The sequence below is a fragment of the Bufo gargarizans genome, chromosome 10 (assembly GCF_014858855.1).
Source record: "Bufo gargarizans isolate SCDJY-AF-19 chromosome 10, ASM1485885v1, whole genome shotgun sequence".
Taxonomy (NCBI): domain Eukaryota; kingdom Metazoa; phylum Chordata; class Amphibia; order Anura; family Bufonidae; genus Bufo; species Bufo gargarizans.
The window spans coordinates 115,607,706-115,679,794 of record NC_058089.1 but is presented as its reverse complement, the minus strand read 5'-3'; positions in this window follow the sequence as shown (position 1 = coordinate 115,679,794).

The window sequence follows — 72,089 nt, the reverse complement described above, 5'->3', positions numbered from 1 at the left end:
GTCGTTCACTGTCAGACCCCACTGACTATAATGGAATGCAGTGGGGAACCGGCCTAGCTGGATACTGTCGTTCACTGCCGGACCCCACTGACTATAATGGAATCTAGCGGGGATCCTTCCTAGAAAAGAAAAGAAAAGAAGCAGCACACAAACTTATACGGGGGTGCAAAAAATCCTCCTGAGGGACCGGAGACCAAGGTCCCAGATGTAGACAAAAAGAAAAAAAAGAAGGCAGCACTCCAAGTAGTGAAGAAAAGTGGACGATTTATTCACCCAACCAGCAGCTGCTGGTTGGGTGAATAAATCGTCCACTTTTCTTCACTACTTGGAGTGCTGCTTCTTTTTTTGCTTTTTGTCTACATCGGGGATCCTTCCTAGCTGGATACTGTCGTTCACTGCCGGACCCCACAGACTATGATGGAATCCAGCGGGGATCCGCCCTAGCTGGATGCTGTCGTTAACTGCCGGATCCCCACTGACTATAATGGAATCCAGCGGGGATCCTTCCTAGCTGGATACTGTCGTTCACTGCCGGACCCCACAGACTATGATGGAATCCAGCGGGGATCCGCCCTAGCTGGATGCTGTCGTTAACTGCCGGATCCCCACTGACTATAATGGAATCCAGCGGGGATCCGACGTAGCTGGATACTGTCGTTCGCTGTCGGACCCCACTGACTATAATGGAATCCAGCGGGGATCCAGACAATTTCTGGCATGAGTGACTAGTTTTATCCAGATAAAACACTGGTGCATGCACTGGATTTTGCTTGGAGAGCGGCCGGGTCCAGTTTTAGTCAATGGCAGTATCCAGCTAGGACGGTGAACTCCAGCAGGCTGTTCTGTGTGCTGGATCAGATAAACTCAAGTGTAAAACTAGGCTTAACTTGCAGCACTGGGGTCCTGGGTTCAAATCCAGCAAGTGCAACATCTTCATGGAGTCGCTAAGATGAGGGTCTTGTTACAATGACAATCAAAGTAAATCTAATTTCTCATAAGGATTCAGAATTTTATTTTTTTTTTTTTTTTTACCCCGATGCAATGAAACTTCCATTTTCCGTAGTCATTACAAAAACATCTTTTACTTCAGAACCAGTTTCTGTTCTGAATGGTATTTGGACTTTTCCTCTTTATTTATCATCCCGTCATCTGCTTGAAACGATTAATTCTATTTGGACAGACACAGACTATCTCACCCCATGAAAGCGCACCCAGATTAGCCCCAAATCTAGCTCACTGCATTTTTAATAACGCCTCATTAGCCTGCCTTTAATTAGGTCATTTTCTGGTAATGGGGGTGAAAAGACGCTGACCTTAGCAGGAATTTAAACTTTTATTCTACCATTTACTGAGCGCCGTGCGTTTTCTTCGGGTTTTCAGGGACATTTCTTTAGGGAACATCTAGGATAGACTCCTCATTTGCATGAAGACTCAACAAAAGGGGTTAAATAGGATTACAAAAGAACATGGCTGCCTTCTTCCAAAAACAGCGCCACACCTGTCCACAGGTTATCTGTGGTACTGCAACTCATCTCCATTGAAGTAAATGGGGCTGGGCTGCAATAACACACACAACCTGTGGTCAGCTGTGGTGCTGTTTTTGAAAGAAGGGAGCCATATTTCTCTAATCCTTCTCAACTCCTTTAATTAGAAGGCTAGAATGGTCCTATGAAGAGACATGGACGAGCATGCATAGTCAGGAGTTCCTAGACCCTAATGGGAGCTCTGTGCCAGCTATTTAAGTGATATTTACAGCTCTGCTGCCCTCTTATGGGCAGATGACCTTTTTTCCTTCCACTTCCTTGGGCACTGGTGTCCATCTGCAACAGTAACCTTTGCATCCCCTTTAACAATGCTACTACCTGGCCACCATCCCAATTTAACACTCTTACTCTGGTAACTTTCTCTGCACCCCTGCAACCCTACCTCCATACCCCCCAGGCACAATGTTATTTTAATAAAGTCGGTAAGAGGAAAGTCAGTTTTGCAATATTACATTTTTCCTGCTGCAGATCTAAATTTTCAGCAGCCACTAGGGGGAGCGTACTGCATTCTAACTTATCATTGATGGACAGTATGCAGCAAGCTCCCCCTAGTGGCAGCAGTAAGTGGACAGAATTTCACCATCTAATGCAATAACATTTTATTGTTTTGTTTTTTGTTTTGAACCGATGGTCTATTTTATTATAGGAATACCTTTTTTCAGTTATGTTCCTTTCATTGCAAAGTCCAATTAGCAAGAATGTGTAAAAAAAAAAAAAAAAAAAGCAATGCCGTCAGAACACCTTTCCCTATAGCGGTAATGATAAGAAATTTCCAGCAGCACGTGCATTCTATACATCCTTAACTAGTCCAGGGAGGCTCATGCGTCAGGAAATCAGCTTCTATAAAGATCTGCTGATTACAAGTCTGTCTGAACATTGTGTATTGAAGTATGTGATGTGCTAATTAATTATGTCTAATACATTACCTGCCGATCCTAAGAGAGGGACTTTCTGGCTTTTTACAGCTTTTTTGCTGAGGGCATAAAGACACGGAGGGGCGTCAGGTGGATGCGAGCGTCGATATGAAAGGAGATGAGAAATGCAAGGTCTGGAGGGAATTTTAAGCTATAATGGGTCACTTATTGCTGCAGGAGGCGCAGAACGGGACAGAATGCAACTTATGGCACAAGGCTCATGACAAGCTCTTTGTGCGCCAGCATCTTCATCCTTTTATAATATTCCTATGTGTTTATATTCATTAGGAGTGCACAAAGACCCCTTTTTTGCCTTGGTGCGGCCGAGGACAGATGGTTTATTTTTATCACTCTATAAAGCTAAGCTATAAAACAATGAGATAGATGTTTGTCCAGCGATGTCATTATCAGCCCCCCCTCCTTCTCCCCATTACCACGTACAGCAGTCAGCTCAAGTAAACAGCAAAACATAGTAAAGACCAAGATCTGGCGTGCCAGAGAACAAGGCCATGGCGGGAGCACTTTGGTGGCATGCAGTAGAACACATTCTGGGATTTTCCTTCAAGTGCTCAAAGAGTCTTCTTAGTCTTCATACGTCTTTATCTTTGGTTTGTGTTGGATTCACATTTTTTTGCAGGATAACGTGCAGACCCTTTAATTTTTATGGGGCCACAAAAAATGCGGATATCTGTGTGCTGTCCGCATTCATGTAGCTGTGCCGCAAGTTATAGAACATGTCCTATTCTTGTCTGTTTTGCAGACAAGAAAAGGTATTTTGACAATGAAACCGGCGGAAAGTGCAGAACAAAAAATGGATTTGGTCATGTTAATGTACCATTAACGTGAGTGACGGTGGACTGGATTGTAGGAGATTCGACATACTCCACAGGAACCATTGAAGTTCTGGAGTGTCACCATGTTTACTGGGCAGAGAAAGAAATTGACATGGCTTGTCGTCATCTTGATCTCTGTCATGCTCCTTATTCCTGGACAGTTTTTGCAGTGTGGTCGGGGCATTATCCTGCTGAAAGAAGCCACTTCCGGCATGTTCTCTATACAATGTTAGTTAGGTGTTACATGTCTCATCTACATGATGCCAGGATCGCATGGTTTCCAGCAGAACATTGCCCAGTGCATCACATACTGCCTTTGCTGGCTTGTCATTCTCCCCATTGTGCACCTGGTGCCATCTATTCTCCATGTAGGTAACTCGCACCCCCCTGGTTGTCTACATGACGCAAGGTGGTTCATCAGACCAGGCCATCTTTCTCCCATAGTGCACCTGGTACCATCTCTTCTCCATATAGGTAACTCACACTCCCCTGGTTGTCCACATGATGCAAGGTGGCTCATCAGACCAGGCCTCCTTCCTTCCATGGTGCATCTGGTACCATCTCTTCTACATGTAGTTAACTCATGCCCACCTGGTCCTCCAAATTGTAATGTGATTCATCAGACAAGGCCTCCTTCCTTCTATAGTGCATCTGGTACCATCTCTTCTCCATGTAGTTAACTCATGCCCACCTGGTCCTCCACATTGTAATGTGATTCATCAGACCAGGCCACCCTCTTCTCATGGTGCACCTGGAGCCATCTCTTCCCCAGGTAAGTGAGGCACACGCACCCAGCTGTCCTTTTTAATTACTCTTCATGTGCATGAGTGACCCTTGAGCACTCATGACCCAGTTGCTGGTTCATCGGAAGTCCTTCCTTTGACCATTTTTGGTAGGTGCTAACCACTACACACCGCGCAAGACTAGTTGATTTGGAAATGCGCTGACCTAGTCATCTGGCTAGCACAAATAGGCCCTTATCAAAGTCACTCAGATCCTTACACTTCCCCATTTCCCTGCTTCCAATACATAAACTAAAAGAACTGACTGTCCCCTTCCTATCTAATATACCCCACCGCCTGACAGGCTTCATCGTCACCAGATAATTAGCATTATTCACTTAATCTGCCATTCTCATGCTTTGGGATAAGACCATACACACAACATTGGCCAGTTCTCGTGACTATCCAATCGAGTATCTTTGTGTACCACCAGTGTGGTTACGCTCCCTCATAAGGAACACATCTGGTACAGAGGGTGCGGGGTGCGGGGGCGGAGCACGACACAAGGGTTCTCTCTTTGGTATTCTTTACATCCTTGTGTCCTGCTCTGTCCGCCGGATATAAGACAATGCAACAGTTTTGAACAGAGTGTTCCTTTAAATGCTAATCGTAGACCTCCTTCCTGCCTCTGGTCCCCAACCGTCATAGGCCTAAACCTCTCCAGACCCACCTGTCACAGAGACATAACCAGCCACATCTGACATTCTCGGCGGGATTTTTCACCACTGACAAATTAACCAAGTTGTATCGAAATCACAGCTTATATTTTCTTCGGGGAGATACAATCCAGTTCATGGATGCTGACAGATAATAAATTATATTGCGTCCACTAGCCTGCACCCCCTCCCGTCCCCGCCATTGTCAGCGGCTGAATACAATATTCAGGTGGCTGCGAGAAGACTGCTCGATTTATTGAAGTCAGGGAAAAAAACAATTATGATTGCAAATGCATAGTGACAAGTGATTCTCCAGATTTATATGTGCGCCGGAATACTGTATAAAGTTTTAATATACTAGGCAGACCATCTCAGGGGCCCGACGGTAGTTAACAAGGTGGGGGAGGGGCTGAGAAGAAGGTCGTAGGGAAATTATGTATATATTCAATAAATATTTTTCAGAAAAACAGGTTGTGATTTTCATTTTTTTCCTGCCATCTCGGCATCAAACATCAGATGTCGAGTAGAATGTATTCTTAGCTATGGCTTCATCGCTGAATTCCCAGCAGGGTTCAGATCTGAACCGTCGATGGGACATTGTGTCTCTTGCAGCCATGCACGTTGCCGAGCTATTTTGGGCAACCATTTAAATAAAAGACAATTTAGCAAGAGATCAAATATGTTTCACTGAGTGACGACAAAGGGCAGTACATGGAGGGGGGGGGGGGGCTGAAAATTGCCAGGTCTTCATTTTCCATTGTATTTAAGAAGAAAAGCTTCTCCTCGACGAGCTGCGGCGGTGACACGGTAAAGGATGGAGCCCACCTGTAAAAATAGCAGCCGATAACATCTTGTCAAAAACTAGTATTCTTTGTTGACAGCCTCGCTCCTCCGTACAATGCAGCGCCAGTCGTACCGGGTAGTCAGCGAGGGCTTCTCTTGTTGACTCAGCCATTTTCGAAAAATATTCAACTCTCTGTCAATCTAGCCGCAGTCAAAACAAGAGGGGAAAATTATACTTTACCTCCAACCGAGTCAATCCGAGCTTCGGAAATGAACTCACATAATAGTGATTTTTTAATTTTTTTGTCCTTTTGAAACGCGTGGGAAAACCTTTCACTTAATGGGTGAATTGTTAGGGGGGGGGGGTAAAAACTTTTTAAAATTTTTATTATCTATTTCCAGAACTTTTCAAAATAGGTGTCCTGTAAGGTGAGGGCTACACAATTCAAGGTCGCACCGCTACATCCCAACTAATGATAGTGAATGTGGTCGCACAAGTTGCAGTGACTGCGACACAACAGCTGGAAGAAATCCAAACCTGCTGGGTTATTAGTAGTAGTTGTATTCTTACGCCGTGCTGCCAAAAGTCGCTTTACAGCCTCAGCCTAAATCTTCAGACACAACAAAAGTGCCTGTTTTCCCAGGGTGCCAGGTTTAGGATCTGGGGGCGAGCAGGTGATCGCAGCAGGGGGCCACATTTTGGAAAAATAAAAAGTGTTGTCTCTAATGGGACAACCCTTTTTTTTAGGTAAAGATCACTCTCGGCCTGACAGTTTGTTACACTGTATCAGTGCAGGCGATGTATCAGTTTGGAGTTCAGGCTTTGCCCAAACTGGACACATTTGTAGCAGACCCTTGGCATTAGGTCTATACAAGGTCTCAGCCTCTAGCTATAACAAGGCCATTCCCATTCTTCGACAGTAAGCAGAGGTCTTAAAAGTTAAAAAAATTATATTATGCATGCCTCCCTACCATCCCCAATTCAGCAGACAGTTCCAGATTTTGGCCAATGTCCTGGGACAGCTGCAATATGTCCCAATTTTAAGTCTATGTGCTTCCCATGATCTGCGCCCGAGGCAGGAGTGATGCGGTGACGTCATCGCACCTGCTGAGCTGAGCCGGACACAGCACAGTCCAGGGGATGATATGCTCCATTCATCATGGGAAAGGGGCTAGGCGCATTATAATTTTTATTAACTATAGGGGCATCACTATTGTGTGGGGAGTATCACTAAGGGGTATTACTATTGTGAGGGGGCACTAAGGGGCCAACATTATTGTAAGGGGGCATATAAGGACATCACTATTTCAGGGGACACTGAAGGGGCAGTCCTTATGTTTGGAAGCAGTAGGAGCATAACTAATATGAGGCGAGCACAAAGGGGTTATTATTTCTCTGAGGGGGCAAAAAAGGGAGGCATCATCGCTGGGGGGCAGAAAGGAGACTCATAGGATTGAGTGTATATGGAAAGAGATTTGGCAGGGTTAGAAGTATGTCTTGACGCAATAAAATATTTAGCGTTGCCAGATTTGTCCCTTTTTACGTTGTTTGAAAGTTGTGTGGCAGGATTATGGTTTTGGCCTTTTGTCCTCCGTTGGGCCGGTAACCTTTACTACACTTTTTTTCTGCTGTATGGACTAGTTCAGTCTGCCGCAGCACAAAGACATGTAACGCCCACTATACATATGCTACCTGTTGTAAAACTATATCGGCGCAGTATGAAGAGACCCTAAAACCAGGAATGTAGTATGATTCATTTTCAAAGCACCATATTTTGGGTTTGGAACCGAACTCCACATACAGATCCCATAAGATTACAACCCGACCTCCGTCCTGTACATAGCTGATGTCACTGAGACTTGATACCATTTTTTGCGCTGCACCCTTTACCTACCATACAGCGTGATCTGCTGTTCTTTCATAAGCACTTACCACATCATTTAATTCTCTTCTACAAGCGGCATCAGTCTGAAGAAGGTCATTGTCACGGTCCCTCAAGTGACTTATGTCAGGAAATCAAGGAGATTGGCTGAGCGTGGAGGAATCTAACAGCCTCCTTGATTTCTCTTGATTCAGTGTTGATAGGGTTAATGACCACTTCCCTTTTCTCAGCTGTTGCTCAGTGGTCATCACTTCTACCCTTTATAGTCTGACCCTACCCTTCTGACTATGCGGTAGATAGCTTCATTTGGGTTTGGCTGAGCTGGTGTGAGTTTGTCTCTGGTGTTCCTGCTCGTCCGTCTCTACAGAAGTTAGGTGACGCGTTTGTTTGCGTTTGTTATATTCCCTGTTTGTATCTGGGCCTAAAACAGAGACTTCCATTCGTCCATCTGGGAAGGAATGGGTTGTCTCTGGTCCTAACCTTTTTCCAGGGTCTTATAGGGATATAAAGGCCTAGGTATCCTGCATATGAATATTCCTATCTTCAGGGTCTATTCATATTGATAGATAGTTAGGGCCCGGATTAGAGTTGTCTAGGATGTGATCTGTTTCTTCCCTAGTTTCCAGGCCCAGTTACTGTTCGCCTTCCCTCCTGTGTTCAGTGTGGAGTTTTCACCTTACACTGATCGTGACAGCCATACGGCCGAAACGTCACTATCGCAGCAATAATCAAATAAATTATAATTGCATTACCTTTGGTGATAAAAAAGCAATAAATAAATCATCCGTACCCCAATATGGTACCAATTAAAATGTCAACAAAATATCAGAAATATGGATGGATGACCACTCTAGTGGCTGCATGTAATTCTGCATTTTGCCAGTAGTGGCCGCTGTAGGGTGAATGAGCTGCTGAGGGCAACTTTCTTGCGGCAAAATTTTATTGAGTTCTCCAGGATTAGAAACACATGGCTGCTTTCTTCTACCTCTGTCCATGGGTCGTTTCTGGAGTTGCGACTCAGCTTCACTGGAACGGAGCAGAGCCGCTATACCAGATGCAAGTCACAGACAAGTGTGGTGCTGTTTTTGGAAAGAAGCTGCACTTTTTGCAGGTGCTGCCAATACATACAAGAGTTACTTTCACACTTTTCAAAGGGACTTTCCAGGAGTTAAACATTATCGATCTATCCTCAGGATAGGTCATCAATATCTGAATGTTAGTGCGACTCAGGACATCATTGCTGTTCAGCTGCTGAAAGTGCCCGAGCTCCACCGCCTCTTCCTCGGCCTATCACATCCATCTGTCATGTGGCCTTTTTTTTTTTGCTCAGTGACGTCACACGGAGTCTCTGCCGGCTCCAGCTCTCATCAGTGACGCTGTCAATAAATGTCAGGATGCCTGCCATGAACGCGACATATTTAGGAATTAAACTTAATTCTCTTTTCCTGTGTTTCTCTTTAAGTTATCGGCGCATATGCAAGCAGCGAGACAATTACACCTCCCAGATCGCTGTGCACTCCTCAGAAGACAGTGTTTTGATGTGCACTTTGAGGAGTGCGGGAAGCTGAATTTTGCCATTTATATTTGTCAAAATAGTTCACAAGATCCGGAGAAATATAGAGCAAAACAGAAACGGAGCAGAACATAAAGAGCTGAGCTGTCCGTGTACAGCGCGTGCATTGTGTGGCGAAACGTTCTGCTACTTTCTATCATTTGGGCTTCAATTCCTCACTTTGTTCTCTACTTGCTGTCAGTGAGTGGGAACCTTCTTGTTGACATCCAGTGGCTGGAAACCAGCACAGACCTTCTCCTTCTCACAGATGATTGGTTGCTACAGTTGCATCCAGTCTAGACAATCCTCTGTGAGATCATCAGCCGCACAAATCTTTCTCCTGCCCTGATAGTTAGCTACAATGTATCAGGCCCCATGAACACGACGGTATTTTAGGTCCGCATCCCCCTTTTTTTGTGTATTGTACACTGACCCATTCATTTCTATGGTTCTGCAAAAAAAAAAAAAAAACAACGGACAGCATACTGTGTGCTGTCCACATCCGTATGTCCGTTCCGCAGCCCCAGATAGAACATGTCCTATTCTTATCTGTTTTGTGGGTCCGCAAAAAAAAAAAAAGGATGCAACACGGACGTCATTCATAGTTTCTGCAGATCCTGCATTGTGTGAATTGGGCCTTACTCACAGAAGATTGTGTAGACCGGACCCAAATGTAGCAAACCTTTAGCTGTGAGTAGTGTTGAGCGAATCGAAATTCACGAATGGACTTTGATGCGAATTTCAGGGAAAAGTTGATTTGCTGCAAAAAGGTAAAATCACTTTTGCCTAAACTGGCTGTAAAAATAAAAGTTCATACTCACCTCAGCAATTTGCACGCAAAGAGTCCGCCGCAGCCATCCTGATTGAAAATCCCACACGAAATCTCGTGCACGGTGAAGTATGATGTTACCATGCCGGCCAGGCGTGATCCGCGCTGGATCTTCAATCAAGATTGCGGCAGTGGACTCTGCAATTAAATGGATAAGATGAGTATTTTTTATTTTTTTTAAACAGATTAACCCCTGACAGCCCTCAATGTTTATCTCAGATACCGCGATCAGCGATGAACGTGGCATCTGAGGGGTTCAATGACGGGGCCCAGTCATGGCACCCATTACTCACAAAGAAATAGGCTTCGTGACGAAGTAACTCGCTCATCTCTAGCTGTGATAAATAGCCTGGACAGGGTTTTCGCCTACAGTATGCACGTGTAGAAGAGTGTTTCAGTTCAGAAATGGTAAGCAATTTTAGCACCAGGTACTTTTGAAAGATACAGTCCTGATCAAAAGTTTAAGACCACTTGAAAAATGGCAAAAAATCATAGTTTACGTTGTTGGATCTTAACAAGGTTCCAAGTAGAGCTTCAACATGCAACAAGAAGAAATGGGAGTGAGACACAACATTTTTTGAGCATTCAATTAATTGAAAATAACGATTAAACTGAAACAGGCTGTTTTTCAGCTGATCCAAATTTTAGAACCACATGCCTTTAAAAGGCCAAATCTGTGCAAAGATGTGGATTCATTGTCATTTTCTGTCAGGTAGTCACACAGTTGTGATGGCAAAGGCAAAAAGACTCTCCCTTTTTGAACATGGTCGGGTTGTTGAACTGCATAAGCAGGGTCTCTCACAGTGTGCCATCACTGCTGAGGTGGAATTTCTTAAATGATCCTGAGGGTTATGGAACAAAAAAGTCAAGTGGAAGACCCAAAACAATTTCATCAGCACTGAGCCGGAGGATCCAATTGGCTGTCCGTCAAGATCCTCGACCCAAATTAAGGCCCTTACTGGTGCTGATCGCAGCCCCATAACCATCAGACGGCATCTGAGACTGAAGGACTTCAAAAACAAAAATCGTCTTCAAAGACCTCGTCTCCTTGCAACGCCACAGAACTGCTCGTTTGGACTTTGCAAGAGAGCACCAAACATGGGACATTCAAAAGTGGAAGAATGTTTGATTCTCTGATGAGAAAAAATTTAACCTTGATGGTCCTGATGGTTTCCAGCGTTACTGGCATGACAAGCAGATCCCACCTGAGATGTTTTCTACGCTCCACAGTGGAGGGGGCGCCATAATGGCCTGGGGTGCTTTTTCCTTCAGTGGAACAATGGAGCTTCAGGAAGTGCAGGGGCGTCAAACAGCCGCTGGCTATGTCCAGATGTTGCAGAGAGCATTCCTCATGACTGAGGGCCCTCGTCTGTGGGGTAACGACTGGGTTTTTCAACAGGACAACGCTACAGTACACAATGCCTGCAGGACAAGGGACTTCTTCCAGGAGAATAACATCACTCTTTTGCCCCATCCTGCGTGTTCCCCGATCTAAATCCAATTGAGAACCTTTGAGGATGGATGGCAAGGGAAGTTTACAAAAATGGACAACAGTTTCAGACAGTAGATGGCCTTCGTGCAGCTATCTTCACTACTTGGAGAAATGTTCCCACTCACCTCATGGAAACGCTTGCATCAAGCATGCCGAAACAAATTTTTTAAGTGATAAACAATAACGGCGAAGCTACTCATTACTGAGTTCATGTTTGGAAGTTGATTTTCTGTTTTGGGGAGGTTTATTTTTTTTTTGGAGGTGTGGTCCTAAACTTTTCATCAGCTGAAAAACAGCCTGTTTCAGTTTATTTGTTGTTTTCATAAAATTGAATGCTCAATTTTTTTTGGTCTCACTCCCATTTCTTCTTGTTGCATGTTGAAGCTCTACTTGGAGCCTTGTTAAGATCCAGCCATGTGTAGTGTCCCACTAGGTAAATGTGGGCACTACACAAGGGTCAATTGGGCCACTGTTGTTCTCCACCTCCTGTGGAACAGGGTCATTGTATTTTATTTGATATTTTATGTGATTTTTCCTGTACCAGGCCTGTTAGGGGTAGTTCCTCCTCCTAGACAGTAGAGGGAGCTAGGGAACCCCTAGTATATATTGTCAGGTTCAGGACAGGAAAGAGGCAGTCTAGAGGGTGTGTAGTCAGAAGTCAGTGTGGACTTTAGCCAGAGGAGAGCTGAGGAGCAGCTTCTTACATGCAGCTAGATAGCCCAGGCTCCTAGTTGCCACCAGGGGAAGAGTTTGCCTCCTGAGAAACCAAGTTCCTATAAAAGTACAGTGCAGAGACAAGGTTTATTCCAGCCAAACAGAGAGCTGAAGGGCAGAAGGATATTATACAGCAAGGAGACATATACCAGAGGAAGGTTTCCCTACCCAAGGATAAAGCCAGCAATAGGGCATACGGGCCTTGGAGTAAGCCAGACAGGATCTGAGGAAAAGTGCAGCCTGATCTGTAGGTGTTTATACCCTCTGAGTATCTTGCAAAGACTTTGCCTGCCGTTTTATATAAAGCCTGCCTGTTACACTATTTTACATATGGAACCAACTAAAGACTGTAAATAGTTGAACTGTTTCAGTAAAAAAGGAAGTTCTGGTTCACTACAGCCTTGTGTACCTCAATTATTACTACAATAAATCGGTGTGCCACCGTTACCGGCACTGGCGTCACGAACTTAAAGGGATCTTGCCACCGGCAGATTAAAAACCTGCAACACCCAGAGCACCTCACCTACCACCCGGCCTGGTCCCTATACATAGAGAGTGCCCCAGAGGATCCATGTGCCAGCCTCTCCATCACTGCTGTACGCCTGCCCAGGGTATATAAAAACTGTGAGTGCCAGAAACACCCTCGGTTAGTAACTACCCCTGTGACCTCACCATCGCTCAAACCCCTCAGGGCTGCGTACTGCACATGCTAAATAAGATTTTTTGCCATTTTTAAAGTAGTCTTAAACTTTTAATCAGGACTGTATTTCAAATTTAAGTAGAGGAAAAATTATGTGGAAAGATTCACACCAAGGTTTTATCTTCTGTACGGTCTTAGAGAGCTTTTCTTGTGCTCATTGCCGCACACTGCCAAGCACAGGGGGGCTGCAGGGAATAGTGGATCAGTGGAGTGGTGGACCCTCACTGACCTAATGTTAATAACCCATCCTCAGGATCGGTCATCAATGTCAGCAGCCTGGAAAGCCCCTTTAAGCGACCTGCACATGGATGCAGGTTTCAAAACAGAAAATCTGTAATTTTTTTTGTCCTGCCGATTTCTGTGCGTTTCCGCACCAAAAGCCACATGTACTATTTTTCCACAGATTTCACCTTTGCATTGAAAAGGGTAAAATTAACAAAAAAAATAAAAATTGCTCCAAAAACTGATACTTTGCTGGCACTGTATTACGTGGTGGTTTTTCCACGCGCAATCTGCAATGTGCGCTGGTAGCCTTAGGGGCTCATGCACACGACCGTATGTATTTTGTGGTCCGCAAAACATGGATCTGCAAAAAAAAACAAAAAACATGTGGCATCCATTTTTTTTCCGCATTCATTGTAACAATGACTGTCCTTGTCCGCAAAACGGACAAGAATAGGGCATTTACTTTTTTTAATGGAACGGACATATGGACATACGGACACAGAATGCACACCGAGTCATTTGCGTTTTTATGAAGTGAATAGTTCCGCATAAAGACCTGTAAAAAAAATGGAACGGAAATGGAAAAAAAAAATTCGTTCGTGTGCATGAGCCCTAAGGGTCATAAATGCACACATTGTCTTCAGCTTTACTATGTGGACGTCATAGTTTTTGGCAGGTGGTCAGGGTACAGGCAGACGGTACAAATGGAACGCACTTGGCACCCTCTCCATTACATTTACCCATCTGTGTGGTTGGGTAACCCTTCATTCTGCATCATTACATAGCCACAATCCTGGCACTGCCAGCAAACTACCTCGGGCAGGCTCTAACCCCCCAAAATTGGTTGCCCGAGGTGTTGTCACCTTGAAATTAGCTTCTTCTTCTCCAGTACCTAAATGACCTCCTTATATTTGTCAGGATGAACCTCGCTGCCTTCCAGGGTGTTTGACAGTCGTCCTCGGTGCCATTTTTACATAATTTAATGCAATTTGTTCCGTCCATTGCTTTTCATAGAGATACAAGCTGTTCGCTTGCAACTGAGCTGGCAAAATGGAGGAAATGCTGGCAAAGCTCGTTGTCCTGGAACTTGTCAGCTTTATTATGAAACTGCAGAATCGGAGTCCAGTGGTGACAACGCACAGGACGGCAGGATACGAACGTACGCTGTGCTGGGCGGAGCAGCAGCAAGCACATGACTGTGCGGAACAGGATACCTGCCCTGCAGTGACCATACACGTGCTCAATGTAACTGCAATGATTTCATTTCTTAATGGTTCAAGTTGCAAAAATTGTGCAATATTTAACCCCAAAATTAAGGGAGTCCCCATGTTTCACTATAAAGGATAGAAAAGCCATGGCTGCTCCACACCTGTGATGGGTTGTGTCTGGTATTGCAGCTAATCTCCGTTACAGTGGATAGGGCTGAGCTGCAATACCACACACCACCTGTGGACGGGAGCAGTGCTGCTTAAAAAAAAGCCATGTTTTTCTAAGGCCCCTTTCACACGGGCGTTGCGGATTGGGGCCAGATGCGTTCAGGGAAAATGGTGCGATTTTGACACTAAAACAAGTCAGTTTTCACTGCGATTGCGTTCCATGTTTGCATTTTTTTTGAGTGGGTGCAAAACATTGTAATGCGTTTTGCACGCGCGTGAGAAAGATCGTCATGTTTGGTACCCAGACCCGAACCCGGACTTCTTCACAGAAGTTCGGATTTGGGTTAGGTGTTGTGTAGATTTTATTATTTTCCCTTATAACATGGTTATAAGGGAAAATAATAGCATTCTTAATACAGAATGCATAGTACAATAGGGCTGGAGGGGTTAAAAAATAATATAACTCACCTTAATCCACTTGATCGCGCAGCCCGGCTTCTCTTCTGTCTTCTTCTTTGCTGTGCACAGGAATAGGACCTTTGATGATGTCACTGCGCTCATCACATGGTCCATCACATGATCTTTTACCATGGTGATGGATCATGTGACGGACCATGTGATGAGCGCAGCAACATCATCAAAGGTCCTTTTCCTGTGCACAGCAAAGAAGAAGACAGAAGAGAAGCCAGGCTGCGCGATCAAGTGGATTAAGGTGAGTTAAATTATTTTTTAACCCCTCCAGCCCTATTGTACTAAGCATTCTGTATTAAGAATGCTATTATTTTTCCTTATAACCATGTTATAAGGGAAAATAATAATCGGGTCCCCATACCGATCGTCTCCTAGCAACCGTGCGGATGCTTGCGATTTTCACGCAATCCCATTCACTTCTATGGGGCCTGCGTTGCGTGAAAAACGCAGAATATAGAACATGCTGCGATTATCACGCAACGTACAAGTGATGCGTGAAAATCACCGCTCGTGTGCACAACCCCATAGAAATGAATGAGTCCGGATTCAGTGCGGGTGCAATGCGTTCACCTCACGCATTGCACTCGCACTGAAAACTTGCTCGTGTGAAAGGGGCCTAATACTGGAAAATCATTTAAGGGCAGATATTAGGGCATATGGATGTCAGAGTGGGACCCCCTACTCGAGACCCCCCGAAGAGCCAGAGTGGAAAGTCATCAAGTACCAGTTTGTAAGACTTTATGTTTTCAACAGCAGCCGACATCTATGGCTGGGAACCCAACGTCGATCAGCTGATCATTAGATGGTCTGTTATTAGAGATGGGATTGTCTTCTCTTCCATTTGGAGAAGGCTCTTGGATTTGCTAATATTCATTGTCACATGATCACAAGGTCTGTTATATGGTCAGACATTGACTATAAAGCAGCGTCCTCCACTAGGCGGCACGCCTTAAATTCTCTTGTAAAAGAGCTAATCTGCATATCCTTGTACCCGGGGAGCATTGCCTGACCTAGAAGACTCCATGAGCCAGCTCTGGTGCTCTCCGTAAGTAGGAGCATCCCAGAGATCCTAGACATCACCCTCAATTCAGTATTGGTAGGAATGACTCAGATCTAGATTACCAAATATTCTGGAGAATCAGATGGTTATAGGAAAGTTTATAAAACTAACCTATAAAGGCTAAAACCTCAATATAAAACATTATGTATGGGTAGGGCCGCACATTGCTAAGTGGGAATGCATTAAAAAGAGTAGCCTCCTCTATCATGACCTTACACGGGTCATCCTGTGACCTCGTCATCTGCTACCCTCCCCTCTGATGCTCAGGCAGGATTGTCTTGGACACATTGTGGGTAATTTGGTGACTACACTACACAATGTACATCTGTTGTGTGTTGTATCTTCTCAGCCGACTCCTCTATAAATAAACACTGAAAATGTCCTCTCAGTGTGAGTGATGAAAGCTACATACACGTATGCTACACATAAGCAGAATGGGAATTAACATCTCATTATGTAAGAGTTTGATTGAGCGGCGTCATCTGTACAGCCGTATGATACTAAAACAGACCCCTTCACTGAGTGTGGTTTGCACTAGTCTCCTTGCTGTTCACAGGAAGGACCAGGCTTCATCAGCTAATATATTAGATTACATATTTTCCACTGATCCTGAGTTACATCCTGCATTATACTCCAGAGCTGCACTCACTATTCTGCTGGTGCAGTCACTGTGTACATACATTACTTATCCTGTACTGATCCTGAGTTACATCCCGTATTATACTCCAGAGCTGCACTCACTATTCTGCTGGTGGAGTCACTGTGTACATACATTACATTACTTATCCTGTACTGATCCTGTGTTACATCCTGTATTATACTCCAGAGCTGCACTCACTATTCTGCTGGTGCAGTCACTGTGTACATACATTACTTTCCCTGTACTGATCCTGAGTTACATCCCGTATTATACTCCAGAGCTGCACTCACTATTCTGCTGGTGGAGTCACTGTGTACATACATTACATTACTTATCCTGTACTGATCCTGAGTTACATCCTGTATTATACTCCAGAGCTGCACTCACTATTCTGCTGGTGGAGTCACTGTGTACATACATTACTTATCCTGTACGTGTCTTGAGTTACATTCTGTATTCTATTATACTCCAGAGCTGTACTCACTATTTGTCTGGTCACATGCCTATCAGTTTAGAGGAGGGGCAGTTTGTTTTTTCTACATCAGATACTGTACAGTGACAACACTTCCCAGAATGCAAAATACCACAGCAAACTTTTTTCATACTCAAACAAGCCGGAAATTTTGAAATATTTCATCTTTTAGCTCGCAGAATAATGAATGCAGCTCCGGAGAATACATGATGTAACTGAACTGAGGATCAGTACAGGATAAGTAATCTATGTACATAGTGACTCCACTAGCAGAACAGTGAGTGCAGCTCTGGAGTATAATACAGGATGGAACTCAGGATCAGTACAGGAAAAGTAATGTATGTACACAGTGACTGCACCAGCAGAATAATGAGTGCAGCTCTGGAGTATAATGCAGGATGTAACTGAGGGTCAGTACAGGATAAGTAATGTATGTACACAGTGACTGCACCAGCAGAATAGTGAGTGCAGCTCTGGAGTATAATGCAGGATGTAACTCAGGGTCAGTACAGGATAAGTAATGTATGTACACAGTGACTGCACCAGCAGAATAGTGAGTGCAGCTCTGGAGTATAATACAGGATGTAACTCAGGATCAGTACAGGATAAGTAATGTATGTACACAGTGACTGCACCAGCAGAATAGTGAGTGCAGCTCTGGAGTATAATGCAGGATGTAACTCAGGATCAGTACAGGATAAGTAATGTATGTACTCAGTGACTGCACCAGCAGAATAGTGAGTGCAGCTCTGGAGTATAATGCAGGATGTAACTCACGGTCAGTACAGGATATGTAATGTATGTACTCGGTGACTGCACCAGCAGAATAGTGAGTGCCGCTCTGTAGTATAATACAGGATGTAACTTAGGGTCAGTACAGGATAAGTAATGTATGTAATTAGTGACTGCAGGAGCAGAATAGTGAGTGCAGCTCTGGAGTATAATACAGGATGTAACTCAGGATCAGTACAGGATAAGTAATGTATGTACTCAGTGACTGCACCAGTAGAATAGTGAGTGCAGCTCTGGAGTATAATACAGGATGTAACTCAGGATCAGTACAGGATAAGTAATGTAATGTATGTGCACAGTGACTCCACCAGCAGAATAGTGAGTGCAGCTCTGGAGTATAATACAGGATGTAACTCAGCATCAGTACAGGATAAGTAATGTAATGTATGTACACAGTGACTGCACCAGCAGAATAGTGAGTGCAGCTCTGGAGTATAATACAGGATGTAACTCAGGATCAGTACAGGATAAGTAATGTATGTACACAGTGACTGCACCAGCAGAATAGTGAGTGCAGCTCTGGAGTATAATGCAGGATGTAACTCAGGATCAGTACAGGATAAGTAATGTATGTACTCAGTGACTGCACCAGCAGAATAGTGAGTGCAGCTCTGGAGTATAATGCAGGATGTAACTCACGGTCAGTACAGGATATGTAATGTATGTACTCGGTGACTGCACCAGCAGAATAGTGAGTGCCGCTCTGTAGTATAATACAGGATGTAACTTAGGGTCAGTACAGGATAAGTAATGTATGTAATTAGTGACTGCAGGAGCAGAATAGTGAGTGCAGCTCTGGAGTATAATACAGGATGTAACTCAGGATCAGTACAGGATAAGTAATGTATGTACTCAGTGACTGCACCAGTAGAATAGTGAGTGCAGCTCTGGAGTATAATACAGGATGTAACTCAGGATCAGTACAGGATAAGTAATGTAATGTATGTGCACAGTGACTCCACCAGCAGAATAGTGAGTGCAGCTCTGGAGTATAATACAGGATGTAACTCAGCATCAGTACAGGATAAGTAATGTATGTGCACAGTGACATATTATGCAGATTAATCCTATAAGTAAACTTGAATGTGATGTTGAAGGCTTGTTTTTAAGAAACTTTGCAGAAGTTAAAGATATGTTAAAAAAAAAATTGGCAACCAAAATGCTGGCAGAAAGCAAAGAACCTACATGAAAGTGATCAAATACTAAAAACGTTTGAAAAGATATAAGAGAGAAAAAAAGAAATAAGGAGCAACCCCCCCCCCCCCCATTAAATATTTTTTGCATAGGTTGCCAAATATTCCTGCTTAACCCCTTCTCAGCCACAGACCTGCAGGCAGTAATTTGTCCCAGCAGTGAAGGGACGATAAGCTGCGCTTTTCTGAATGCTGCAAAAACTTTACGTTAAGCGTGACATCTCGTACAAAGCTTTCATTCTGTTGGCTGTAAAAGAATGGGGGATATTTTCAGCAATTTAATTACTGGGAAATGTTGCAATTTTGCTGAAAAAAGGAAAACATCACTATTCATTTTCAAAATTGATGGACAAATGGTTCTTGGACGGCATAATACAAAAAAAAAAAAAGAGGAAATCTTACCATCCACTCACCAGTTCTGCTTTCAAAACTTAATTGTAAGCACTTGGCACAGCGAGAATCCAGTCAGCAAAACTAATGAGGTTGAACAGAAGCGGGCTATGTTTCCCTGGTGGCAGCTTGTGTGCCTAGCAGACATAGACAAGACTATGGACCTAATGTAGGGAGATTCACAGCGGGTAGGACGTGTACACTAATCCATGGGTCTCAGGCTCTCCGACAGCCCTGCTCTACCTGTATATACTGGGCACTTCCCTAACTAACAGTTTCCTTGTGTAATATTAGTGGAGTTACCGCCTTGTTCTGCAGGATTAGGCTACATGCACACGACCGTATGTGTTTTGCGGTTAGCAAATTGCAGATCGGCATAAAAAAAATGAATGGGTCCGCATCCTATCGCAAAAAAAAAAAGAAAAGGAAAAACGGAACGGACACGGAAACAAACAACGTTCGTGAGCATGTAGCCTAATCCTGCTAAGCCCCTGCTGCCAGTGAGGTACGTGTTCTAGGACAATATGGAATAAAGCAAAGCCACCTCCCAGTATAGGACAATGCGGAGTCCCTGTGGGTCTGTATTATGGACCTGTAGCCATCATATAATGCCAAATGGCGCCTCTCTGCTGCACTGCAATGCTTCTCCAGCAGAAAACTGACTTTTTTTTCTTCTGTCCATGAAAGAAAAAAAAAAATCTCCCTATAAAATCAGAGGCACTCATAGGTATACTATGGGCCTATGGAAGGTTATGGGTGCCATACTAACAATCTATCATACAGCTGTTTATTTACCTTGTGATGTAATGTATGTACACAGCGACTGCACCAGCAGAATAGTGAGTGCAGCTCTGGAGTATAATACAGGATGTAACTAAGGATCAGTACAGGATAGGTAATGTAATGTATGTACACAGTGACTGCACCAGCAGAATAGTGAGTGCAGCTCTGGAGTATAATACAGGATGTAACTCAGGATCAGTACAGGATAAGTAATGTAATGTATGTACACAGTGACTGCACCAGCAGAATAGTGAGTGCAGCTCTGGAGTATAATACAGGATATAACTCAGGATCAGTACAGGATAAGTAATGTATGTACACAGTGACTGCACCAGCAGAATAGTGAGTGCAGCTCTGGAGTATAATACAGGATGTAACTCAGGATCAGTACAGGATAAGTAATGTAATGTACACAGTGACTGCACCAGCAGAATAGTGAGTGCAGCTCTGGAGTATAATACAGGATATAACTCAGGATCAGTACAGGATAAGTAATGTATGTACACAGTGACTGCACCAGCAGAATAGTGAGTGCAGCTCTGGAGTATAATACAGGATGTAACTCAGGATCAGTAAAGGATAAGTAATGTAATGTATGTACACAGTGACTGCACCAGCAGAATAGTGAGTGCAGCTCTGGAGTATAATACAGGATGTAACTCAGGATCAGTTCAGGATAAGTAATGTATGTACACAGTGACTCCACCAGCAGAATAGTGAGTGCAGCTCTGGAGTATAATACAGGATGTAACTCAGGATCAGTACAGGATAAGTAATGTATGTACACAGTGACTGCACCAGCAGAATAGTGAGTGCAGCTCTGGAGTATAATACAGGATTTAACTCAGGATCAGTACAGAATACATAATGTATGTACACAGTGACTGCACCAGCAGAATAGTGAGTGCAGCTCTGGAGTAGAGTATAATACAGGATGTAACTGAGGATCAGTACAGGATAAGTAATGTAATGTATGTACACAGTGACTCTCCTTCTATAGTTCAAATATGGCTGTACACTGATATTCCAATGTAGCCACATTCATTTTTTACCTTGTTTAATTCCACAGCAGCAGTGTCGTTACTTTATAGACTGTTACTGTATAGATGATCCTTACAAGACAAAATAAAATCTCATGTAAGCAAATTGCAAGATGAAGAACTCCGAGAACTCCTTAAAATACATTCAAGTGATGCATATCGCCGCTACAGATGCCATGGTGGCTGCCAGCAATCCGTTTTTTTTCTGATCAAGCATACTTTAAGGAAGCCTTAAGGCTAAACAGATGAGTCTATGTGGGTAATAGCGTAGTTATGTGTTCTGGGAATACGACTGCTAGGTGAGAGGCAGGAATAAAGACTAAATGTAGAATTACAGCGCTGTAACATGACATTTATCACTCCGGGTTGGTGCATTTCTTGAAAATAAGCAAGATAATTAAAACCAAATTTATTTTGGTAATAGAGCGATGACAAAAAGGCGCGAGTAACCTTGAAATTAATTCACACTGAACCAGGCGCCATAAACAAAAGCTTTCTACCCGTGTTTTCAACAGCTGAAATTACGCGTGCAGTGACAATAAATGTACGTTTCTACAGAGAAACCCAGGCCGGTAACTGCACCTCACAACTAATTACTGTTTTACTGTTGCTCTATTGATGATATAGATGAGTTAATTGGTTGAAGTTCTAAAGGGAGGCACATTTCATCCTTATAGAGGGGGCTCCAAAGAAGGGGTAGAGACCTGCACCTACACTACACAGGCATCTGTATGTACGTACAGCTGGTGTAAGGTATACATCTTCCTGTATATAGTGATATGGAGCATGCTGATATAACCTGGGTATCTCCTGTATATAATTATATATGTACAGCTGGTATAAGTTATACATCTTCCTGTATATAGTGATATGGAGCATGCTGGTATAACCTGGGTATCTCCTGTGTATAATTATATATGTACAGCTGGTATAAGTTATACATCTTCTTGTATATAGTGATATGGAGCATGCCGGTATAACCTGGGTATCTCCTGTATATAATTATATATGTACAGCTGGTATAAGTTATACATCTGCTTGTATATAGTGATATGGACCGTGCTGGTATAACCTGGGCATCTCCTGTATATAATAATATATGTACAGCTGGTATAAGTTATACATCTCCTTGTATATAGTGATATGGACCATGCTGGTATAACCTGGGCATCACCTGTATATAATTATATATGTACAGCTGGTATAAGTTATACATCTCCTTGTATATAGTGATATGGACCATGCTGGTATAACCTGGGCATCTCCTGTATATAATTATATATGTACAGCTGGTATAAGTTATACATCTTCTTGTATATAGTGATATGGAGCATGCTGGTATAACCTGGGCATCTCCTGTATATAATTATATATGTACAGCTGGTATAAGTTATACATCTTCTTGTATATAGTGATATGGAGCGTGCTGGTATAACCTGGGCATCACCTGTATATAATTATATATGTACAGCTGGTATAAGTTATACATCTTCTTGTATATAGTGATATGGACCGTGCTGGTATAACCTGGGTATCTCCTGTATATAATTCTATATGTACAGCTGGTATAAGTTATACATCTTCTTGTATATAGTGATATGGAGCATGCTGGTATAACCTGGGCATCTCCTGTATATAATTATATATGTACAGCTGGTATAAGTTATACATCTTCTTGTATATAGTGATATGGACCATGCTGATATAACCTGGGTATCTCCTGTATATAATTATATATGTACAGCTGGTATAAGTTATACATCTTCTTGTATACAGTGATATGGAGCATGCTGGTATAACCTGGGCATCTCCTGTATATAATTATATATGTACAGCTGGTATAAGTTATACATATGCTTGTATATAGTGATATGGAGCATGCTGGTATAACCTGGGTATCTCCTGTATATAATTATATATATACAGCTGGTATAAGTTATACATCTTCTTGTATATAGTGATATGGACCGTGCTGGTATAACCTGGGTATCTCCTGTATATAATTATATATGTACAGCTGGTATAAGTTATACAGCTTCTTGTATATAGTGATATGGAGCATGCTGGTATAACCTGGGCATCTCCTGTATATAATTATATATGTACAGCTGGTATAAGTTATACATCTTCTTGTATATAGTGATATGGACCATGCTGATATAACCTGGGTATCTCCTGTATATAATTATATATGTACAGCTGGTATGAGTTTCTGTTATATAGTGATATGAACTCCCTCGCCTCACACAATGTAATTCTCCTCTGATATCAGTTTGGTGAATTGTGTGTGTCATGGTTGTAAATGTTGTTTATTTTAATATTATGCAAGGCTGAGCGTCTGTAGTGCGGTTACGTGGCCATTGATGCTTAGGGTCTGTATCCCAGACTAAATGCATGAATGGTCACTGTGAATGAACCTGTTTTTCTAAGTGTCTGATGACCCATGGGTACACTTGTACCTCATACAGGATGAAAGGAAATCATAGCCATACACTTAAGGTCTTCAGAGAGGCTGTACCATATATATATATACACACAATAGCAAGAAAAATTATGTGAACCCTTTGGAATGATATGTATTTCTGCACAAATTGGTCATAAAATGTGATCTGATCTTCATCTAAGTCACAACAATAGACAATCACAGTCTGCTTAAATTAATAACACACAAAGAATTAAATGTTACCATGTTTTTATTGAACACACCATGTAAACATTCACAGTGCAGGCGGAAAAAGTATTTGAACTCCTAGACTAATGACATCTCCAAGAGCTAATTGGAGTGAGGTGTCAGCCAACTGGAGTCCAATCAATGAGATGAGATTGGAGGTGTTGGTTACAGCTGCCCTGCCCTATAAAAAACACACACCCGTTCTGGGTTTGCTTTTCACAAGAAGCATTGCCTGATGTGAATGATGCCTCGCACAAAAGAGCTCTCAGAAGACCTACGATTAAGCATTGTTGACTTGCATAAAGCTGGAAAGGGTTATAAAAGTATCTCCAAAAGCCTTGCTGTTCATCAGTCCACGGTAAGATAAATTGTCTATAAATGGAGAAAGTTCAGCACTGCTGCTACTCTCCCTAGGAGTGGCCGTCCTGTAAAGATGACTGCAAGAGCACAGCACAGACTGCTCAATGAGGTGAAGAAGAATCCTAGAGTGTCAGCTAAAGACTTACAAAAGTCTCCGGCATATGCTAACATCCCTGTTAGCGAATCTACGATATGTAAAACACTAAACAAGAATGGATTTCATAGGAGGATACCACAGAAGAAGCAACTGCTGTCCAAAAAAAACATGCTGCACGTTTACAGTTTGCACAAGAGCACCTGGATGTTCCACGGCAGTACTGGCAAAATATTCTGTGGACAGATGAAACCAAAGTTGAGTTTTTTGGAAGAAACACACAACAATATGTGAGGAGAAAAAGGGGCACGGCACACCAACATCAAAACCTCATCCCAACTGTGAAGTATGGTGGAGGGGGCATCATGGTTTGGGGCTGCTTTGCTGGGTCAGGGCCTGGACGGATTACTATCATCGAAGGAAAAATGAATTCCCAAGTTTATCAAGACATTTTGCAGGAGAACTTAGGGCCATCTATCAACCAGCTGAAGCTCAACAGAAGATGGATGTTGCAACAGGACAACGACCCAAAGCATAGAAGTAAATCAACATCAGAATGGCTTAAACAGAAGAAAATACGCCTTCTGGAGTGGCCCAGTCAGAGTCCTGACCTCAACCCGATTGAGATGCTGTGGCATGACCTCCAGAAAGCGATTCACACCAGAAATCCCAAGAATATTGCTGAACTGAAACAGTTCTGTAAAGAGGAATGGTCAAGAATTACTCCTGACCGTTGTGCACGTCTGATCTGCAACTACAGGAAACGTTTGGTTGAAGTTATTGCTGCCAAAGGAGGTTCAACCAGTTATTAAATCCAAGGGTTCACATACTTTTTCCACCTGCACTGTGAATGTTTACATGGTGTGTTCAATAAAAACATGGTAACATTTAATTATTTGTGTGTTATTAGTTTAAGCCGACTGTGATTGTCTATTGTGACTTAGCTGAGGATCAGATCACATTTTATGACCAATTTGTGCAGAAATCCATATCATTCCAAAGGCTTCACATACTTTTTCTTGCAACTGTATATACACACACACACACACACTACATTTGGAAAGTCCTTAGACCCTTTCATATTCTATGTCGGGATCTTGCACTAAAAAAAGTTTTGATTTTTCCCCATTTTGCCCTCAATCCCCCAAAATGAGAGAGTGAAAACCGAATGTTAAATATCTTAGCTTTTTCAATGAAAAACTAAAATCTTGCACTGACAATTAGACTAGAGATGAGCGAACCACTCAAGATTTAGTTCAGGTTAAAATTTTTGAAAATGTTTGGTTCGGACCCGAATCGATTCAGACCTAACCAAAATGGCTCCAATTGCCCTGAAAATTGTTATATAAACACCCTCTAGTCTCCTAGGATCACGTTTTTTTTCTTTTTTTTTTTTCTTTCCCTCCCCAAGCTCTGGAAAGCAATGACAACAGTAGTAAATGATGTTGTCATGAGTGACATCGACATACGTAGCTATGAGTAAAGGCACGTTTGACGGCTTTACCATACATTGTGTTTAAAAAGACAGCATACTGGCACAGGTGTTATGCTTTTTTAGATTCCTGCCCCAGCCACCTCCAACATACATTCCCATATAAATAACATCACTCCCTCAACTTTCAGTCCCATATAAATAACATCACTCCACCTCACTGTCCCATGTAAATAACTTCCCTCCCTTCAGCCCTAACATACAGTCCCAGTTAAATAACTACAACTCCCAAAATTGCTCTGTCTCTCACACTGAGTAATCTACCCTTTCATTTACCTCTCCTCATGTAGCAGAACTCACCTCAGCTTCTTCCCACGACTTCTCTTGACTGCTGAGCCGTCCTCTCCTGCACTGGTCACATGATAGTGACATCATCGCAGGTCCTTTTGAGCTACTGCATTTAGCACTGATCACATGACCTGTGATGTTATCACAGGTCCTTCAGCTCTTGCAGGGCATTAAATTAAATTGTATTGCTGTCCTGAGGATGGCAATACAGTTGTATCTAGCAGACAGGCAGTACATTCGGGCCCCGAATGTTTTAACCTAGCAACGCCCCTGACCACCACTATGTTTCACTGTAGTAATGGAATTGGGCAGGTGATGTGCAGTGCACGTTTTTCTTCAGACATAAAGCTTAAATTTCAGGCCAAAAAGTAAAGTCTTGGTTTCATCAGACCAGAGAATCTTGTTTCTCGCAGCCCGAGAGTCCTTTAGGTGCTTTTTGCAAACTCCAAGCGTCTGCTATGTCTGAATAATTCAAGTTTTCCCCCATTCAGCTGGACTCACTACCCCTGTTGATATAAGTTCTCCCAGCTGACAATGCATATCAGAAAAAATAAAAAAAAGTCATGAGGAGGAAAGAACTGCATGTAGATCTCAGAGACAAGATTGTGTTAAGGCACAGATCTGGAGAAGGGTACACAAAAATTTGTTAAGAGCATAGTGGCCTCTATAATTCTTAAATGGAATTAGTTTGGAACAACAAGGACTCTTCCTAGAGCAGACCACCCCACCAAACTAAGTAAGGAGGAGTTCACATCACCATTATTTTTCCATTCTTCTGATCTGTCAGAAGAACAGGAAAATAAATAAAAATTGATCATGTAAAAAAAAACTGATCCTGTGCATCAGTTATGCACATTTGACATCCGTTTGAGACATTTCCGCCAGAGATCCGTTATTTCAGACGGAAATAAAAGGGCTTGGTAAGAGAGGTGACCAGGAACCCAATGGTCACTCAGGCTAAGCTCCACCAAAGACCCTTTGTGCAGATTGGAGAAACATTGAGAAGGAAACATCGAGAAGGTCAACAATCGCTGCAGCCTCCACCAATCTGGGCTTTATGGAAGAGTGGCCAGAAAGAAGCCTCTCCTCAGTAAAAGACACATTAAAGCCACCTGGAGTTTGCAAAAAAGTACGTAAAAGGACCCTCAGACTGTGAGAAAGAAGGTTTTCTGGTTTGATGAAACATAGAAACATATTATGTGTCGGCAGATAAGAACTATTTGGCCCTTCTAGTCTGCCCAATATACAGAATACTATGAATAGCCCCTGGCCCTATCTTATATGAAGGATGGCCTTATGCCTATCCCATGCATGCTTAAACTCCTCCACTGTATTTGCAGCTACCACTTCTGCAGGAAGGCTATTCCATGCATCCACTACTCTCTCAGTAAAGTAATACTTCCTGATATTACTTTTAAACCTTTGCCCCTCTAATTTAAAACTATGTCCTCTTGTAGCAGTTTTTCTTCTTTTAAATATTCTCTCCTCTTTTACCTTGTTGATTCCCTTTATGTATTTAGAAGTTTCTATCATATCCCCTCTGTCTCGTCTTTCTTCCAAGCTATACATGTTAAGGTCCTTTAATCTTTCCTGGTAAGTTTTGTCCTGCAATCCATGTACTAGTTTAGTAGCTCTTCTCTGAACTCTCTCCAAAGTATCAATATCCTTCTGGAGATATGGTCTCCAGTACTGCGCACAATACTCCAAGTGAGGTCTCACTAGTGCTCTGTAGAGCGGCATGAGCACCTCCCTCTTTCTACTGGTAATGCCTCTCCCTATACACCCAAGCATTCTGCTAGCATTTCCTGCTGCTCTATGACATTGTCTGTCCCTTTCCTCAGATACTGAGGTTAGGACTGTATCACTGATTTTATATTCTGCTCTTGGGTTTTTACGCCCCAGGTGCATTATCTTGCACTTATCAACATTAAATTTTAGTTGCCAGATTTTTGACCATTCCTCTAGTTTTTCTAAATCCTTTTCCATTTGGTGTGCCCCTCCAGGAACATCAACCCATATTGTTTAATATCTTTATCAGCGAAATTGCAGAAGACCTCGATGGTAAGGTGTGTCTTTTTGCTGATGACACAAAGATTTGTAACAGGGTTGATGTTCCTGGAGGGATACACCAAATGGAAAAGGATTTAGGAAAACTAGAGGAATGGTCAAAAATCTGGCAACTAAAATTTAATGTTGATAAGTGCAAGATAATGCACCTGGGATTATGTAGAAACCTAAGATTATGTAAGGTAGGGAACAGTGCAACCCTAAATTCCAACCATACCACTGTCCCTACCTACTTGGATGATCTGCCCTAAATGGCAGCCCTCACCTGGCTAAGTGCATATGGCCTAAACAAGCCGGAGAAGGGGTAATCAAACAGACCAGGTCAAAACTAGACGGGCACAACAAAGAACAGAGTCTGAATCCAAATGCAGAACCAAATACAAACCAGACTCCAAACCAGAGAGTAACATCAGAACCAAAACAAGAGGCAATTACAGAATCTAATACCAGACAGAGTGAGCGCTAGGAGATTGTTGGTGGTAAAATCATCAGTCATGGGCGAAATCATAGGCAATCAAAAGGTCATAGAGATCCTTGAAACCAAAAAGTAGTTAAGAACATTCTAGTGAGGAAGCACGGGAGGCCAGTGCCAAGTCTGATTGGCCCGGCATCTTGATGTCAGCATGGCCCAGCATCCCTGCACACTGATAGGACGACCAACCCTGTGGTCGATCGGGAAGGTTGCCACGGAAAAGTCACAGTGTCGATGGCACCGCCACAGAGAAGCCACTCTTGCCAGGTGAGCTTGGACAGGTAAGTACATGATACCAAGATAGTATCATTCTGGGGGAAATAGGAAGACTGGTCAGATTTCAGGGAAAGCTGAATGGAGCAAAGTACAGAAATAGTCTTAATGAAAACCTAATCCAGAGCTCTGGGCCTCAGACTGGGCAGAAGGTTCACTTTCCAATAAGACAATAACCCTAAGCATGCAGCCAAGACAACACAGGAGCAGCTTAGAGATGAGTCTGTGAATGTCTTAGAGTGGCCCAGCCAAAGCTCTGACTTGAACCCAATTAAACATCTCTGGAGAGACCTGAAAATGACAGTTCACCGATGGTCCCCATCCAACGTGACAGAGCTGGAGAAGTGGAGAGGATCTGCAGAGAAGGTGTAAACCTTGTGGCATCATCCCCATGATGTCCGGAGGCTGGAATCATTTCCAAAGGGGCTTCAACTAAATCTTGAGTAAAGGGTCTAAAGACTTATGTCAACGCAAGATTCTAGTTTTTCCTTTTCATTAAATTAGCATTTTTGAACATTCTTTCTCAGTATTTGATATTAAATGCAAAATTATGGGGAAAAAATGGTAACTTTTTTTTTATTTTACAAGGCTGCAACATAATCTTAAAAAAATGAAAGTGTCTGAACTGAAGACTTTCCGAATGCACTGTACAATGTAATAACATCATGCCTGTTATATACAATGCAACATCACGTCTGTATTATATACAATGCAACATCACGTCTGTGTTATATACAATGTGACATGCCTGTGTTATATACAATGTAACATCATGTCTGTGTTATATACAATGTAACATCATGCCTGTTATATACAATGTAACACCATGTCTGGGTTATATACAATGTAACATCACGTCTGTGTTATATACAATGTAACATCACGTCTGTGTTATATACAATGTAACATCATGCCTGTGTTATATACAATGTAACATCATGTCTGTATTATATACAATGTAACATCATGTACAATGTAACATGACGTCTGTGTTATATACAATGTAACATCATGTCTGTATTATATACAATGTAACATCATGTCTGTGTTATATACAATGGAACATCATGCCTGTTATATACAATGTAACATCATGTCTGTGTTATATACAATGTAACATCATGTCTGTGTTATATACAATGTAACATCATGTCTGTGTTATATACAATGTAACATCATGTCTGTGTTATATACAATGTAACATCATGTCTGTGTTATATACAATGTAACATCATGTCTGTGTTATATACAATGTAACATCATGTCTGCGTTATATACAATGTAACATCCCGTCTGCGTTATATACAATGTAACATCACGTCTGTGTTATATACAATGTAACATCACGTCTGTGTTATATACAATGTAACATCATGTCTGTGTTATATACAATGTGACATCACGTCTGTATTATATACAATGTAACATCATGTCTGTGTTATATACAATGTGACATCACGTCTGTGTTATATACAATGTAACATCACGTCTGTGTTATATACAATGTAACATCATGTCTGTGTTATATACAATGTGACATCACGTCTGTATTATATACAATGTGACATCATGTCTGTGTTATATACAATGTGACATCACGTCTGTGTTATATACAATGTGACATCACGTCTGTATTATATACAATGTGACATCACGTCTGTATTATATACAATGTGACATCAAGCCTGTGTTATATACAATGTGACATCACGTCTGTATTATATACAATGTAACATCACGTCTGCGTTATATACAATGTAACATCACGTCTGTGTTATATACAATGTGACATCACGTCTGTATTATATACAATGTGACATCACGTCTGTGTTATATACAATGTGACATCACGTCTGTATTATATATAATGTGACATCATGTCTGTATTATATACAATGTAACATCATGCCTGTGTTATATACAATGTGACATCACGTCTGTATTATATACAATGTGACATCATGTCTGTGTTATATACAATGTGACATCACGTCTGTATTATATACAATGTGACATCATGTCTGTATTATATACAATGTAACATCATGCCTGTGTTATATACAATGTGACATCACGTCTGTATTATATACAATGTAACATCATGTCTGCGTTATATACAATGTAACATCACGTCTGTGTTATATACAATGTGACATGCCTGTGTTATATACAATGTAACATCATGCCAGTGTTATATACAATGTAACATAATGTCTGTATTATATACAATGTAACATTACACCTGTATTATATACAATGTAACATTACACCTGTGTTATATACAATGTAACATCATGTCTGTGTTATATACAATATAACATCACGTCTGTGTTATATACAATGTAACATTACACCTGTATTATATACAATGTAACATTACACCTGTGTTATATACAATGTAACATCACGTCTGTGTTATATACAATGTAACATCACGTCTGTATTATATACAATGTGACATCACGTCTGTATTATATACAATGTGACATCAAGCCTGTGTTATATACAATGTGACATCACGTCTGTATTATATACAATGTAACATCACGTCTGCGTTATATACAATGTAACATCACGTCTGTGTTATATACAATGTGACATCACGTCTGTATTATATACAATGTGACATCACGTCTGTGTTATATACAATGTGACATCACGTCTGTATTATATATAATGTGACATCATGTCTGTATTATATACAATGTAACATCATGCCTGTGTTATATACAATGTGACATCACGTCTGTATTATATACAATGTGACATCATGTCTGTGTTATATACAATGTGACATCACGTCTGTATTATATACAATGTGACATCATGTCTGTATTATATACAATGTAACATCATGCCTGTGTTATATACAATGTGACATCACGTCTGTATTATATACAATGTAACATCATGTCTGCGTTATATACAATGTAACATCACGTCTGTGTTATATACAATGTGACATGCCTGTGTTATATACAATGTAACATCATGCCAGTGTTATATACAATGTAACATAATGTCTGTATTATATACAATGTAACATTACACCTGTATTATATACAATGTAACATTACACCTGTGTTATATACAATGTAACATCATGTCTGTGTTATATACAATATAACATCACGTCTGTGTTATATACAATGTAACATTACACCTGTATTATATACAATGTAACATTACACCTGTGTTATATACAATGTAACATCACGTCTGTGTTATATACAATGTAACATCACGTCTGTATTATATACAATGTGACATCACGTCTGTATTATATACAATGTGACATCAAGCCTGTGTTATATACAATGTGACATCACGTCTGTATTATATACAATGTAACATCACGTCTGCGTTATATACAATGTAACATCACGTCTGTGTTATATACAATGTGACATCACGTCTGTATTATATACAATGTGACATCACGTCTGTGTTATATACAATGTGACATCACGTCTGTATTATATATAATGTGACATCATGTCTGTATTATATACAATGTAACATCATGCCTGTGTTATATACAATGTGACATCACGTCTGTATTATATACAATGTGACATCATGTCTGTGTTATATACAATGTGACATCACGTCTGTATTATATACAATGTGACATCATGTCTGTATTATATACAATGTAACATCATGCCTGTGTTATATACAATGTGACATCACGTCTGTATTATATACAATGTAACATCATGTCTGCGTTATATACAATGTAACATCACGTCTGTGTTATATACAATGTGACATGCCTGTGTTATATACAATGTAACATCATGCCAGTGTTATATACAATGTAACATAATGTCTGTATTATATACAATGTAACATTACACCTGTATTATATACAATGTAACATTACACCTGTGTTATATACAATGTAACATCATGTCTGTGTTATATACAATATAACATCACGTCTGTGTTATATACAATGTAACATTACACCTGTATTATATACAATGTAACATTACACCTGTGTTATATACAATGTAACATCACGTCTGTGTTATATACAATGTAACATCACGTCTGTGTTATATACAATGTAACATCACGTCTGTGTTATATACAATGTGACATCACGTCTGTATTATATACAATGTGACATCATGTCTGTATTATATACAATGTAACATCATGCCTGTGTTATATACAATGTGACATCACGTCTGTATTATATACAATGTAACATCACGTCTGTGTTATATACAATGTAACATCACGTCTGTGTTATATACAATGTAACATCACGTCTGTGTTATATACAATGTAACATCACGCCTGTATTATATACAATGTAACATAATGTCTGTATTATATACAATGTAACATCATGCCTGTGTTATATACAATGTAACATCATGTCTGTGTTATATACAATGTAACATCATGTCTGTGTTATATACAATGTAACATCATGTCTGTGTTATATACAATGTAACATCACATCTGTATTATATACAATGTAACATCATGTACAATGTAACATCACGTCTATTATATACAATTTAACATAATGTCTGTATTATATACAATGTAACATCACATCTGTATTATATACAATGTAACATAATGTCTGTGGTATATACAATGTAACATCATGTCCGTGTTATATACAATGTAACATCATGTCTGTGTTATATACAATGTAACATCACGTCTGTATTATATACAATGTAACATCACGTCTGTATTATATACAATGTAACATCACGTCTGTGTTATATACAATGTAACATCACGTCTGTGTTATATACAATGTAACATCATGTCTGTATTATATACAATGTAACATCACATCTGTATTATATACAATGTAACATAATGTCCGTGTTATATACAATGTAACATCATGCATGTGTTATATACAATGTAACATCATGCATGTGTTATATACAATGTAACATCATGTCTGTATTATATACAATGTAACATCACGTCTGTGTTATATACAATGTAACATCACGTCTGCGTTATATACAATGTAACATCACGTCTGTATTATATACAATGTAACATCACGTCTGTGTTATATACAATGTAACATCACGTCTGTATTATATACAATGTAACATAATGTCCGTGTTATATACAATGTAACATCATGTCTGTATTATATACAATGTAACATGGTTCCAGTGTTAAATACAATGTAACAACCTCTCCTCATCTCTCCAGGGGATTGCAGTGTATAAACTTTTCTTGTGATCAGAATGTCACTTTCCTATAAAACATGACTTAAGTGGTGAATCAATAGATTTGGAGGCTTCTACATTCAAGCAGATGATGCTTTGATCACTACATTAATATCAGGCGCAGAGAGCTGTGATCTTGCCCGCCCTTCCTCCATGACATTTAGATTTGAACAAAGCCCGACCCTTATTAGGGCCTCAGCCATGGCCACGCTGGTGCATTTAATCCTGGCTGACCTTTCCTTATAGCTCCTCTGCCCGACAGATAGCCACACTCACAACCACTGCTGCTTACTGCAGGGTCCTGATGTTACCGGGGGGCAAATCTGCCCAATAAACTCATAAATTCATTACACCGAAATAAAACAGCAACATTAAAGAAAAGGACTAGCAGGTTCGGCAGGTGGAGGGGGTTGGTGGGTGCAGGCTAGCACAGGTGCCCAATTGGCTGGCACTACACTCAACCAACTCACAGCGGTTGCTATGGTGGCAGGAACAGGAACAGCTGGCACAGTAGGAAAATATGACAGCACCGTGTTCTGAAAGAGAAACATATCATGATGGAGAACAAGACTTGAAAATTACATTTTGTCTTGCTAATTCTTTGGAATTAAAGGTGGAGACTGTTTATGGAGCGTGATGGTGGTGCAAAAACAGACGGCTGCAACGTATAGACCTTGGACAGGCACGGGCGTCTATAGAGAGGCTGTCAGCCCCTGGCACGGCTCCGGCGAGGTATAAATAATCATTATTTAAAGTATTTATCGTGGAGAACATGCCGTGTTTAGTAGGTAACCTCACTTGAAAGCACAAAGCCAAGAACTCATTTGAATTTTAATTTTTTGGCAATTAATGTTCAATTACGGTGCTGATTTTTGATTAAAGAAATGAGCAGAAATGAATAAAAGCAAAGGGTCTGGAAGAAGGAAATGGACGGAAAAGAGGGTGATCTGGAAGGAGAATTGGGTGCTGTTACATTGGGATCTTAAATGTCCTAACTAATCAGATATACTTTGTAACAGTTCCAATTTTAATGTACCGTATGTCCAGCATTTCGGTGCAAAAAAAGAGTAGGGTTATGGTTCTTTGCATTAAACTTGGCATTTCTGGATGTGTTGGGGGCATTCCTTCATTGGTTGGTTCTGACAGTGTTTGAAAAGTACCAATTGCATGTTACATATAGAGAAATGGGATCTTTTTCCCTCCAATCAGCAGTAAAGCTGGTCGATGCTATTATAACGGTCTATCTCATGCCTTATGAACACGGGTTGGCTTTACTGCTTGGGCTCTCCATCTTTATGAATTTAATATTCATGAAAATCGATCACCAAGTTCACCCTAATAGATGCTTTGTGAGAGTAAAAGGATCCCAATGACCATGGGTAATACAATCAATGGGCTGGGCTGTGGCCTTTCAACTAGCTCAAAGATTGATTCCTACTTTCCAGTCTATGGAATCCAGGAAAGGCCAAGGAGCAGGCCTGCTGATGATCGGATGGGAGTCACAACATCATGGGGTTCTTCTGGCATCATTTAGCTGCCAGGGTGACAGACACCCAGCAGCAGGTAAAGATCTGTTGCCCTTAGTCTTTGGGTTCTTCTTACGCAGATACAGTACCACTAAGCATGTGGTCTGAGATCATTGTAGTTATGAAATGTAGGACCATAGACTATGGATCCTTCAGTAGACTATGTGCAGTACCACTTTTCACCTTGGTTGGTCGTAAATTGTTCCATAAACACTAATGGAACAGCGCCCCCACCCATCATCACTTTGGTTGTGTTGCTTGCTTGCTAGGATATTCTTAGTCCTCCAGAAATTTACAAACCTAGAGTAGTTTCTAACAAACAGGGACACTATGCATCTATTTATTGCTTGTCTATTTCCATCCACCCCCAATGTCATGAGAACTGGACTCCACAAGTATCTTGCATCTGCTAATGTGTCCTTATTGATATGTACATTGCCAGACCATATGACCACTGCCACTGAATTCAGACACAGTGATCACATTGCTAATGTCCTTGTAAGTGCTTGAAAATGTAATTCCTCCAGTTTAGGACTGTAACTAAATTATCTTTATCTTCAGGATGGATGGATAGAAGTGTCACAGACCTCAGATGTAGCCAGCTATATGGAATAGTTCTGTATGACTGAAGCATGGTTCGAGTAGATTCAGCCACATCTATTAGCAGGTCTGTAAGAATTTGATGACGTCAGTGGGGCAAAAGGCACTTTGGGCCTCACTTCCCGGTGACAGGATTGTATTCATACGAGTATAGGCTAAACGATCAGCAAGGATGGGAAGAGGTGAACGAACAGCAGCGATGCAGAAATGCCCATATTCTATCTGTATCGCCCTCAGTGACCCTGTGTCCATCCAGACAGAAAAACTGATGGTGTAAATACTTCTACACTTGCAGAAGACAGAGTTAATGCTGACAGCAAGCTACATATGTATTGTGGTGTACATCCCACATAGGACCCACAGTGGGTGCCATGAAGGGTGACAGCAAATCACTCTGCCTTTTGCCTGGGTGTTTGGACACTGGGTTGGGGGCAGCATCATTTTGGTTATAGAAAAAGCAAGCTAAGGGTCCATTCACACGTCCGCAAAATGGGTCCGCATCTGTTCCGCAATTTTGCGGAATGGGTGCAGACCCATTCATTTTCAATAGGGCCAGAATGTGCTGTCCGCATCTGCATTTACGGATCTGCACTTCCGCATCCGTGCTTCCGTTTCCGCCAAAAAATAGAACATGTCCTATTCTTGTCCGCAATTGCGGCTTTTTCTATTATAGTGCCCGCGATGTGCGGTCCGCAAATTGCGGAATGCACATTGCCAGTGTCCGTGTTTTGCAGATCCACAGAACACTCACGGACGTGTGAATGGACCCTAAAACTCTGCTGAGCCTACTTTCACCTTAAAGGGATGTTTCAGTGGGATAACATTAGTCACCTCATCGATCCCCTGCCACTGCTGTTCCGATGCTCCCAGATCTCTGCTCCTCTCCACTTCCTGGTCCTAACTCAACACACAAGGAATGCTAGCGATGTCACTTGGTCAATCCGAGGTTGGAGTGGGTCACTGCTGCTGCCAAGCTGGCATCTCCTGCCATTTTCTGTATGCCAAGCCGGCACCAGGAAGTAGAGACCAGTGGGGACCCCGCGAGTGCCAGAACAGCAGTGGCGGGGGATTATCAAGGTGAGTAACGCAATGTGAGTTGCATACAAGGGATCTGGCTAAGGAATGTCTTGACTCTTTACTGTTGGATTGTTAGTTGGTTATTACCTGAAGAAGGAACCAGTCCGGTCCCAAAACGTGTTGTAAAGAGGCCAATAAAACTCTTCTGATGTACTGCTGTGTGGATAGAGGTGGCGCTGCTGTCAAGTCTCTCTTACTCTACTGTTTGCCTGCATGTATTCCGGACTAGGCTTGAGCGAATCGACTTTCGGATCATAGATAACGACTTCAGTCAATTCCTACTTTGTGCATATCTGCTTATTGAAAAACAATTCAAAATAGAAATCCGAACTGGTCTTTGGTACTGGCTGTTACCTCCATACTAAAGCTATGTTTGGATTGCTATTTTAAATTGTTTTTAAATAAGCAGAAATAGGAATTCAGTAGGAATTCACAGAAGTCTTGCTCGACTTCGGGCAAGAAGAGCTTTGGCTCCACGGAGCCAATACATCTTAATGCCATATGGGGACAGCATTAAAATGAAAGTATTTGAATGAATCGACTACGGATCTATGATCTGAAGGTCGCATTGCTCAAGCCTATTCTGGACCAATTTGGGTACCTGGCAGGGATTGGGAGTTGCACCTCAATAATCAGCATAGGCCCTTCAGGTTGTTGTGTCCTGATCACAACTTACCCAGGAGAATGTTCTTTTTGGCTCTTTCTCTCCATCTACTGTCCACATGGTCCTATGATGCACGCTCTCCCTTATTTATTTCCTGTGAATCTGAGTGTTAGAGAGTAGGGTTGAGCAAACCCGAACTGCAAAGTTCGGGTACCCGTAACCGAACTTCTATCTTCATTCAGCAGGACCTGCGATAACGTCACTGCGCTCACCACGTGGTGAGCGCAGTGACGTCATCGCTGGTCCTTTTGCAGGTCCTGAAGAAAGAAGAGGATACAGGTTGCGCGATCAAGTGGATGAGGTGAGTTTTTTTTAACCCCTCAATGGCCATTTTATTTAGCATTCTATCTTAAGAATGCTGTTATTTTCCGTTATAACCATGTCGTATTAACTTTAATGGGGTCCGGGTCCAGTTCGGGCCCCGAACCTGAAATTTGGCCAAACCTGGCGAACCCGAACTTCACTGGGTTTGCTCATCCCTATTAGAGAGAAATATGAATGAGCCCTATCCTGAAAGTCATGCATTCAGTCAGAAGTGACCTTTAAAAGGTTGTTGCACATGGACCTTTTGCTCTGTCCGCCATTGCATAGGTTGATGGGCACTCTGCTGATGTTGATGTTCATGTCCATTGGGTACCACAAAGAGGACACACACATCACATTTTCAGAGTTCCTAATAAAGCAGATCTCCTTCTGGGTCTATGGAATCGGGATAGATTGGGGGGGGGGGGACATTTTCAGGGGCTAAGTTGAAAGAAAAGGGAACATGTCCTTCTACCTCTTGACATCTTCAAACCAGAATGGAACCTGATCCCAATGAGGTTAGGGGAGCAGAGTTTGTACAGGAAACCAGTTGCCACATGAGAGCTCAGCAAAAGTGCAAATGGTCACATTGCAGGTGGTGTTAGGCCTCCGACCTTGGCATACTGTACTCTGCAAATTGGGATTGTTCTGGGGTTAAAGTAACCCAATCAGAGAAGAAGATGAAAGTGCGTCGCTCGGGTAGTGCAACCTTTATTTTGCTGCCTTTTGCTGTAGGAGAAATAAGTAGAAATCCCGGTAGATCGCGATTACATAGAGTTATGGAATTCTAATGGAAACTCAGCATGTAGTTTTTTTTTTTAAAGCATATTAATATTTTTTGGCAGAAGCTGAACTGAATTGTAACTCTTATATGGAAGTGTTACTGATGACAGAAACATATTTTCTCTGCTCTGCAAATACTGAGAATCATTAACCTTTTGCTTTCAGGGAGAATATGGAAAGAGCCAATAAACCCAAATCATGTAAATTTTTTGAGAATCAGCAAGTGGAAATTAGCATAAAATTAAGAATCATCATCTTAATATAGGTTAGGATGTATTCAAACCTTGCAATTTTGGTGGCTTTTTGAGAAAATGATTGCAAAAAAACGGGACAAAAGCGTAAAAGAGACATCTGAACCGAGTCATGCACTGGAGAGGAGAATGCTACCTTAAGTTTCGCTAAATCATGATGATGAACATCTTGTTTTATATATAAAAAAAACGGTGAATAAATATATACATACAGTATATAAAATGTGAAAAAAAAGGAACACTTAAAGGGATATTACATTAGAAAAAAAAATTATTGGATGGTTACGGGATAGTTATACTCACCTCGCCGACCCACAACCTTACTGCGCTCCACTTCCTGCTCCTGTCTTGACACGGCAGGAAATAGCTGGGAATGCCACTCAGCCAATCACTGGCGGCTGCGATGACCCGCTTCATCGCCTTCAGTACTTTCTGTTTTCTAATGGATGTGCGATCCAGTTCTGTTTTTCTCCCCTTGATTTATGCATGTTGAATCTTTCTTCTTTATTACTGGTATCAGCACTCCTCCCATTCGGCACAGGTGGTTTTAATTTTGCAGAAGTCTGCATATAAGTGCTATTTGACCTGCAGTTCATGATAGCAATGGATATGTTGTGTTAGACAACTGTTCACATGATGCAGGACTGCCTGGTGGCCTCTGTTTTTGTGGCGCTGTGCTGTTGGGACCCAGTGCCATGGGTGGCATTGTCAGACAGCAGGGTTGCTGTTTGACTCCCGGGTCCTGCCGCCTACTATGGCAGTGTCGCTTTGTCAACGCATTGTGCTGCGCCTTTTTTTGTCAGAGTAGGTCCCACTCAAAGAGGAGACCTTGGCGTGGTGAGTGGGCTTATGCCTTTTGATCAAAATGTACACTAATGCCTGTTGCACAGCATGCAGTATGGGGGGGGGGGGGCTGTACACTTTAATATTGCGCTGAGAAGCGAGTTTAATTAGATCTAAGCATAGCATTGTGGATGTGCTATCCAGTTGTTTTTCTCCCCTTGATATATTTTTATGGAATACCCCTTTAAGGGCATTGGGCTACTTTATCTTAATTATCACTTTTGCCTAATGCACCCACCAGGATTGGCAGTGCAGAAGTGATGTAGTTGTGGGGGTTTGCACACTGCACTCACATGAGGGGGTGCAGCTTTAATGGGTGCACAGGTGGCCGACTCATCAAGGCCTTGGTTCCTGTTGAGCCCTAACACCCTTCTGGCATCTAAGAGGACAACAGTACTTATCCTCATCTCCAGTAGTGATGAGCGGGAGGTGCCATATTCGATTTCGCGATATTTCGCGAATATTCGAATGAATATTCGTGTTATATTCGTCGAAATCGAATATTCGTAATTATTTCAATTATCGCGAATAATATCCGAATTTTTTTTTCGCGTATTGCGATTATTTATCTTGATAGTATAAGGCAACATTCCTATGCTAATTGACTATGGCTAGGCTAATATGCGTATTTTACGAAATTTCGTGATTTGCTCTAACTTCGTCTCTTAGAATATTACGAATATTCTAAAAGACGAAGTTAGAGCAATATTACGAAATTTCGTAAAATACACATATAGATTGTAATTTAGCTAATATAGTGCTATAATCCCTTTTTTTCCTCTAATTTTTTTTTGCCTCTTCTGAACTTAAGTTTTGTAAAATATGTACACTATTAAAAAATATTACTATAGCAGTATATTAGCTTAAATACAATCTATGTGTATTTTACGAAATTTCGTAATATTGCTCTAACTTCGTCTTTTAGAATATTCGTAATATTCTAAGAGACGAAGTTAGAGCAATATTAAGAACATTTTCAAAAGCCGAAATTGCGATGCGAGTAATGTAATACGAAATAATCGCATGAAGATTTCAACTTAGCACTGCTATATTCCATATTCTAGCCTAATATGGAATATAGCTGTGCTAAATTAGCACTGCTCTATTCCACACTAGGCTAGAATATGGAATATAGCAGTGCTAAGTTGAAATCTTCATGCGATTATTTCGTATTACATTACTCGCATCGCAATTTCGACTTTTGCAAATGTTCTTAATATTGCTCTAACTTCGTCTCTTAGAATATTACGAATATTCTAAAAGACGAAGTTAGAGCAATATTACGAAATTTCGTAAAATACACATAGATTGTATTTAAGCTAATATACTGCTATAGTAATATTTTTTAATAGTGTACATATTTTACAAAACTTAAGTTCAGAAGAGGCAAAAAAAAATTAGAGGGAAAAAAAGGGATTATAGCACTATATTAGCTAAATTACAATCTATATGTGTATTTTACGAAATTTCGTAATATTGCTCTAACTTCGTCTTTTAGAATATTCGTAATATTCTAAGAGACGAAGTTAGAGCAATATTAAGAACATTTGCAAAAGTCGAAATTGCGATGCGAGTAATATAATACGAAATAATCGCATGAAGATTTCAACTTAGCACTGCTATATTCCATATTCTAGCCTAGTGTGGAATAGAGCAGTGCTAACTTAGCACAGCTATATTCCATATTAGGCTAGAATATGGAATATAGCAGTGCTAAGTTGAAATCTTCATGCGATTATTTCGTATTATATTACTCGCATCGCAATTTGCGAAATTTCGTAAAATACACATATAGATTAGATTGTAATTTAGCTAATATGGAATATAGCAGTAAGTTGAAAACGCAGCCAGGAAGCCAGGAATCCAAAGGACAGGTAAGAACAACTTTAGAGAAGTGGGAAAGAAAAAAATATAATAATAAAAAAAAAACGAATATTCGAATTCGCGAATATATAGAACGATATTCTAAATATTCGCGAAATCTCGAAATTGCGATATTCGAGAAAAAAATTCGCAATTCGAATATTCGCGCTCAACACTAATCTCCAGGCAGGATTAACGCTGCCTCTCAGTGACAGTCTTCCACAGAAACCTGCTGTATTTTCTGGCATTTCACAAATATGGAGATATTTACGGTCTCTCATCATATGTCACACCAGCTCTAGCATGTAACGTACAGATGTGCCCTGTCCTGACCCGTGGACTCTCACATGTTGTGGTTTAAAAAAAAACAAAAAACTGTTACATGGCTCCAATATGCTCGTCTATCATCTCAGGTCATATCTGCAATGCAAACACGCAGGACTCGCTAGTGTAAATATTACCGCACGCTACTGCATCTCACATAATGCGTCCCGTTTAATAACGCCACGTATCGCTCTATTCTACAACGTGGTAACTGGTTTTTCTCTTACTGGCAGATGGTTCTAAGTGATCGGCTGTCAAGACAATATACGGAGAGGTAGTATCAATCCCCACTACTTGTTTTATACATTAAACTGTTTAACCCTTTAAATGGAAAATAAAATGTATTGCCATTAGTTGTCAACCTAACAGAAACATAATAGAATTTTAAAAGGATAATACTGTTAATTTCTTAAAGTAAATCTGCCAGCGTATCATACACAGCAGTGTATAAGAAGCTCAGTATTGTGCTTTTCAAAAAAAAGTGCATAATTTTGGTGGCTCCTGAGTTGATTGGCCAGGAGGCAGCACGTGGTCGTGGCCATGTCACTTGTATTCTGATACCATGTGGTGCCTTTAAGCCAATCAGGCAAGGAAGAACCATAATTAGTAGGTGCAACACTCTTCTGACTGGCATGCCAGTACCACCGAGCGGGTGCTGTACACTCTGCTGTAGCACAACACTAAGAGCATCTTACAGCTCTTTATTACAGGAGTCTGCAAAGAGGTATCCACCAAAAAAGAGAACCATTTTGCCAGAGCCACTGGAAGCGGCTCCCTATGAGTCAAGATCCGACTTTCCAACAAGCCTTGGGATTTGACAAGGGAATATAGCCAGGCCAGATATCCATCCTGTAGACAACAGTTTGTGGGTGCTTGTCCTTCATCAGTCTGGACTCATAAGGAGCCACTTCCAATAGGTGGCGCTAGCAAGATGGTTCTCTTTCTTGGGGAGATACCTCTTTGCATATTTGTTTCCCATGGAGCATTGCCAATAAGTCTCCGTACAGCAATGGTCTCTTTAAGGAGCACCCCGCTTAAAGGAGTATGCAAATTCTTGTGATAGAAACTATGAATAAAAATTCTCATGAAATACTAAAAACAAAGCCTAATTCCTCTTTCAAAAATCACGTAAAACAATTAATTGACTACTTTTAGAACAACATTTATTTTTTCAGGTTTTCTAGCCATTCACGTACAGACAGTGGATAATGTCAAAATAGTTGGGGCCTAACAGGTGAGCTCCCACAATGCACTCCTTAGCTGTCACCTAAGCACCTGTAATGCAATCTGCTGAATTCAGGCTTAGACAAGGAAGGAAAAAGAATTTGCTAAAAACATGAGTAAAGCAAAGTACACTGCATCCAGATAGAATGGCAGATATGTAAATGATTACAAGTGTGGTCAGATTAGATATCGGGTCTTGTCACAAGAGGGCATAAAAGTGCTTCCCCTGTTGCCCTATAAACAGGTTCACAGAGGCTACTTTTGGGTAGTGTACCTCTGGGTGAGAGATTGTTAATTGCTGGACATGCCTCTGATGCATTCGCAGACATTTTGCCCAGCTGACAGACTTTGAAAGGGGGTGCATCCCTGTACAGGCTTCGGACAGCCCAGACAGACAACCAGTAGAGGCAATCATCTCATCCACTGACAAACAAGAGCAGCTCCCACGGGTTCGTTGTCCACTATCCAGACACAAGTGGCACCATCGTTACACACCCCTGTCTCTACTTGGACCATTACCAGACACTTAGCAGAATGAAATTTGGTGTCATGGTGCCCATTATGTGTTACTACCACCAACCACCATCACCTTAGTTTGCAGTGGTGACTTGAACAACAAACGTGGACTGTTACAGACTGAAACCGTGTCATCTTTATTGGTGAATCCAGGAATTTCTATTTGGAATCCCATACTCAGGTTTGAGTAAGTAGGTCTTGTGGTAAGTGCTTCAATCCTGCCTTCGCTGCAGAGCGACACACTGCCCCAACTGCTGCGTGATGATGTGGGAATCTGTTGCATACAACAGTTGCCCGGTCGCCAGATTTATCACCAATCAAGCAGTTATGGGACCAGCTGGGATGCTAGCTTCAGCACCCTACGATTGTGCAGGACCTACAGGCGCAGCAGGAACCTCTGAGGGCAAATGTGCTGCAGGATACCATACGAAACCTGTGTGGCTTCATGTCCAAGCATGCCTTTTTGAAGGAATTACATAGATTTTTACATCAAGTTGAATTGCACTTACAAAGTTGTCTGTGCATGACATGCAGAGGGAGGCAGCAAGGAATGAAGGAAGAAAGGGAGGGGGAAGAAAAGAAAAGAAAGAAAAGAAAGAAAGAAAGAAAAAGAAAGAAAGAAAAGAAAGAAAGAAAAGAAAGAAAGAAAAAGAAAGAAAGAAAGAAAGAAAAGAAAGAAAGAAAAAGAAAGAAAGAAAAAGAAAGAAAGAAAGAAAAAGAAAGAAAGAAAAAGAAAGAAAGAAAAAGAAAGAAAGAAAGAAAGAAAGAAAGAAAGAAAAGAAAGAAAAGAAAGAAAAGAAAGAAAAGAAAGAAAGAAAAGAAAGAAAGAAAGAAAGAAAGAAAGAAAGAAAAGAGGAAGGGTGGAAGTAAAGTAGATGGGTTCTTGGGGAAATGAGTTACAATGACAGCTTTTACATAGCGCCAAACCTACCCATAATGCCTTTCTGAAGAAATACATTGACTTTTACATAAATTGAACTGCACTTACAAAGCTGTCGGTGCCTGACATGCGGAGAGAGCAATGGAAGAAAAAAAGAAGAAAGAAGGGAAGGAAGGAAGATAGAGAGAAAAGAAGGAAGGAAGGAGAGATAGGAAGTAAGGAAGGAGGGAAAAAAGGAAGAATAGAAAGAAAAAAAGGAAGAAAAGAGAGAAAGAAAGAAAAATAGAAAAAAGAGAGAGGCAGGATGGAAGGAAAAGAGGCAGGCCCTTGGGTGAATAAGTCACAATCTGGCCCTATCAAATCCCGCTCAGCCTGACAGGTTAGGCCCAGTTCACACGTCAGTTATTTGATCAGTTATTTCCATCAGTTTCTGTGAGCCAAAACCAGGAGTGGAGGCTACACAGAGATCAGGTATAACGAAAAGATTTGTTCTGTGTTTTTGACCTGCACCTATTTTGGCTCGTAATAACTGATGGAAATAACTGATCAAATAACTGACGTGTGAACAAGGCCTTAAAGAGAAGACAAATAGCTAAAGATAAGGTGGCCTAAATGGGAGGAAATGCTCAAAAACCCCAAACACTTTGGCGTGTCTATAACCAGAGGAGCAATTCCTCCGCATGTGATCCGTTGCGAACAGACAATCCCCTGGAAAAAATGGAGGATGTCGGCAGCGGACCACATGCACCACAACGGCATCCTACACAAGATGGGATAATGTGTGGATGCAAATATAAAAATACATAAATCACTGCGAAAGGTGCACCTTTCGCAGTGATTTACTCAAAGAGAAGACGCATTCAGCTCTGCTGCATCTATAGATGGTAGAGATTAATATCCATTCACAGCTGCAGACGAGGAAGACATCTTTAACTATAACACAAACAATGTGACATTTGCACATGATTTATTTATAATGCGGATAATTTAAACAGGAATAATTGGGAAATCAATTTCCTAAGCAAAGGAGTGGTATACTCTGGTTCGCAAAACTTGCTGGCAGTTGTGGTTCGACCACAGCTTGCATCACAGGTCGCCCGGTCCTGCAGTGGTGAAATAGGATGCGATTTAGCCAGGCAGCTCTCAGGTGCAGGGTAAGACTTCCCGAGCACGCAGAGTCATTCTGTAGGAGGCTCTCTTCAGAGCAGCTTGCCGCAGCCGAGATAGTCCTCGCACCCCGCACAGTTTAATGATTCTTTTACCCTGCAGTGGTCATAATTAAGTCCTTGTTATTCTGTGTCTTGTATGCACTTGTGATTTACTTCCGATTTCACTTACTAAGTCAGAAAGTCTTTATGCTCGTGCTTAAATTTAGTGCCTGGGATTCAAAAGCATAAATGTGTATCAGAGTAAAATAAATGGCCGCCGCTTTATCCATTTGTGCAAAGAGTATTTATGGAATTGAGAATATTAAGTGGAGTATGATTTAATTCCAGCCAATACAGGTGCACAAACAGACGGATAAAGTTTTAACCCCTTCCTGCGCCACCATTTGTAAAGTAATTAGCTGCATTTGGAATTTGCAGCTCTCTGGTGTGGAAGCTGCCTTATTCTAGGATTCAGTACAGCATCTTAATTACAGTATTGTCTGTGTTCTTACGTATTAGTCACTGCACTGTATTCTGTCTTGTGAAATACAGTGTTTAACGGGGTTGTCCCCAAAAAATATTCTAGAGTTTCCAAAGAGCTGAATATTTTTTTAAATTGCATGCAATTAAAAATGTGTTATAGCCACTGAGCTATTCTATGAAATCTATCTGTATAGCGCCACCTGCTGTTTGTTCTTCTAATTTCTCTGTCCACCTCAATGAGGTGGACATGCATGCTCAGTTCCATCCATTAACTGCAACCAGCTGCAGCAGAATGGACACGCCCCCTGAGAAAGGGCACGCCTCCTGTGCTGCTAGCTTGAAATAAATCTAGCTGAGCAATAGGAGCAATGAAAGGCTAGAGCTCTGGATCCACGCGAGGTACAGAGCTGGTTCTAGTCTTGTTAGAAAGAGATTGTCACTCTGTATACGTTGTCTGAATTTCATTTTGAACATTAATCATAGCACTACCCCTTTAACTCTTTGGTGCATGTGTAGAGCTGAGCGAAACCATGAAATAAAAGCCAGGGAAGAATAGGACAAGGCAGGGGAGGCAATGCAAGGAAGACATGGGGTGAAATATACAGGGGATGCAAAAAGAAAAGGCAATTTAATCATAGCAAGAAGAGAGATTAAGAAAGAAATAGGATAAAATTAGGAAGGCAAAGTATGTAAGACATTCAGAGAAATAAAGGAAGAAAAGTGCAGAGAAGGCAAAGAGCATCAGGGGATGAAAAAGGCAAGAGGAAGGAAATGGAACAAAGGTAAGGAAAGCGATGTAAAGTGGACACTAAGAATTGAAGGAATAAAGTTATTGGTTATGTATGAAATGGGAAGATAGGAGAGAAACAAATGTATAGTAAATGGAAGAAAATCGGACAAAAGGGAGGCAAAGCAAGGAAGACGATTGTAGAACTAAAGGAGACAAGTACAGGCATGGCATTACAGCAATTATATGGAAGCAAGGGGATGACTAAAATGAAGTAATACAATGCAAGGAGGACATTAGAAGGACTAAAGGATACAAAAGTACAAGGAAAGCAAAAAGAATAAGTCTATATATTTAAATCAGGCATGTCCAAACTGCGGCCCTCCAGCTGTTGCAAAACTACAACTCCCAGCATGCCCTAATAGCTGTAAGCTATCCAGGCATGCTGGGAGTTGTAGTTTTGCAACAGCTGGAGGGCCGCAGTTTGGACATGCCTGATTTAAAGCAAATGGATAAGTGAAGGAAATGGAACAAGGTAGGAGAGGCAATGTAAGGAAAACAGCAGTAGAAATTAACAGAGAAGGTAAAAATTAAAATAGAATATAATTAGAGATAAGCGAATCGAAGTTGATTAAGTAGAATCGATCCGAATTTCAGGAAAAATTTGATTCGCGAATTTCCTCGCGCTTCGTGGTAACGAATCACATTTTTTTCTAAAATGGCTGCTGCACGTGTTTGGACATGAAGCAAGGAACTCTGGCAATGAGGGATCACCCACAATGCCATGCATGCAGCCAATCAGCAGCCAGCCAGCCCTGTGATGTCACAGCCCTTTAAATAGCCTCAGCCATCTTGGATTCAGCCATTTTCTCGTGTACTTAGTGCAGGGAGAGACGTCAGCAGGCGCTAGGGACAGTGCTAGGAAAGAATAGAAAACTTATATTTTGCTCAATAGAGGTTAAGGGAAAGAGCATTAGAAGTGTAGGGAAAGGATATGGGGGAATTATTACACAGTATTGAAGCAGAACAGGTTTCAGTAGGGGAGTTTACAGCCTGGGTAAACAATCCTATTACACCGTGACCTTGCTGCACTGTCTGCGGATCCAAATTGCCATTATACAGCTCTGTAATTCCAGCAAACCATTCTTGTTATTGGGGTGCAAGTGCTGTTGATACAGCCATTAACAGGGTTTATTACAAGGAAATACTTCTGTCTTATTTGCCCTTGTGCGGTGCAGTTATATGTTCTAAAGCATTTTTTGGCTTGTATTAGTGGGAAAAAAGGGCTTATTAGCCGTTGTGTGGTGAAGTGAGAACATTACAGCGCTTTTTTCTGTGTATTAGTGGCAAAAAAAAAATATATTTGCTGTTCGCCAGTGCAGTTATATGTTCTAAAGCCTTTTTTTGTCATGTATTAGTGGGGGAAAAAAGGGCTTATTAGCTGTTGTGTGGTGAAGTGAGAAAATTACAGACTTTTTGGGGGTGTTTTAATTTCCTTTTTATTTATTTATTTGATCTAACAGTATGTCAGACAGAGAAGTGCCAGGCCCTGCACAGGGGAGTGGCAGAGGCCTACATGTTTCTGGCGCAGGCACAGGTCGCAGCAGAGTAAGGGGGTGTGGCAGCAGGAGTCGTAGACAAGCGTGTCATCTAGCAGTCATGTTTTGACCAGCAACCCAGCAGTTCATGAATGGTTGACTCGGTCATCTACTTCGTCCCAAATGACATCAGACACCCCCAGCCAAGAGTTGGTGGGTTCGTCAGACACAACACTTAGTTGGCATGGCCCCGGAGCAAGCCCTGTGCCCTCACCTGTCCTCAACCTGCCTCTGTCATTTTCTGTTCCCTCAGCCAGAGAAGTATTATATGCTCCACTATACAGCGAGGACAAGCTACTAGAGGAAAATCAGCAGCTACTGGCCAGCCAAGATGTGGAGGAGACATCCGCTGCTTCCTCCGATAGGTGGGCAAGTAGTGATGAGGAGAGTGGTGTGGGAGCAGGTGTTGCGAGCTGTGAGGCTCCTTACCCAGAGACCGTTGAGGAGGACATCAGTGACGTGCAGACAGTACTCAATGATAATGATGTAGCTGATCACACTTGGGAGCCGGGTGAATCAGGGGCTTCATCATCATCGGGAGAACAGGGTGGCAGCTTGCGCTTGAGGCAGTGGCTGAGCCAGCAAGTTGCTAGCGTGGCCGGGAGTCAGCAGGGTGGCAGCAGTGGGAGGTTGGTAGCCAAACTTGCCCAGGGTAGACCACCCGCTTCGCAGGAGCCTACCTGCCCGGAAAGTACTGGTGCACGGGTTCATGGAAGCAGAGGCGGTAGCAGTCAGTCAGTGCGTAGTGTTAGGGGTAAAATCACCTATTATTCGGCGGTGTGGCAGTTTTTTGTTAAGCCGCCGGAGGAGGTGAACATGGCCATATGTAGAATCTGTGGGCAGAAGATGAAGCGTGGCCAGGGTGCCAATGTTGGCACCACAGCCCTGCGTCAACATGTGCAGCGTCACCATAAAGTGGCCTGGGAGAACCATGGCTCCGATGTGGTGGTCCAGCCTGCCGCAGCAACCCCTGCATCACCCAGTGGCATGCACCCGATTTCAGGCAGTCAAGGCTCCACCATCTCAGCCGAAGTGAGCTGTCTGTCCTTCCCGTCATCTGCTGGTCCTGATACTCCTGCTCCTCCTGGTCGTCAGTCATTCCGTCAACAATCGATCACCGAAGCGATTGCCAAGAGACAACAGTATGCGTGCACTCATCCAATGGCTCAGAAGCTGAATGTGCTCCTGTCCAAGTTGCTGGTGCTGCAGTCCCTCCCTTTCCAAGTGGTGGACTCTGCACCTTTCAGAGAACTGATGGCTTGTGCTGAGCCGAAGTGGAGAGTCCCAAGCTGTCATTTCTTTGCCAAAAAAGCAGTACCAGCCCTGCACACGTATGTAGAACAGAAGGTGGGCCAGTCCTTGAGCCTGTCGGTCTCTGCAAGGCAGCGCCGACGTGTGGAGCTGTAACTACGGTCAAGGACAATACATGTCCTTTACGGCCCACTGGGTGAATGTGGTTCCTGCACAGCCACACCAGCAACGCCGCTTCTGCCTCCACGTTCTCACGCAGTTGGTCCTGCCACAATGTCCGCCTCTGCCTCCTTATCCTCCACCGTGTCCTCAGCCTCCACTGCAGGGACAATTCACAGTGCCCCTCCAGCATAACACATGTGCAGGGCACGGCAGTGTCACACTATTCTGCACCTCGTTTGCCTGGGTGAACAGAGTCACACAGGAGAGGAACTGCTCCATGTCCTTCATCAAGAAATCGAATCCTGGCTTTCTCAAAATCGGGACCATGGTGACCTACAACGGGAAGAACATGGTGTCGGCGCTGCATCAAGGAGGGCTGAGCCATGCACCCTGCTTGGCACACGTGTTGAATCTGGTTGTCAAGCGGTTCCTGAAGTCTTCCACCCATCTGCAAGACATCCTAAAAATGGGCAGGAAACTTTGCATGCACTTCAGCCACTTGTACACAGCAAAGCAGACCCTCCTTGAGCTGCAGCGGCATCCCCCAAAACGAACAGAGAAAGACCATAAATGATTTCTTGATTATCCAAGCAGACAGGAGTACTCCCCTGTATAACTTCGATGTCAGCCAGTGGCAGCTCATGCGTGACACCTGCCGTTTGCTCAGGCCCTTTGAGGAGGCCACGTTATTTGTCAGTCGCTAGGACTACGGGATGAACAACATTATTCTACTGCTTCAAGTCCTGGTACAGATGCTGGTAAATCTGGCTGGTCAGGGAACTGGAGACGTGGCGCCTAGATCTCACAGCCACATGAGCCCTGTGGGGGCTGAACTGGAGGAGGAGGACGACATTGGAGCACAAGCAATGTGCAGTGAAATGGGTGGTTTTTCTACACAGGTGACAGGAGAGGAGGAGCAGCCAGAGGAGCTACAGGGCGATGAGGAAGATGAGGCAGACGACCCAGGCACACTGTGGCAGTATGCAGTGAAGATGGAGGCAGGGAGTCCCTCCGAGTCACTTGCACAAATGGCCCGATGCATGCTCACTTGCTTGCGTAGTAACAGCCGAATTGTCACCATTCGGCAGAGGGAGGACTTCTGGCTCTCCACCTTGTTGGACCCTCACTACTGGTCCAAAATGGGTGCCTTTTTACACCCGCTGAGAGGGAGGACAAACTGAACTACTATAGAGACATCCTATGTAGTCAGCTGGCCGCTGCTTATCTGCGCCATCGTCCATCCTCTCACAGGTCTGACCCCAAGCCCTCTGTGCTCACGTTCCTCTGCCATGGCTGCTGTGGCAGGGTGGGGGGGGGGGGGTAGGAGTAGTAGCAGCTCCATCAGCAGCAACTTGAGTCTAGAGTAGCTGATAGCAGCTTTCTTCACCTACCTAGTGAATAAACTACTCACCAGCAGCAGCTAGACCTGGAGCAGGACCTGAACCAGCAGGTGGTGGCATACTTGGACAGCACCCTGCCACCCCACATTGAAGATCCTCTGGACTACTGGGCAGCCAAACTGGATTTGTGGCCGCAACTAGCAGAGTTTGCCCTGGAAAAGCTGTCCTGCCCAGCTAGTAGTGTGGCATCAGAGCGGGTGTTTAGTGCGGTGGGGGCCATAGTTACCACAGAAGAACTCGCCTGTCCACCCAAAATGTGGAGAGACTGACGTTTGTCAACATGAATCAAGCGTGGATCAGCCAGGATTTCCACCCACCAATGCCTGATGCATCAGACTAGATCATCTATGGTGCCACACCAACACTTTGACAAAAGAGACCGGTTTCTTCTGGCTACCTGCCTCAGCTAATATTCTGATGCTGCCACCCACCTGATGCCGCCACCCACCTGATGCCACACATCTGATGCCAAGTGCGCCTTTGTTCACCTACCATCTTCAGCTGGTATTGGTATTGCCACCCACCTCCCCACTTTATCACCGGGTCACTCTGTGGTCTTCTGATGCTGCTGCCACCTCCACACTATGTCACCTTGCCACTCTGTGGTCTCCTGATGCTGCTGTTACCTTCACACTACGTCACCTTGCCACTCTGTGGTTTCCTGATGCTGTTGCTACCACCTCCACACTGTCATTGTGCCACTCTGTGGCCTTCTGATGCTGCTGCTGACACCTCCACACTGTCATTGTGCCACTCTGTGGCCTCCTGTTGATGCTGCCACCACCACCAGACTCTGTCATCATGCTGCTTCCACCTCACCACTATGTCATAGGGCCAGTCTGTGGACTTTGCCTTTCGGCCTGGCTGACATCATCATTTATTTGAATCTTCTTCTGATCTGTCAGAAGGAAGGAAAAATTAGACATACAACACAGATCCTTTCTGTGTAGTAGCTGTAAGGCCTGTATGGTCCCATCAGAATTGGCTTATGATTTGTTAGCCAAAAGCAGGTGTGGGTACAAAACACAGAAGACATGCAAATATTCCATTCACGTGTCATCTCTGTTTTGGATCCACTACAGTTTTTTTTTTGGCACTAGCAATACTGATGGATTACTGACCAAATGCTGACCGAGTGAAGGCGGATGCTCCACAGACAGAATCAGTTTTTTGGGGGTTATTGTTCTGACGGATCAGAGGAAGGGCAAAATAATCAGTGAAGTCAACAGAAACTTACTGCTGACACTCTCTTCACTCTGTCCGGGGGGCTCTACTTGTATAAGTGTTCAATAGAACAGGTTCTGTAGACATCTATGTGAAATCAGCTGACAACGGTGTAAAAGGAGTGCGCTTCTACTTGACGCTAACATCGACCTATAAGGCTGAGTTCATAGTTATTTAGTCAGTTTTGGCCCCGTGACTGCCCAAATAAGTGAAGTGTGCAGTGATTCTAAAAGTGACGCCTGTCATCTGCGTGTCATACTGACCCACAGTATTATTCCACTACTAACGCAGACTCCCTATGCATTTTACTGCAAGGCACAGTGTTCTACACCACTATAAAGGCTCTCTGCAGCCAGGAAATAGCCGTTTTTTTTACGCGATTCGCCGCAAATAAATTCGGATCAAACCAAATTTATTAGAAAATTTGCTCGTCTCTAAATATAATAATAGCTAAGGAAGAGGTTAAGAGGGAAATACGACAACGTAAGGAAAGCAATGTTCAGTTTTTACAAAGGAAAATGAAGGAAAAGGACCTCAGTTAGGAAGGAAGACTAATGAATCTTTAGATGCATGTGTCTTTACAGAGGATAAGGTTCTAAGTCAGCTGTCTAAAATTATTACAAATAAGTCACAGGGGCCTGATGGGATACACCCAAAGCTATTAAAAGAGCTTAGCGGTGAACTAGCAAAACCATTAAAATATTTATTTAACCAATCACTGGTAACAGGAGTCGTCCCAGAAGATTGGAAATTAGCAAATGTTGTGCCCATTCACAAGAAAGGTAGTAGGGAGGAATCGGGCAACTATAGGCCAGTAAGCCTGACATCAATAGTGGAGAAATTTATGGAAACCATACTTAAGGAGAGGATTGTAGAACATCTAAAATCACATGGATTGAAAGATGAAAAACAGCATGGGTTTACTTCAGAGAGATCATGTCAAACTAATCTTATTGATTTTTTTGATTGGGTGACTAAGTGCAGTAGACATCACTTATCTAGACTTTAGTAAGGCTTTTGATACTGTCCCACATAGAAGGCTTATCAATAAATTTTAGTCTTTGTGCTTGGACTCCCATATTGTTGAATGGATTAGGCAGTAGCTGAGGGACAGACAGAGGGTTGTAGTCAATGGAGTATATTCAGACCATGGTTTTGTTACCAGTGGGGTACCTCATGGATCTGTTCTGGGACCCATATTGTTTAATATCTTTATCAGCGAAATTGCAGAAGGCCTCGATGGTAAGGTGTGTCTTTTTGCTGATGACACAAAAATTTGTAACAGGGTTGATGTTCCTGGAGGGATACACTAAATGGAAAAGGATTTAGGCAAACTAAAGGAATGGTCAAAAATCTGGCAACTAAAATTTAATGTTGATAAGTGCAAGATAATGCACCTGGGGCGTAAAAACCCAAGAGCAGAATATAAAATCAGTGATACAGTCCTAACCTCAGTATCTGAGGAAAGGGATTTAGGGGTCATTATTTCAGAAGACTTAAAGGTAGGCAGACAATGTCATAGAGCAGCAGGAAATGCTAGCAGAATGCTTGGGTGTATAGGGAGAGGCATTACCAGTAGACAGAGGGAGGCGCTCATGCCGCTCTACAGAGCACTAGTGAGACCTCATTTGGAGTATTGTGCTCAGTACTGGAGACCATATCTCCAGAAGGATATTGATACTTTGGAGAGAGTTCAGAGAAGAGCTACTAAACTAGTACATAGATTGCAGAATAAAACTTACCAGGAAAGAGTAAAGGACCTTAACATGTATAGCTTGGAAGAAAGACGAAACAGAGGGGATATGATGGAAACTTTTAAATACATAAAGGGAATCAACAAGGTAAAAGAGGAGAGACTATTTAAAAGAAGAAAAACTGCTACAAGAGGACATAGTTTTAAATTAGAGGGGCAAAGGTTTAAAAGTAATATCAGGAAGTATTACTTTACTGAGAGAGTAGTGGATGCATGGAATAGCCTTCCTGCAGAAGTGGTAGCTGCAAATACAGTGAAGGAGTTTAAACATGCATGGGATAGGCATAAGGCCATCCTTTATATAAGATAGGACCAGGGGCTAGTCACAGTATTCAGTATATTGGACAGACTAGATGGGCCAAATGGTTCTTATCTGCCAACACATTCTATGTTTCTATGTAAAAGGAGAAATAAAGTAAGAAAAATACAGGAATGGTAAAAAGGAGAAGGGGTGTGTTATAGGCAAAAGAAGGAAATAGAACAAAGGTAAGGGAGACATACGGTATGTCAGAGAAATATGACAGAAACAAGGTGGAAAAGTGGAAAAAAGGCAGGGGAGGCAGAGTAAGGAATAGAATACAATACAAAAAGACAGTAGGAGAATCAAATTACTGGAAAAGTACTAAATTCAAGAGGAGAAGTAAAGGAGAGGGAATAGAAAAGAATAGGAAGACAAAACTAAATTATTATAAAATATGGGAAATGCATTTTCCTTTGCAATCTTATCTGAATTTACATCTGTGTATGATGATTGTAAAAGAAGAATAAAAAGTAAAGAAAAAGCTGTATGTACCCTAAAAAGAAATGAGTAGACACTACAACTAATCACACACAAAAAAAAATTCGGTATATGGACAGCCAGCCAGCCAGCTTCCTTTTTTGAAAAAACTTCTACATTTCATAGGCTTACTGCCAGCACCCCAATAGCATACATTCTGCTGCAAATGCCTGAAAATCCTCAATTTACAATTTGTAGTTGGGCATTTTCAGCACATTTCCGTAAATCAATATACCCTTTGTTAGTGAACGTACTGTATTTTACTGCAAGATACTATTTAGTTACAGCAAAGTTGTAAATGCATTTTACTGCAATAACGCCATTAGTACACTCACTAGTGAATGCATTTTACTGTCAAAATTTTATTGTTATACCCATTTTAGTGAACGTGTTATATTACTTCAAGCTACCATGCAGTTATAGGAAAAGCATTTTATGACAAAAACTGCAATACTATACCCAAGTTCGTGAATGTTTTACTACAAAAACTGCATTACTATACCTGTTAGCGAACATGTTTTACTACCAAAACTGCATTATTATACCCGTTTTAGTGAACATGTTGCATTACTTCAAGCTACCATGTGGGTACAGCACAAGCATTTTACTGCAAAAACTGCATTATTACCATTGTAATTTGTCAATTCCAGTGTGCAGTGTGTTTATAGAAGAGGAGGGATGTGCAATTGCACTTTTGTCTTTAAATTACTGAAAACAATTACAGTTTTGCTAGTAACATTATATAATCTGTGTACCAAACCTGTGACTTTTGATTTAAAGCCCTATAATAAAAATGAGTGTTAAGTGGAAGATTGCAAAATGAAAGACTCATTCCTTGCCATCCAAGATTCAGCCCAGTAGTAGGCCACAGTCTTCCCTCACTTCTGATAGGTATCACGCTATTATTGAGGACAAAGAGGATGAGATTGTGGACTGGATGGCTCACTCCTTCTCTCATTGACAGCAGGATGATGTTAAGGTAACCTCTGAATCTGACACTGTGCCTTGGAGCCAATTGCAGTGGAAATTGTATCCACAGTTGTGGAGGTAGGGACAGTGGTATGGACAGTGACACTTGGGGCAAATATAGAGGAGGGAATTGGGAGGGTGGCCAAGGAGTCCACAATGACATATCATAGTCTGATAAAAGTGGTGGGGAGGACGAGGACTATGATGATGATTGTGTGTTGGACAAGACCGTGGAGCCAGAATAGGGTGCTGAGGAGGAGGAGGCATCTGTGGAGGAAGGTGGTGACCATGGCAGAAATAAGGAGTAGAGGCAACGTACGGCCAAAACCTCCCAAAAAACTAGCAGGGCCAGATCTATTGCTGATATGATCAGCTTGCGAACTTTTGATGCTGTTGATACTGTGGTCACAGACTCAGGAAGTGCCAGACATAAGGCAAATTTGGCTACCACTAACTTTGTGTGAGGTATCTCCCATATGGTGTTTTTCCTCTACACAAGATCTTGCAGACAAAACCATTGCCGCATGAAAGATCTGCAGGATTAAAATTAGCCATGGGCATTTCTAACACAAACATAGGTACCAGGTCTCTATTGCAGGTGGTATTACTGAATCCTGTGGGGAAAAAAAAGAACTGGTTAGCAGTCCAAATCAGAACAAGTCTGTCCTCCTTCTCCCGGTCTTCTTTGTGGCAGCCAGTCTGCATCCCCAGTACAGTGTTCTTGTCATCATCATCAGCTGCTTCTTCTCCTGCTCAGACTCCTCATCCTATGCTCTATCATTAGACATCTATAATGGAATGTGTGGTCATGAGAAAACGATTTGTGACCAGCAATTAGCTTGTGTGCAAGCTGAACTCCTATCTGGCCAAGTTGCTGATAGTGCCGTTGCTGCCATACCACTTAGTTGTGGTAAAAGTGGCGCAATTCCCCAAAGTAGAATTCAACAGGCATTGGTCCCTCTGTGCAGCTGTCTATAATACTTGTTTCATCATCCTTTAAATGTGACGCAGTTCAGTTTCTTTCCCAAAAGTTTATTCTTCTCTATCACTTGGACTTTTTGATAGGTGCCCGAAACATGTGTCAAGTCATCCTTTATATGTGGTGAAATTCTGCGCCTTCCCTTTAAATTAATTTTTCTCTTTCATCCACTGGACTTATTGGTAGGTTTAAATGTTTTGTCATCCTTTAAGTGTGGAGCAGTTATGTTCCTTCACAAAATTTTAATTTTTCTGTATAATTGTACTTCTGGCCAGTTGTCCATTAAAAACATTTTTTTTTTAATCGTCTCTTTTTCTAAATGACTGTGACGTTTCCCCAACACATACCTTGTTTCCATGAACTTCTGGACAGACAGGTGTTGTCACACTCAAACGGACAAAGTTGTCCTCCACCAGTGTACAAAACATCACTTTTGTCAAAATGAATGAGGCATGGATCCATAAGGATTTTCTCCTCCGGCTTAGGCTGATCAATAGACCTGCCATTGCTGATGGTGGCCTCCACCGCTGCAGCTACTACACCCCTCTGCTAATCCCCCTAATACAATTTCCATTACCCCTACACAGCTGCCACTACTACTACTACTACCCCAACACAGCTGCACACACATCTACTGCCCTGTCTGTTACTGCAACTACTGCTGCCACAATTAGGGTATATTCACATGACAGTGAAAAGAATGGGCATTAAAAACTGCAAAATAGTCCGTTTTTAATGGACTTTTTTTTCCCACTGATGCCTTTCTGAGAGAGGGATGTTAAAAAACGGTCCCCTTCAATTCTATGGGGGCTGTTGATCAGTGAAAACGGATAAAATAAGACATCCTATTTAATGATGTCCATTATTCACTGTCAAAAATGGCTGTGTGAATAACCCCATAGATTACCATAGTTCTTAAAAAGGGCTTGTGACAGCTGTCACGTGTCCACTTATCACTATTGTGTGAATGCAGCCTAACCCCTAGACACCTTACCCTTTCCACATCCCTACAGTACCTAACTGCTGTAGCAACCAAATTAACTTCAGAACAGGCTTTTTTAACTTCAGAACAAGCCACTGTTTCTTTTGACAACACTTGTGTGTGTATAAATTTTTGGACCCTTGTGCAAAACAAGCCACTGTTTCTGTTCGTGTGTATAAACAAGACAGGGTCTGTCCCCATTAAGGCATAATCTTTGGATGTGTGTTCCCATCAAGCCACTTCCTAACTTCTGCCTTATATGTACGGCAGAAGTCAAGTCTTTGAAGATGGCACCCACTCCAGAGTTAGGTGGGTACCATAGCCGCCAGGTTTCTGCTCTGCTAATGCTGATCATCACAGACATTAAACCTTTAAGATGCCATGGTCAATTGGGTTTCAGCATCTGAAGCAGCTTTTACCAGAGGCAGTGGTAATTCATTGGAGCCTATGGGACAAGCAATCTGATGATTACATGTTCAAGTCCCCCAAGAGGATTTAATACAAGTAAAAAAAGAAAAAAGTTAAAAAAAAATATAATAATATTCACATTATCCTCCTTTCCGCATAATAAACATAAACAACAAAACAAAGATCATTTGCACTGCCACATTCCAAAATGTCCAAACTATTAAAAAATAAATGTGTTCATCCCATATGGTTCATTGATGATTATTTTTTTTTTATTGCTTTACTAAACATCAATGAAAACTACAGGTCGCCCCAAAATGAATGAGCTCTCACACAGTCCCGTAGATGTCAATTAAAAAAGTTCAGAATGTGGTGATGCAAAGCAAAACTCATTTTGTTCCCCCCAAAGTATTAAAACACAAGAAAAACTTCACAAATGTGACATCACTGTAATCACACTGACCCAGAGAATAAAGGGAACAGGTAAGTTTTACTGCGTATGGAACGTCGTAAAAATGAAATTCATAAATTCATGGCGAAATTGCATTTATTCCCAATTCCACACTTGAATTTTTTTTTCGAGCTTCCCACTACATCATATGGAATATAAATGGTGCCATTAGAAAGTGCAACTTGTTTTGCTAAAAAATTAGCCCTCAAGCAGCTATATGAACAGAAATATAAAAAAGGTTTTGGCTCTGGAAAGGCAGAGAGTAAAAAAAATGAAAACGCAAAAATGGAAAATCCCAGGCAATTAATAGGGTTAAACAACATCCAATATTAAAAATCATAACAAATGTTTTTAAACAAGCTGTTTGTTAACACCGCCAACCATGCGTTTAACCATAGCTATATATGTCAGTGTCACTCTAAAACCTCATGCACATGACCGTTGTGCGTTTTGCGGTCCGCAAACCGCGGATCCGCAAAACATGGATGGCGTCCGTGTGCGTTCCAGAATTTTCTGCTTTTAATATAACTGCCTATTCTTGTCCGCAAAGCGCGGACAAGAATAGGACATGTTATTTATTTTTTTGCGGACAACGGAACAGAGCAACAGATGCAGAAAGCACACGGAGTGCTGTCCGCATCTTTTGCGGCCCTATTGAAATGAATGGGTTCGAGCCGCAGTTGTGGCGGACCAAAGCAATGGCCGCGTGCAGGAGGCCTAACATTAACATTATTTATTATTGCTGTCATTATGTTTAAGAGCTTAAAGGGTGGAGGGGGTCAAGAAAGAGGAAAAATTCAAAAATTTGTAAAAAAAAAAAAAACTAGAAAAAAAAGTCCTTTTATTGACCACTGAGTGTCAATAGAGAAACATAAAAAAGTTATGGCTTTTAAAATGTGCAGACGAAATATATATTTTGATATCACAGCTTTCACTATGCGCTAAAATCGACATGACACCCTTATTCTGTGGGTCAGTATGATTACGAAGATATCAAATTTCTATAGTTTTTGTTTTGTTTTACTACTTAAAAAAAAAAAAAAACATTGAAAAAAAAAATATGTTTCCCTTCTTTTGCATCGCCATTTTCTGACAGCCATACCTTTTTTATATTTTTGTCTGCAGTTGTATGATGGCTCATTTTTTTCTGGGCGAACTGTAATTTTTATTGGTACCATTTTTGGGGTAAAAAAATTGCACATTGTGGATTCTTTTTTTATCCTGTTACAGCGTTCACCGCAAAGGAAAAATATTTTCATATTTTAAAACTTTTGGCATTTTAGAATATGGCGATAACTATTATGTTTATTTTAAATTTTATATGTAAGATTGGGAAACATGGGTATCTCTATGAATTTTTTATTTCTTTTTTACTTTTTACACAGCAACTCTTTGTCCCATTAGGGGATTTAAACATACAATCTTCTGATAGTTTGTCCCATAGACTGCAATAGAATACTGTTGCTGTCTAGGGGATTCTGAGACACTGCCAGCCAAGCCATGCCTGAGGCATGGCTTTTCAGGCAGTCATCCATGACAACACTGGTAACCTCCACAAGGCCTGAGGCGGTTGTGGCAACTGATTGGTGCCCTGCGATTTTGCCGTGGGGACTCCGATCAGAAGGTAGTGGGAGCCTCCTCCATTTGCCTAACCCCACAGGTGCCACGGTTGCTATTGAAAGTGGCATCTGAGAGGTTGAATGACAGGGATCGGCATTATTGCCGATCACGGTCATTGTGGCTGGGTGCTGGCTGTGTTATACAGCGGGCACTCACCATGTATGGATTGAGCTCAGCATGTGTACTTGTTCCATACATTACCTTAACGCTGATCCTGTACATGTATGTCATTTTGTGTTAAGGGGTTAACATTTGTGTAATATATATATAGCTGTCTCTTATCTATAACATTTCTGTATCTATCTCAATATGTCTAATCTCATATCTTTAGATATCTGTATCTATATGTATCTCATATCAACCTTCTGTCTGTGCATTTCGGTATCTAATATCTGTATCTATTTCAAATGTATCTCATATCTTATAACTATTTATCTTTATGTGTATGTGTGTGTGTATATATATATATATATATATATATATATATATGTCTAGGTGATAGAATGCAAGATATGGCAGCTATCAATTTAATGTCCATTTCTTTACTATATCTACATATTTACTGTATCTAGCCATCTAGCCATCAAACATATCCATCTATCTATGTATCCATCAATAAATCCTCTATATTTATCTCTCTGATCTGTGTTTTTCTGAGTCTAATATATCTATCTTCCTCATATCTGTATCTATCTCACATCTACAATTTCCTATCTCATATCTATATCTAATATTTCTAATACCCATGTCATACTGTACTCAATCTATTCCATTTAATCTATCTCATACTGGCATTTTCCTACTAATCTGTATCTATGTGATAGCTACTATATCTCACATTCTATCTAATATCTATCTATCTATCTCTTATCAATCAAGCTTTATTGGCAGGTCTAAAATTATACATTAGTATTGCCAAAGAAATGGGGACACACCCGGGGTGTCGGTGTATAGGAGTCCATGGCATATCATGCCGACGGGGGTGGGGGTGGGGAAGGGGGACGGACACACTTATCTATCTGTCTCTGGATCTCTTACTTTCTATATATCTTTCTCTCAATCTCTAATAAATGTTTACCTCATATTTCTTTCATATCTGTATGATATTGTATCTCTATACAGATGTAGCAGGGGTAACACACACACTCAACTCAAATTTCTTAACCCATCGCGTTATTTTGAAACAAAAGCCATTGAAAAGCAATTGCCTAATGCATTTAGTTTAGATAACATGTCTCATAAAGCATGTGTCTGTTTGGTATATCTATCTGATATATCTACTCTCTATTTAATATCTATTTCACATCTATCTCAGTTTTTAAAAAAAATTTTTTATTAAGGGGCCATTTAGGATGCTGAAATACACCTATATTAGGCATATTTCAGGCACAGATTGCAGCACAACGGTTAGGTAGTCTGTATAGTCGGTCTTCACTGTTAATGGCCACGCGGCACCTTTAATGCACAGGGGCTGTACCTACTTCTCCAACCCCATCTCCTTCCTGCCCTACAGATGGGAGCCCTTCTTCTACCATCTGCTTTTTCTCCATTTCCACATCATCTAATATCGATGAGAATATGTCATCAGAAACATCTAGCTCCTCCTTTCTGCATCTTACTGACTTTTCTAGGACATGGAGACTTTGAAGGATGATTTTGAAGAAGTAAATCCAGCAAAAGATGAGGATGGTCATTAGTGATGAGGGGCTATATTCGAATTTGCAATATTTCATGAATATTTTGTAAAATATTTGTCATATTTGCGAATTTCGAGAATTCAAGATTATTTTATTGAATGCGGAAAATCGGCAATGTAAAAATCGCGTAATGGGAATTCTTAACGTGAAATACAAGCGTGGGTCACTTTGGCTACATTTTTCAAGCTGGTATAAGTTTCCCGAGACTGGAGAAAATGGTTGGCATGGCAGAACATTAGAATAGCTTTATATGCAGATAGAGTCAAGTGCTCCAATATATTTGCGATCCCTATCCGTCATATATCTCTCATCTATCTATGCATCTCATAACTATTCATTTCATATCTATCTACCCATCTCTCTCATATCTATCCATCTTCTATCACATATTTATCTATCTCTCATATCTGTCTATACAGTATCTCTCTATCATATCTGTATCTCTATCATATCTCTCTCATATCTCTCTTTCTCTCATATCTATCTTTCTTTCATATCTATCTCTCTCTATCATATCTGTCTCTCTTATATCTGTCTATACAGTATCTATCATATATGTATCTCTATCATCTCTCTCTCTCATATCTATCTCTCATATCTGTCTATATCTCTCTATCATATCTGTATCTATCATATCTCTCTCATATCTGTCTATACAGTATCTCTATCATCTGTATCTCTGTCATATCTCTCTTATATCTATCTCATATCTGTCTATATCTCTCTATCATATCTGTATCTATCATATCTCTGTCATATCTATCTTTCTCTCATATATGTCTGTCTATCATATCTGTCTCTCATATCTGTCGATACAGTATCTCTTTATCATATCTGTATCTCCATCATATCTCTCTCTCTCTCATCTCTCTCATATCTGTCTATATCTCTATATCATAACTGTATCTATCATATTTCTCTCATATCTGTCTATACAGTATCTCTCTATCATATCTGTATCTCTATCATATCTCTCTCATATCTATCTTTCTCTCATATCTATCTATACAGTATCTCTCTATCATATCTGGATCTCTATCATATCTCTCTCTCTCTCATATCTATCTCTCATATCTGTCTATATCTCTATCATATCTGTATCTATCATATCTCTCTCATATCTATCTTTCTCTCATATATGCCTGTCTCTCGCTCTCTCTTTCTAATCATATCTGTCTCTCATATCTGTCTATACAGTATCTTTCTATCATATCTATCTCATATCTGTCTATATCTCTCTATCATATCAGTATCCATCATATATCTCTCATATCTGTCTATACAGTATCTCTGTATCATATCTGTATCTCTATCATATCTGTCTATATCTCTCTATCATATCTGTATCTATCATCTCTCTCTCTCATATCTGTCTATATCTCTCTATCATATCTGTATCTATCATATCTCTCTCATATCTATCTCTTATATCTGTGTATACAGTATCTCAATCATATCTGTATCTCTATCATATCTCTCTCATATCCATCTCTCTATCATATCTGTATCTATCATATCTGTCATATCTATTTATGTTTCTCTCATATATGTCTGTCTCTCTCTATCATATCTGTCTATACAGTATCTCTCCATCATATCTGTATCTCTCTCATATCTGTCTGTATATCTCTATCATATCTGTCTCTCATATCCGTCTATACAGTATCTCTCTATCATATCTCTAATATCTGTCTATATCTCTTATCTGTATCCATCATATCTCTCTCATATCTATCTCTCATATCTGTCTATATCTCTTATCTGTATCCATCATATCTCTCTCATATCTATCATATCTGTATCCCTATCATATCTCTCTCATATCTGTCTATCTCTCTCTATCATATCTGTCTCTCTCATATATCTGTCTATTTGTCCATCTCTCATATCTGTCCATCTATCTATCCATTTCATATCTATCTCAAATCTATCAAATTATCTGTCTCGTATCTACCAATCCGTTAGTCGTCTCACACATAAGTGTCTACTAAAGCTTTCCTTTCTCTCTTTCTATATACAGCATATATCAAATTTCCATTTATTTGTCCATCCATGAATCCGTCTGTATTCTTGTCTGTCTGCTTATGACTTCATCAATATTTCATGTGGTACACACTGCCTGCATGTGTGTATAAGTACAGACACATTATCATACTTAGGCAGATGAGTACACGCAACCATTTTCTTTTTTTATTATGCATTTAAAGAGGCCAGACCACAGGTGTTCTGTAATAATTAGCGGCAGATTCATAAACTATGTCATTACATAAACTTAAAACTTAAAAGCCGCTGTGTCTGCGGGGAAACCAATCGAACGAGAGCTTCAGATTATCTGATATCCCTTAACTTAATCACATGGCTCTTAAGAGAAGGATGAAAACAGCTGTGCCCCCCTAATATGTGTGCAATGTGTGTAAAACGATACATTGTATCGCTGTTTGTTTCAGGAAGGGAAAGAAACATTTATGGAACATAATGGCAATAATTATTATTTCTTAGTGGTAAGTAAATTGCCTTGTGACATTTTCAAAGTAAATGTAATAGAACGGATGCTACAATATGGAGCTGAGCGATGGCTTTTACATTTGTTTGCCTGTACGGCTACAATCTAACGATAGGATCCAGATTTTTATCTAATTGTCGCAAAATGACAAAAAAAAATAAAAAAAAATTCATGCAACGTATAGGCAATCGATGAGGACTTGTGGGTGAAGCTTCCATAGAATTTATGACGGTCTGGGGTTCTCATCATAATATAGGCATTGTATTTTGCATCCTGAATTTCTGCTTTAATTGTATTAATGATAAAGACAAAGAAACTGAGGGTTACAGACTTTTATTTTGAGAGGAAAATAACATGGATAACTGAGCATCAACTGACCAGAAATTATTTGCTTCTGTCTGTTAGACACGTAATGGAGTCATTTAACTAGTCAAATTAGGAGCTGTAGAAATGCACCATGCTTCATTACTGAGTTCGAATGGGCACCATTTTACATCTACGTCAAAAATTATCTCATAGCAAATTAATGTTTTCATTGTACTTTGGAAAAGACAAAGCTGTGCTACTTCAGCGCCACCTAGAGGCCTCCAGCTATAGATGCTGCAAATCCGCAGGAGTCAAAATTGACTTGAGGGCGCAGAATAATCCTAAGAAGATCAGAATCATTTTCTAAACATAAGTTATGAAGATATCATGGAGAAGGACACGGAAACTGAGGAGCGACTTACTCTGTACGTGTCCAAGAAATGTTAACATTATATTAAAACATTTTCATAGTATACAATTATATTTAATCACAGTACTGATATAGAAGCTGTGGATCATATACAGAATGCTGTACAAAGATGGAGTCTTGTAAGTACTGGGTGGCTCATAGAGATTGTTCACCCTGAAGGCCTTTCAGGCAGACCCCCCAGCGTGGTTTGACCTGCGGAAGAAATCATACTTACCCGATTTGTAGAAGTGAATGGGGCTTCAGTGAAAAACGCGTTGCATCCGCAAGCAAGTGCGGGTATGATGTGTTTTTCACTGATGGTTGCTAAGAGATGTAGTTTGTAAACCTTCAGTTTTTGAATCACACACGCGAAAAACGCATCAAAACGCATTGCACCCGCGCAGAAAAAAACTGAACTGAACGCAATTGCAGAGAAAACTGACTGAACTTCCTTGCAAAATGGTGCGAGTTTCACTGAACGCACCCTGAATGCATCCGGAGCCAATTCGTCACGCTCGTGTGAAAGAGGCCTTAGGGCTTCTTTCACACGAGCGTGATGGATTAGTTCCGGATTGGCTCAGGATGCGTTCAGAGAAACTCGCATTGTTTTGCAAGGCAGTTCAGTCAGTTTTCTCTGCAATTGCATTCCGTTTTTTTCTGCGCAGGTGCAATGCATTTTGATGTGTTTTTCACGCGTGTGATAAAAAAAACGGAAGGTTTACAAACTACCTATCTTAGCAACCATCAGTGAAAAATGCAATGCATACGCACTTGCTTGCGGATGCAATGCGTTTTTCACTGAAGCCCCATTCACTTCTGTGGGGCCAGGGCTGCGTCAAAAACGCAGAATATAGAACATGCTGCTTTTTTCACGCAATGCAGAACTGATGTGTGAAAAAAAAAGAATCGTACACAGACCTATTGAAATGAATGGGTCGGGATTCAGTGTGGGTGCTAAGCGTCACGCATTGCACCCGCGCGGAAAACTCGCTCTTGTGAAAGAAGCCTAAGAATACTGTATTTGCCTCCTCTTTTTTGTACAGATCTTCTATCTCTATTACATTTGCATGCCCTAATCAGTCATATGGGAAGAAGCCATGTAAGGCTCTGTTCACATTTGCATTGCATTTTCCATTAAAAACTGAAACCCTGATGCGCTGCCAGAAATGTCACAACAAACAGTGCCCAACAGACCCCACTGACTTTAAATTGGCTATGTCGGGTGTGGAGATTGCCTTAGCCAGACAAACCCTTTAAAGTACAACCCTATACAAACTGAACCTCTTCTGCACCATGTTATTTAGTGACTCCTCACAGATGTAGCAAGATTCTAACAAAAGAAACTGGGAGGAAATACTGCTGCAGGCAGCAGTACTGTACCCAGCAAAATTCTGTTAAACACCCAAAAAAAAAGAAACATGGAAGTCTTCAAGATCAAGATACAGGGATAACTAAAGCAGCTTTACAGTTCCGCATATCACAGCTTCTTGTCCTCTGTTTCTGGAACATTTACAGAAATTGATTTATTGGGTTAGTGGCAAAGTTTGACTTTAATGCTGAACCAATGTGGTATAATCATTAGGCTATGTGAGCAGGTTGGGTATGATATGGCCACTAGCTAAACAGTAGATGCCATCCAGAATAAACAAGAATAAACATATATGACCTAGTGTCATCTTGAAGGATCAGGTTACCTAATGTTGATAGGTGACTTTAGGCCCTTTTATACATGACCTGATACCATGAGTCTGACACAGTACTACCATATATTGTACAGAGAGCACTGGTGGTCTTGGCAGCAGGACAGACTGTAATGTTGGGAGAGTGTTTACAGCACCACCAATGTGTGGCCACTAATCTGCCACATTAACCATAACTGACCTACTATCATCATCAAGAACCCAAGAAAGCAGCACAGGTTTTGCATCCCCAACCAAAATGTAAAGGAGTCTGTAAGGTAAGGAAATTATCACAGCAGCCCACAGGTTAATGAATGGCCCATACTGGTCAGCCCAGTCCCATTCACCAACTTTTGGGTTGCAAATGTGACAATTCATCCTTCATGGGGTGTCTTACAGATGCCTTGAATGTTTTTTCCACTACAGACTCTTAGATACCATCAAAGTATGATCAAAAAGGCCTGACAACAAGACCACCCTTAATACCGAGACTCAGGTCTCCTTACTTGAGGAAATGTATTATTACATCAAAGAAAGAAAGTTCATGATCCAGTTACAAAATTGAAAAATCGGTTACTAGATGACCACTGTTTATATTGACGCTTGACCGGACATTTCAGTCCATACGGACCTTCTTCAGCGGTCTAATAATGGATGATCCAGCCTCCATGCTCCACACCACCTAATGATAGAATATTAGACCACTGAAGAAGGTCCTTATTAGTGTTGGGCGCGCATGCTCGGCCGAACACCAGTTCGGCTAGAGCATCGCTATGATCTGCCGAATATCGCGTGTGCTCGAGCGCGATGCTCGAATCAGTATATTTAAATCTAATTTAGCCTCTATTTATGAAAAGTTTCTGCCAGGATTTGAACTCACAACCTTCTACATTACAGCCAAGAATCTTAACCACTACACTATAGAGCTGCATGGCCAGTTACTAAAACAAAAATCAATCTACTTACTAGTAGTAAGTATTCCTATACAGCAGAAGTCTCATGTTTGATTTTTGTTTTAGTAACTGGTCATGCAGCTCTATAGTGTAGTGGTTAAGATTCTTGGCTGTAATGTAGAAGGTTGTGAGTTTGAATCTCACCAGAAACTTTTCAGAAAGAGAGTCGAAATTAGATTTAAATACACTGGGTGTCCCCAAGCACTGACTCCATATACGGACATAGCTATATATGGAGTCAGAGCAGGGACTCCTAAGCCGAACTAGAGTCCCAACACCCTCCCCTCTTCAGAGCAGGGGGTGCCTGGTTTAATGCTCGGGTTCTCCCATTGACTCCCATTGTGCTCGGGTGCTCTGTAGAGCACCCGAGCATCGCAAAGTGTTCTACTCTAGCACCAGAGCACACAAGCACTTTGGTGCTTGACCAACACTAGTCCTTTTAAACCGAAAAGTCCGGTCAAGCTTCAATATAAAGAGGAGTTATCTATTACAGATTTTTCTATTTTGTAACTTGATCATGAACTTTCTTTCTTTGATGTAATAATGAATTACCTTAATTGCAAAAGAATAACCGCAATGTTGCAAATTTAATACTACTGATTACTGACTACTGAGTCCTTGCTGGCACCAGTTTTATATAGTGTGCGGTGCTCCTTTCCTTACACTATCCTCACTTAAGGAAGACTTGGTTGCATATGCACCTTTACTCGCCACTGATATAACTGAGAGCAAAAGTCCTGTACCATAAATCCCTTATAATTTAACTCTACAAAGAGAAAGTCTTTCTTCTGGTGGACCCAGCCCCTCCATGCATTACAGCTTATTGATTTCAATGACAGTTGTGTAATACTTCCCTTCTTCTGCAGGGGAGCGGCAGGAAAACTGAACACTTGCTGATTGGTTCCTTAACAGATCACAGGTGATCAATTGATCGGTGGTCTCAGCAGCAGGATAGACTGTGATCAGTTTAATGTTGGGGGAAAGCAGGCGGCCCATTTAACCATCACTATTCATAAAGTTCTGTCCATGATGAAATATGAAGTACTGTGATCAGTGTAATGTTGGAAGACCCTTTAAACAAAAGCGGATGGCCCCTTTAACCATGGCTATAGATAAAGTTCTGTCCATGATGAAATATGATGGAGGAAACCAAACTAATTTTGATATGGAAACCACATTATACTTGGCATTGCACTCTCCATCAGATCACACACTAGACGGGTCTTCTGCAGGTGGCAGACATTAAAACAAACTGCACCGATTGCCTGTTTTTGTTATTTCCTTCCAAGTGTCTCACCTTTCATCGTGATGGAACTCACAGGCATGAATATTACATTTGTACATCAGGATGGAAAATATTCTAATTCTCAAGGAGAAGTCACTTTTGCAATTGCCTCTTTAAGTAACTTCCAGATATTTTAAAATCCTTCAGCGCGAGGGGAAAGCGGTGTTAATGGAAGCCCAAAACAGTGTTTTCCTCATGTCAATTCACAAGTGAGACTTTTGCAGAATACTCAAGATTTATCAAGCAGCAAATGAGCAGTCAGTCGGATGCGGCTGCAGAGACGGGGGGGGGGGGACATGGAGTGGTGTGAGGAAAATAATATTTTTAATAGAATTTCAAGTGATTGATCCCATTTCAGGAGTGCAGGCCGAGACATGGAGGGAGATAGTCGGTAAATGGATGCATCAAAAGTAGGGAAATGATCAGAAATTAGAGTTTGTAAACTCCCTGCCACCTGGGCTCAGCTTCATAATGAACGAATAATCTCACGACAATAGAATAATTAACACGTAAAAGTGTCAGATGAGTCGAGCAAAGTCTTCAGCAACGTCAAACAAAGATTTCCTAAAACACTCTGTGCTGCTAGGAAATCCTGCAGCGTCTACTATGTAACATAACAGGCTGCAACCTACCAAAAGATAAGCACCCTGAAATACTCTGTGCTGCTGTGGATGCTGCTTCTTCCACTATGTAACTCAAAATTTGTGACCTCCCAGAAGATGAGCACATCCCTCTCCTGAAATACTCTGTGCTGAGAGACTGGGCTGGGTTCTCACCTCTGTATAGCTCTTAGGCCCCCTGCACACGAACGTGTGCTTCCCGTTGCCGTATTGAGGACCGCATTTGCGGATCCGCAATACACGGGTGCCATTCAGTGGGCATTCCGCATCACGGATGCGGACCCATTCACTTGAATGGGTCCGCAAATCCGGAGATTCGGAATGGTACGGAATGGAAGTATGGAACGGAGTGCTTCAGTGGGGTTTCCTCCCGTACTTCCGTTCCGCAAAAAGATAGATCATGTCCTATATTTTTGTGGAACAGCCGGATCGCGGACCCATTCAAGTGAATAGGTCTGCGATCCGCTGCGGCGGCCCCACGGACTATGCTCGTGCATTGCAGCCCGCATTTTGCGGGCCGCACCAGGACCACGGGGGGCCTTATTCTGTTTATTAACACGTGTCTACATTCCCCTTTGTCAATGTCTCTATCACATACAGCCCTGTCCTCACTAACATCATCACATAAATAATCAGGCCATTGCTCCACCCCCCAAAAAAAAAAAAAAAAATTGGAAATCATCCCCTGAAACACTCTGTGCTGCTGTAGGCACAATTCCTTTAAAGGGGTATTCCCATCTGGGACATTCACGGCATATCGCTTAGGATATGACATCAATGGCAGATAGGCGCGGGTCCCAGAGGTGAGACCTGCACCTATCTCCAGAGCGGGACCCTCAAAGTGAACTGAGAGCAGCTGTGCATGCATGGCCACCCTCCGTTCACTGGTATGGGAGTTCCGAAAACAGGCGAGCACTGGCTTCACTTCGTGGGCCCTGTTCTCTGGATAGGAGCGGGTCCCAAAAGGAGGACCCCCACCAATCTGACATTGATGGCATAGCCTAGCAATGTACCATCAATGTCCCAGATGGGCCAACCCCTTTAACGGTCTGTCTGTGATGGCACTGGCTCGGTCACACGCAGCTCTATCCTCAAGGACAACATCATGTATGTGAACAGGTCACTGCCTCCCACAAGATAAGCTCACTCCTCTCCTGAAATACTCTGTGCCCCTGGTGGACCCTGCTTCTACCATTATTCATTTCTCAGTCTTGTCCTTACCAACATCATTACATGAGCGGACAGGTCACTGCCTTCCACAAGTTCAGTACTCTCCTCTCCTGAAACACTCTGTGCTGCCCCAGGACCCAGTTTCTTTCACCTTTTATCTGTCTACAAAGACCTATTTTCACAACATCAGCACACTGTTCTCCTTAACTCCTCTGTGCCGCTGGGAGGCCTTGATTCTTCCACTCCCACAATATGAGAAGCGACGGTGATCTATCTGGGTCCCCCATTATAAAGGAGCGCGTGGTGTACGATTCCACATCCAACCTCTTTCCATGACCCTTGAGCTACTTTCTCGCCCCCTGTTGCTGACAGGATCCTACATAGGTTCTCCACTGCCCCTTCGGCTTGTAAACCCTTGAGACCATGTAAGAAAGTAACTAAAAGAAGCTCCGGCATGCATTTATGTGACCTTTATTGATGCATGTGGCACCCATATCTAACAGTATAATCACCAGCTGATTACTGTATGAACCAGCACAATCATAACCAAAGAAGTGCCCCCCCCCATGTACATATAGCCACCCTACATCCTCTCTGCACTGACTGAAAGCACTCTC